Source organism: Atractosteus spatula, unplaced genomic scaffold, assembly GCF_055471065.1.
Source record: "Atractosteus spatula isolate fAtrSpa1 unplaced genomic scaffold, fAtrSpa1.hap1 Scaffold_13, whole genome shotgun sequence".
NCBI classification, from domain to species: Eukaryota; Metazoa; Chordata; class Actinopteri; order Semionotiformes; family Lepisosteidae; genus Atractosteus; species Atractosteus spatula.
Genome location: NW_028296686.1, coordinates 390,843 through 462,931, shown reverse-complemented (window position 1 = coordinate 462,931; position 72,089 = coordinate 390,843). Strand labels below are relative to the sequence as shown.

The 72,089-nt window shown below is 42.2% G+C and overlaps 5 long non-coding RNA genes across 6 annotated transcripts in view; 1 reads left to right on the top strand and 4 right to left on the bottom strand.

Moving 5' to 3' along the window:
- Positions 1–8,902, bottom strand: part of LOC148809465 (uncharacterized) — a 10,192-nt gene extending 1,290 nt beyond the window's left edge. Inside the window, exons 1-7 of one of the 2 annotated variants that reach the window (XR_016087479.1) lie at positions 6,284–8,902; positions 5,548–5,643; positions 5,210–5,303; positions 5,056–5,121; positions 4,837–4,943; positions 927–1,310; positions 154–310 (exon numbers count right to left, since the gene is read on the bottom strand). This is a non-coding gene — a long non-coding RNA (uncharacterized LOC148809465). The remainder of the gene's footprint in view (positions 1–153; positions 311–926; positions 1,311–4,836; positions 4,944–5,055; positions 5,122–5,209; positions 5,304–5,547; positions 5,644–6,283) is intronic. The other variant, XR_016087480.1, reaches the window with a different exon arrangement.
- A 14,905-nt stretch (positions 8,903–23,807) lies between these two features.
- LOC148809464 (uncharacterized) lies at positions 23,808–30,949 on the bottom strand. Its single transcript, XR_016087486.1, has 4 exons — positions 30,081–30,949; positions 28,575–28,681; positions 24,839–24,908; positions 23,808–24,726 (listed from the first exon to the last, which is right to left on the bottom strand). It is a non-coding gene; the product is annotated as an uncharacterized LOC148809464 (long non-coding RNA).
- A 15,538-nt stretch (positions 30,950–46,487) lies between these two features.
- On the bottom strand, positions 46,488–50,198 carry LOC148809463 (uncharacterized). Its single transcript, XR_016087484.1, has 2 exons — positions 49,394–50,198; positions 46,488–47,331 (listed from the first exon to the last, which is right to left on the bottom strand). It is a non-coding gene; the product is annotated as an uncharacterized LOC148809463 (long non-coding RNA).
- Positions 50,199–51,704: 1,506 nt separating this feature from the next.
- Positions 51,705–54,630, top strand: LOC148809462 (uncharacterized). The gene is made up of 2 exons (XR_016087485.1): positions 51,705–53,816; positions 54,106–54,630. It is a non-coding gene; the product is annotated as an uncharacterized LOC148809462 (long non-coding RNA).
- Positions 54,631–66,638: 12,008 nt separating this feature from the next.
- On the bottom strand, positions 66,639–69,693 carry LOC148809461 (uncharacterized). The gene is made up of 2 exons (XR_016087483.1): positions 68,895–69,693; positions 66,639–68,672 (listed from the first exon to the last, which is right to left on the bottom strand). It is a non-coding gene; the product is annotated as an uncharacterized LOC148809461 (long non-coding RNA).
- Between the last annotated feature and the right edge of the window lie 2,396 nt (positions 69,694–72,089).

The following is a 72,089-nucleotide window of genomic DNA, read 5'->3' as shown; positions in this document are numbered from 1 at the left end:
ACTCCCATGCACATGCCAACAGCTGCCTAACCAATAAACTCACTGGACTTTGTCACAATATGCAGTCTACACAAAATGTACCTCAAACCAACATACACCCAGAGCATACCCAAAATGCTCCATCACGCCTCCTAGGAGGGGGAAGAAACTCACCCAACTCGATCCTCTGATGAAGCTTTTAACTTGCACCCCACTCCTCCGGCAGATCTTCACAGAAACATCCCAGAGTCCAACCCCATCTGTGCTCTTGGTCATGAAAGATCCTCCCTCTGAAGCACAAGCCTGCTCATCTCGTCTGGCAGCAGAGAGCCTGAAACGGAGAGAAGGATTTAGACCAAGTCCTCTGCACTTCTTAGAAACAGTCAAGCCAGCATTTCCACTCCCCAACATACAGTGTAACACTAACCAACAGGAAAACACCCTGCAGAGAAAACCCGCCAGTCCAGGGCTCCTGCCGCAGGATCCACTGCAGCTCCTCCCCAGGGAGAGCAGTTCCTGTGCCGACACCCATCGAGAGAACCTGGCTGACGTGCCGTCTACAGCAAGGACTCGACACTGGAGACAGCAGCTGGTGGGCCAAGTCACCATAGTACTGCTATGCATCTAAAGTGATTCATTTACATGTGTACCCATGAAATAAAAATCACATACAAAGCAGTAATTCCATCTTCCAGAGCCAGAATGACAGCCACTCAAATGCACATGAGTTTACAAATACCTCAACCAAACAGGGAGGAAAAATGAGCCAGAAAAAAGCACACCATTATGACTCAATGTTTAGCACAATAAAGCATCACATCAAGAGCTCAAAACTAGCCCTAACCCAAAAGCAGATTGTCAACCTTCAAAACACTTTTTACACGCAAGGACAAATTAAAAATTCATTTGATTTGGACATGGATTAGACAAACAAAAGTGAAACTCACCACTGCTCCAGGAACAAAATCCTCCGAGATCCTTGCTTCGCAACTGCTCCAAGATCCATAGGCATCCACGAAATTTAAGGATAACCAGCAAAACATCTCTTCACTCTCCACTGTTAAAAGCGCAGGACTTCAATACTTGCATCAAATCAAACCGATCGTATCCTTTTAGCCAGCCATTGAGCTCCCCATCAACAGCATGGTGGCATGTACCCGTGTTAAGACAGTGACTCCTGCAAGGTCTCCATCACAGTAGACAAGTTCAGCAATTCAGGCAGTAACCGAAAAGACAACTGTCAGCTTCTTTGTAGTTCTGCTCTTCCAATAGAAGACTTCCAAAGAATCTCTGGTTCAGTTCAGAACTCCATCTTAATTGTCACCAACTCACTGAAATTCACATACAGTACAAAACAAAAAGCATTCAAGTACTTCAGATCCCAGGTGCATCTATCTGCAAACAAATGACCAGCTCAACTCCTCCCTCAAAATTGAGCTAAAAACTTCTAGCTTGGATTCTACTGTCCGATAACCCAGGTAAACAAGGATGACTAAATCCATTTACAGTTGTATTCCATGTAGACAAAACAGTCAAACAAATCCCTCTTTAAAAAAAAAAAAAAAAAAAAAGAGAACAGCCTGGTATTAAGTCAAATTCTCAGTTGTACATCCAATCAAGTAGTGGTTGATATTCGGGCTCTTAACACGTACCTAGGGCTGCAGTAATGTGCCTTTTGAAGACCAAATTAAATTTTGGTTTTACATAAAGAACAATTCAAGGTGCCCCGATACTCTTGAGATCCACAGCAGAATGAGAAAAACACCGACCATATTCAGTACCAAAGAGCTGCAGCCTGGACTGAAAGGGTTTAAAAGCTTAAACACTCAGAACAAACTCAAAAGCACTAATAGCACTCAAAACCTAGTGATGGGCCACAACCAGTGGATTTAAACCTTCCAGCCACTTCATGCATCTACCATCAGGTGGTCAAACCAAGTCTCGCATTCCCCAATGATTAGAAACTCCTCAAAAAGTAAAGGCTCGACAACCACTTTGCCCAGGTTGACACTTTTACAGCCACATCTCCTTTGTATTAGCTGCTGTACAAGATACTCAGGGCAAAACAACACCATTTTGTATATTATACATCAGTACCAAACTTGTACATGGAACAAAAAAAAAAACTTACTGTAGCAGTTGGAATTGTTTAAAAGAAAAGAGTCCTCTAACAAAAGCATTACAGTTTTCATGCAGCACACATCCACTTCCAGACAGCTGAAAACTCATCCCTCCCCTTTCTGCACTAAAACCAACAGCCTTACTTTCAGTGAAAACATTTTGGTTTTAGGGCAACTTAATCCTTACAATGAACCCCAGCTGCAGTCCTAGTCTAGAGTGTACCACATCTGCAAGTTACTCAGGTGGAGATTTAGACTTGATCCTCTGCACTTTTTAGAAACATTCAAGCCAACATTTCCACTTTTGAAAACGTTCACAGCAAACTGCATTCACGACAAGCCAACAGGAAAACCCCCAGTCCAGGGCTCAAGTGTGGTTCCTGTGCCACCACCCATCAAGAGAACCTGGCTGACATGACAAGGAGTCTGCTGGTGTGCCAAGTCTCTTGTATTGCAGAGATTTACTTCGATATGCACCCATGAAATAAATTTAATCTTTCAAAGCCAGAAAGACGGCCAGAGAAGTGAAAATGCTTCACCAAGAAAGTCGACTACTACCAAGAAAAATAGACCAACAGTTACATTTTGCCCGTTGAGCTTAAGGAAGCTTAAATTGCCCACCAAAAGTCACAAACATGAGCCACATCTGAAATTGAAAAGGCATTTAAACATTTTGTATAAACTTGTTTCCTAATTATAAAGGAGTTAGTAGCTTTAAACTAGTTGTCAATTTCAGCTGTGACTCTGGACTCATGTATTCACCAAAACATGGCTAACAGAATTAGGCGATGCACCTAGATGGGTTTTCCACTTTCCGCATGGACAGAACTGCAGAGTCCAGTAAAACCAGAGGCGAGGACGTATGTACTTTTATTAACGCGCGGTGCAACAATGCATCTACCATCACAAAACACTGCCCAGCCACTCTAAAATTTTCTAATGATCAAATGCCACCCCTTCTATCTGCTGAGGGCATTTACAACTTATCACCATCTAAATTCCCCCCCAGCTCAAATGACAAGGAAGCACTAGAAGTACTATACACTGCTCAGATCCATCTCTCCTCCCCACATACAGTAAACTGTGCAGGCAAGCAAAACTAGCAGTCAGAATGGTGAAAGTGTGGCCTGAAGGAGCTGAATCACTCCTGCAGGACTGTTTTGAAGGCACTGACTGGGGTGCGTTTAAAGAGACAGCCACACAGGGATCATACATCGACATACAGGAATATACATCAGTCACTAACTACATCAGGACATGTTCTGGCAGTGGGACACTCAAAAGAAATAACTTTTTCTAAACCTAAACCATGGAGGTTCACAACCTAAATCAAAGCAAGGTATGAAACATTCCAATTAGGCAATAAATCAAAACTCAAATCAGCCAGAATCAATCTAAAGAAAAGGTATTAAACATGCAAAAAACACTCAAACAGAAATTAGAGGAACACTTCAGCACTCATGACCCAACACACGTGGGACGATATACAGACTACAAAAGGAAGAACATCTGTGCACCCACCCATGGCGCCTCCCTGCACAACAAGCTCAACACCTTTTACACTCAGTTTGAATCCGCTCAACAGAACTGCACCATCCGCGAACGACCAGGTACTCTCGCTGTCTGCAAATGTGGAGGAGACCTCTGCTAAAAGTGAACACGCACAACGTCCAACATCATTCCCAGTCACTTGCTCAGAACCTACACCAATCAACTGCCAAGTGTATTCACAGACATTTTCAGCATGTCTCAGAGCCAAGCTGTAGTCCCCACCTGCTTCAAAATCATTCACCGACTTCAGCTAAGCTTTTTACATCATTCCAGAAACTCAAGAAACTTGGTGCACTAGGTCTCAATACCACCCTCTGCAATGGGATTTGGGACTTTGACAGGCAGACCCCAGGCTGTCAGGCTTGGAAACCACACCTCCAGCACACAAACTCTGAACACTGGGGTCCCCCAGGGGTGTGTGCCAAGTCCATTGTCCACCTGTCTGATTAAGAAAGCACAACAGAGCCTGTATTTCCAAAGACAGTTGAAGAAGGCCAAGATGTCCCCAGAACCTCACCAACTTGTACAGATGCACAACAGAAAGTACACCGACAGGTTGCATCTGCAGTATTGCCGACCACAAAGCCCTACAGCAGGTGGTGAAAACTGCCCAGTCCATTTATGACAGACTGTGCTTGAGGAAAGCTCCAAGCAAAGACTCCACGCACCCAAGCAAGAAGAGCATTTGACCCTCTACCATCCAGAAACCGGTACCGGAGCAATCAGGCCCAGATTACTTGACTCAGTTTTTACCCACACACTATTAAATTGCCAGCCTCTCACCCATGATCTGAACCCTCACTGTACCTTCTCTTAAAGCTCAAACACATTGAAATCTACCACAACCTCACGTCAAGAAACTCACTCCCCATAACTTTAGATCCTTTATTTCATAGTTGATTCATGATTTTGCACATTGCTTCTTTTTTGTACTACTTACCATCCGAGAGCTAGTTATATAGCATTTTGTTACACCATATACCTCTATATGAGTATAATGACCAACGTGAACATTCTACACTTTCCCCAAATCAAAGAACAACTCACCAATGCTAGAGGGACAATGTCCTGCATGACTACCTTTGCATGTGTTCCTACATCCACAGCTGCCCAGCAGATTCAACAAGGGCAGCTTCAAACCCCTCCTTGCTTTCTGGTGTTCCATCTGCAGGACTTCAATACTCACAGAAAGGAATTAGATCACACTCCTGATGCCTTTCAGACAGCCAATACTGTTCCATGTCTGCATTCAGGTGGGCAGGGACTAGGGAGCACCCATCATGGCATTCCACTCTAAAAAAAAAACAAAACACAAAACACTCATCATTCATACCACTCAGCACTACCATGGTCTAGCCTCATTGAGAGAGGCTGTTCTGTAAACATAATTGACCAAGATACTGACACTCTTCTCTTGAGACCAGGGGCTGAAAACCATCCCATCTCTGACAGCTGCCTCTCAGTGCACCAACTGTAAGGACAAAACACAAAATGTCCATTTCCCTCCTCCACACATTAAAAGCTCTCCTCACACTGACCTGCATCTCCCCTCTACTTACCTTCAACTCACCTTGTTCACTGAGGGAAGCCCAAGTCCACTTCCCAAGCAGTAGCACTCCTTGCTCCCCACTGAGAGATCTGGGAAAACAGCACCTTGTGGAAAATAAAAATCAGAACCCCCCCCCCCCATTCAATCATTTTTTACATCAATGCCAAAAAGATCAAACAAGGATAACATCTTAAACAACTATTTGAACAACCTATACTAAAAATGCAAGATGAGTTAGGAGTAAACTAAATCGGGCAGTGGGATAAAAAGTTTACTCATCACCATTGACACTTTTCCCAATCTGCTGGAATGCACATGTAGAGTCACAGGTTCTTGCAGATGTATCACCTTAACTTCATTAGACCAAATGCAGGCTCCTTGTCCCAGAGCTGGGCAATCTTGTAGGTTGGCATCGCACTCACATGAAGTGAGGGACCGATACATCTGCAAACAATGAAACCAATGAAAACAAATCAAGTTCAGTAAAAAGGCAGCCTTCATCTCCCTTTATACTACTGACAGCCAGCTTCCAGGGAAGCTCGTGACCCTTTTGAATTACTCCATCTGACAGGTGCCACCAGGTCAATGGAATATGCATGTAGTGTAAAAAGTTAATTCAACATCAGCTTAATCCTTCCTTTAACCCTGACTGACTCCAACCTCAAATACTCATCTCACTGACCCAAAGAGACAAAACCCAAATTGTTCTTGCTTCTCTTCCAAGATCAGTTAAAATTTAAGACTATCAAATACTCAGTTCTCCATTAAATGAACTAAAGACAACAAGGCTTTCATATTGTCCCACATTCCTCCAACCCCGATATTAGGGTCTTTCAAGTCCATTGTAAGTGCAAAAATAAGTAGGCAAAAGAAAAGTTGAATCTACACATGTACTACACCATTGCTGCAACTCCTCTGCACATGCCAAAGGTTGCCTGCCCAATATACTCTATGTAGCCAAATGAACCAACATAGCCAGAGTACCCAAATGTACCCAATGAAAAATGAAGTAGCCCATGTAACCAATATTCTCAAGATGCCCCATCTCTCTTACTGGGCAGAAAGACTCACTACACCCACTCACCTGACTAGATCCTCTGATGTTACCATTGACTTTCAGCCTTTGAACAAGCACCCCATTCCTCCAGCAGATCTTGCTAAAGATCCCAGAGACCAGCCCCATCTGTACTCCACTCCTGGTGATGAAAGGTCATCCGTCTGGGAGCAAAGGTCTGGTCAACCCTTCCGGCAGCATAAAACCTAGTAGACGGATTTAGACATGATCCTCTGCACTTGGAAAACCACAAGAACATTTACTCCCAGCTCCAGTTTTGTACTAAACTTGTAAAGTGTTTATGGTGCAGCATCTGTCCAGAATAAAACAGGAAAACACCCTGCAGAGCCAAGAGAAAACCCCCAGTCAAGGGCTCTTGCCACAGGGGAGGGATCCAGTGCAGTTCCCCCCTGTGAGGAGAGCAGTTCCTGTGCCAACACCCATCACGAGTACCTGGTCGATATGCTGTAACCAGCAAGGAGTCTATGGTGGAGGAGGCTGTTGGTGCGCCACATCACTATTGTACTACTGTGCATCTAAACTGATTTATTTACATGTGTGCACCCATGGAAATAAATCAGATGCAAAGCAGTAATTATCTTACAGAGCTAGAATGGACAGCCAGTCAAGTGCACATTAATATACAAACACCCCAACCAAGCAGGGAGGAAAAGTTACCCAGAAAAAAACTTCACCTCTAGAAATGTAGTGTAAGTATTCAGCATGTTAAAGTGTGACATTATCCACCAGAATTGGTCCAAAAACTAAACATGTAGCCTACTCCAAAAGGAGCTTTTCATCCTTCAGGAAACAGCTCTGACAAGCAAATACTAAATGGTTATATAGCATCAAGTTTGCTATGGATAAGGTTAGACAGGAAAAGAGTGAAACTCACCTCTGCTCCAGGGACATGTCCTCTATTACACCACCCTTGCACCTGCTCCAAGATCCATGGTGCATCCAGGAAATTCAAGGACTGCTTGCAGCACCTCTTCACTTTCCACTGTTCAAACCACAGACTTCATTACTTACCAATGGGCATCAACAGGTCACACAGCTGGTATCCAGTGAGCTTCCTCTGAGCAGGGTTCTCCTAACCTGCTCATTGGAATACACAGTGTAAATTATTTAATCACTACACAGATCCTTAAATTCCTGGTGGAGCCATCTCAAATGCATACACTTCAACATAACCCCAACCTTAAATACTGGTCTCTCCCTGACCCAAACAATTGTTCTACCCTGCTTACTCCAGAAATTCTTGTATCAAAACACTGGCTTGAATACTGAAGATGACAACTAACAGATTGCAAGTTAAAATTGGTTACAAAATCAAAGACTCAGTTCTCCATGCAGTAAACTAAAGATAAGGCATGGCTTTTAGATTGTCCTGCATCTCTAACCTGATAACCGTCTTTCAAGTCCAAAAAAATAGCCAAGAGTAACAGGAGTTTACACACTATGCTACATGTCCCATGCACATGCCAAAAGTCATCTGCCCAATATACCCCATACAACAGTCTACACAATTGTTTGTGAACCCAGAGTATCCGGGTGTATGTACTGCACCCAATGAAAACTTTCCCCATGTAGCTAGTGTACACATTTTAGTCAAACCTGGATCCTCTGATGTCAATGACATTCAGACTTGGAACAAGCTCCCTACTCCTCCAGTAGACCTTCACAGAAAGAGACCGGCCCCATCCACGCTCCACTCCTGGTGATGAAAGGTCCTCCCTCAGGAGCACAAGCCTTCTCATCCCTACTGGCAGCAGAGAGCCTGAAATGGAGGAAGGATTTAGCCCAAGTCCTCTACCTTTCTTAGAAATAGTCAACCCTGCAGTTTCACTACCAACAGGGTCCAAGTCAAACCAACAGGACAACACCCCGCAGAGAGCCAAGAAAACCCCCCAGTCCACTGTTGTGCCACAGGGGAGCAAATGCAGTTCCTGTGCAAACACCCATCAAGAGAACCTGGCTGACATGCTGTCTCCTCAGAGCCGCAACCAGCCAGGAGTCTGCAGTGTGCCAAGTCACTGTTGTACTGCAGTGCATCCAATGTGATTTACTTACATGTGTGCACCCATGAAATAAAATCACATACAAAGCACTAATTTAGTCTTTGAGAGCCAGAATGACAGCCAGTCAAGTGCACGTCAGTGCCTCACCCAATCAAGGAGCAAACATCACCCAAAAGACAGACAAGACAAATCCAAAATTACACCTCATTTCTAAATGGATAGCATGTTGACAATGAGGTCCAAGAGTTTAACACTAAGCCTACACCAAAAGTACCTTTTCCTCCATTATAAAATTCTTACAAATGAGGGACTGAAACATGAAAGGACATCAGAAAATGAAACTTGCCATTCGCCAATACTAAATGGTTATAGAGCATCAAATGTGGTTTGGATTAGGTTAGACAGGAGAAGAGTGAAACTCACCTCTGCTCCAGGTACAGTGTCCTCCTTGACGATAACCACAACTGCTCCAAGACCCATGGGCATCCAGGAAATTTAAGGACAGCTTGCAGCATGTCTTCGCTCTCCACTGTTTAATGTGGAAAACTTCAATACTCACAGTAGGGCATCACCAGGTCACAGCTGGTACTCTGTCAGCCAGTGAGCTTCCTCTGAACAGGATTCTCCAGGCTTGTCACTCCACACTGTGCGTACAGCAGGCCAGGGACTGGGGAGCACATCACTGCTGACCAACCTCACAAAAGAACTTCATGCAGTGGGATGATTGGCTTACTGTCCACTGTATGCGGAGGCTTGACAATCTTGGCTGAGCATCACCTCAGCCTTATCCACACAATACCAGTTACCTCCTCTCAGATGTGGACCGCAAGCAGTGATCAACAGTCACTCCTACAAACTGTCCATTGCAGCACTGCCAAAGTCAGCAATTCATGCAATTACTGAAGCAACTTCAACAAGTGTCTAGTTCTTCCATTGACACAGCAGACTTCCAGGGAATATGCTATTGCAATACTCCATAACTGTTGTCACTGGCAAACAAGATTAATTCAACAAGTTCAAATTCAGTGCATCCATCCCAAAATGGATCAACTCCACCCTCGACCCTGACTGATCAGAGCCTATCCATAAACACTGGCCTTTTACTGGCCCAAACAAGAAAACCCAAATCCTTGCACTGGTCACCCAAGACATAGATGCTCTTGCTACAAACACATGACATTAGCGAGGATACGGACTGAAACGGGTTAAAACTGTTCAAATGGGTTACAAAAGCAAAACACAGACCATTTGTAGAACTAAACCAACATTCTCTAGCTTGGCTTATTCCACTTGCCAATAACCCAGGTTTACAGGGCTTTTATCATGTGATATAAAGTATATTCTATCCAATGTAACAAAATCCACCACCACTTCTAAAAAGAGTTACTAGTTTAGAGTACCAAGAATTTACACTAGTGTAAGAATTGAGTATTAAATCTCATTAAAAAAGCTAAATGTCATCCACTACATTTACTGCAGTACCAGGTAATTTCTCTTAATTTAAGAGCTTAATTCCAGCTTAATGCAAAACCTAAATGTGTAAAATCAGATTTACAACTTTCCCAAAAAAAGTCACCTGCCACACATTGATAGACCACTGTGAAAGGATTAAAGCCTTCCTGTCAGATCAGGAAGAATACAGCTTGTACAAATACAAAGCAAACAGTTTATAAAACTAAACTTCACATTGCACAGTGACTAGACACCCCTACAAATGTTATCTTGAGATCCACAGTAGTACAAGACCAAAACACTAACTGTTCAGTACCAAACAGCTGCAGCCAGGATTGAAAAGGTTTTAGAGCTTAAACATTCAGAACAATTGCAAATCAAAAGCACAAGTAACACTCAACCTAGTCATGGGCCACAACCAATGGATTTTAACCTTCCAGCCACTTCATGCATCTACCAGCTGGGAGATTACAGCCTGTACACATACAGATCAAACCCCAAATAAAAGTAAGTCTCATTCCCCAATGACTAGAAACTCCTCTGAAAAAATCAACAACCACTTACCCAAATTAACACCTTTACCACCACAGCTCCTGTGTATTGACTGTTGTACAGGATACTAATAAACTGAATGAAAAAAAGCACAAAACTCCAAACCTATTGATAGACCACTATAAAAGAATAAACAGATCACTAAAACAAAACACTTGATTTTCATCCAATAAAAGCTCAGGGCTACAGTAAATGATTACACTGGCTTGCAAACCTAGAAAAATTTAGATTAAAATCTCAAAAGAAGCCAGTACATTTACCTACCACAGTAAAACCAACACTTTAAAAGCCAAAAACCACCACAATCACAGGAGTGTCTCCACCTGCTGCAGCTGGGAACACACTGGCTCCAGGGCTGCCTTATAAAACTCCTCAGGGCGATTAACAGGAGCCAATCCCAACCTGTGCTCAGTGTTCCACCTCCACTGTTTCCAATCCAACACAACTGCTTCCAATGACTCAACTAGCATTTACCACCTCATCTGTTAATCAGGTGAGATTTGGATAATTAATAGATTACAATCAACTGTAGAGAACTATCCCACCACTATTAATCCATTAGTTATCTCCAACTAAAAAGGAAATTAACTTTTATTTTTACAACAAAAAGACCGGAGGAACAAATGTCTTCCCAAGCTGAACACATGGTTAAGTCTAGAGAAAGGTATGATATCTGAAACATACTTGAAGTAAAGCAGAAATATTAACCAGTCCAGACAATTCATTTGCATATACAACTTAATTACATGCAGCACTTTATAGTCACAAGAATTAGCATGGAAACTCTTGAGCAAGAGACTTTAGGACAGAGGTCTTATGTCTGAAAAATTCCTTATTTGGAGCGAGCACGGCACTACACACTTGATCCAAACCCATTTTAAACTGATAAAATTCATGTAAAACCAAGAGACTCGAGCCGGAGGTGTCCATTCGCCTTGAGAACTCACATCTCCTACCACTATATGGGTACAGAGTAACATACAGATTCTGCCATCAGACTCCATCACAGATAAGTACAACTGACACCCCTGCATGTTGTCACACTCTCAAAAGATAAAAGTAGCCAAGAGAAAAATGCAGAGTTCCTTGATATACTACACTGAATGTTGTAGCTCCCATGGCCATGTCAAGAATTACCCATGTTGCTACTGCCACTGCCTCCAGAGTCTCATTTCACTTGTGAAAGGAATTAAAGAAAAATAAAAATTTAAATCTCCCACAGCAGTATAATACAGCTTGAAACCAAGCTAAAACGCATTCAATTTAACAGATGATAAATACCCAGTTTACCATATGCACCAAATGAACCCAAATGTTTCAAGTAGACTCAAATATACAATGTAACAGATTAATCAATGTACATGAACATATCCACAGTACACCAATATACCCTTTGTACCCCAAATGTACCTGAAAGTAACCAAAAAAACCCTTACATATTAAATCTCTCCTCCTGGATGGAAACTCACCTCAACCCCCAGTAGGACTCCCAGTCTTGGGACAAGCACCCCACACCTCCAGCAGATCTTCACGGAAAGATCCCAGGTACCGGCTCCATCTGTACTGCACTCCTGGTGATGAAAGGTCCTTCTTCTGGACCCAAGGCCTGCTCATCCCTTCTGACAGCAGAGACCCTGAAATAGAGAGAAGGATTTAGACCGAGATCTCTGCACCTGTTAGAAACAGTAAGGAAGCTTCATCCCAGATCCAGTTTTGTACTAAACTGCTAAAATGTTCACAGTGCAGCACCCGTCCAGGACAAACCAACAGAGAAACAGTGTAGAGAGCAAAGAAAACCCCCAGTCCAGGGCTCTTTCCACAGCAGTTCCTCTCCTGTGAAGAGAGCAGTTCCTGTGCCGACACCCATCAAGAGAACCTGGCTGACATGCTGTCTCCTCAGAGCCGCAACCAGCCAGGAGTCTGCAGTGTGCCAAGTCACTGTTGTACTGCAGTGCATCCAATGTGATTTACTTACATGTGTGCACCCATGAAATAAATCACATACAACACAGTAACTCAGTCATTGAGCCAGAATGACAGCCAGTCCAGTGCACAACAGCTTCAACCAAGCAGGGAACAAACCCAGAAGAAAGCCAAAAAGAAAAGGTTTAACTCATGAAACTTTGCAAGCCGCCAGAAGATATCCCAGAGCTTAACACTTAGCCTACTCCAGAAGTGCCTTTTCATCCTTCAGAAAAGTTCTTACACAAGTAAGAATTAAAGGGGTCACATTAAAGGGGGGGGGAGTGAAACCCACCTCTGCTCCAGGGACAGTGTCCTCCTAGACACTACCCTTGCACCTGCTCCAAGATCCATGGGCATCCAGGAAGTTTAAGGACAGTTTCCAGCACCTCTTCACTTTCCCACTGCAGGACTTCAGTACTCACAGATTGACATCAATAGGTCACAAAGCTGGTACCCTTTTAGCCAGCCAGTGAGCTCCCTCTGAACAGGATTCACCAAGCCTGTCACTCCACACTGTGCATTTAGATGGCCAGGGACTGGGGAGCACCGATCATTGTACTGCATTCTAATACACAATCAGCACCACTGCTGGCCGGCCTCACTGAAAGAGCTCGACTTGCACCTCCCCTCTACTTACCCTCAAACTCACCTTTACCTTGGCCACAAAAGCAATAATTGGATCAGCATTGAAGATGTAGGTTATGGTCCAAGAACTTTAGGATTACTGACCAGTGGTCCCACCTTATCCAGAAGCTCAGTTTCAGCAGGTGGATCACCTCACCTTTCTCAGGACAGAATTAGCCTCCTTTTCTCAGAGCTGGGACACAGCAGACCTCTAGGGAACTTCTGGATCCTGTTGCAGTATTAACAAATACTCACAGTATCACATTCAGTGCATCCATCTCAAACCATATAGATAGACTCAACTGCACTCCCAATCCTGACTGATCACTGATCCTAACCTTAAACACTGGACTTCCTTGACATCAGCTTGCAAGCTTCCCCAGGCAAGAGATTAGAATTCAAATTTAGCTTTGCCCTGCCCCATAAATACTCAGATCTTCAGGTCAATTTACAGAAGTTTAACATTACTAAAGCAAAGGAAAAAGATTTACACTACCAGCACTTCTACAAAAAAGCAGTAGCAAGTTTACAGTACAGAGAATTGACAAATTTTGCAAAGTTGTATAACCCATCAAATAGTGGTGGACATCAATGCATTTTCCAAAAAAAAAGAGGCCTCAAAACACCTAACAGCTACAGTAAATTCACATAAAGAACATCAAGTCCCCCCCCCCCAAAACAAATTAGGTTCCACAGCACAGCAGTACAAGATCAAAAACACTAACCATCTTCAGTACTTAGACACAGCCTTGACTGGAGCTCCATAAGAGGGGAAAGATTTGAGTTTTAATATTAAAAATTGAAGCACAGACAGCACTCGAAACCCATTGCTGGGCCACTGGGAATGGATTTTACCCTTCCAGCCACATCGTGCTTTCTACCATCAGGGAGATTACATGTACAGAACAAACCACTGGTAAAACAGCTTCACATTCCCTAATCAACTCCTTCAAATTTGTTCTAAAAAGGTGAACCAAACAGAATGGTTTATTACCACAGTGTCCTGTATGGCCACAGGTCAATACATAGGAGCCAAGGGAAAAATAAGCAGTACTAAACAGGCTTAACTGGAGCACAAACAGTCTTCTAGCAAAAGACAACATCCATACTGCTCTTTCCCTTCTCACAAGGCACAGTACACAACCACTTCCAGTCAGCTGGAAACTCATCCCTCCCCTTTCTGCACTAAACCTCTGACAGCATGGCTTTTAGTGCAGGAAATTGGAAACATACAGCCTCACTGGGCTAAAATCAGTAAGTCTGCCTTACATTAGACTGGAGCATAGGGTTCCCCATTCTTAAATTTAATTCAGTTCAAAATTTCAGTCAATGTAAGATTTAGTTACATGTGTGCACCCATGAAATAAATCTCACATACTGCCAATTCTCCTTTTTTCAGTGGTACCATTAGCAAAATAATTTAGCCAAATCTTTCCCAGTGCTCGCACAACACTTTCAGTAATGGACTTCCATTCCTGATTAACCAGTACTTCTCCTACAGGAACTCTTGACCATTAAAGCTAGAAACCCAAAGAACCCCAGCAGCTGCAGACTAAACAAAGGCTTTAAAATCAGGGTCCCCTCCTGCCTGGAACAGTCAGCTATGGCTCAACCAGCCAGGTGGCTCAGGTGCTCCTAGAAACAGCCACCCCAAGGCTGGTGTGCCGAGTGGCAGTCAGAACAGAAAAGCCACTCCTACCTTTGAAGGAGGATCAAGCAATGTCAAGCCCAGAGCTGCCCCACACAGTCACCCCGGTCTCTACTCCTGGGTGGTAGAGAACTCACTGAGCAGCTCTGACAGGGTCCCCTGACACGGCTGTTGTATTGGTTTAAAAACCAATAACTCCTCAAGCACATCTTCACTGAAGAGAAAACACCCAGTCCACAGTGTACCACATCTGCATGTTATTCCTGGCATAGGTTATCCCTTTGGGAGCAAAGGCCTGATCAACCCTTCCAACAGGAGAGAACCTGAAGTAGAGATTTCGATTCGATCCTCTGCACTTGGAAGCAGTAAGAATTTTTACTCCCAGCTCCAGTTTTGTACTATATATGTCAGTATAGAAGTACAGCACCCAGAATTCAAGAGAAAAACAGAAGACCTACACCTTTAAACCAAATTAAACCAACACTCAAACACGATAGAAATTCATCCGAAGGCTTCCAAAACTAACTCAAGACCTATTCTTAAGGGTAAAATAACTTCACTGATGCTCACATACCAGAAATAAAAAGCAACATGTATATGGAAAATTAATCTTTAACCTACTCCACATGAAAGATGGAATACAAGAGTGAAACTCAACTCTGCCCCAGGAAGTATCCTCCTAGACACTACCCAGGGGTCTTGAGCAACTGCTCAAGACCCCTGGGCATCTGGAAAGTTCAAGCACCTCTTCGCTTTCCACTGTGAAAACCAAAAGACTTCAATACTTACAGGTGGGCATCAACAGGTCACACAGTCAGTATCCTTTTTGCCAGCCAGTGAGCTTCCTCTGAACAATTCTCCAAGCCTCTCACTCCACACTGTGCATTCAGATGGCCAGGGACCGGGGAGCTCTGATCATTGCAGTGTAGTTTAACTCACAGACACAATCAGCACCACTGCTGACCAGCCTAATAAAAAGCTGTTCTTTGCACAGAAGCCTAAAGTTTCCAAACACTGTTCCAACAAAATCTGGAATGGAAACTCCACCAGCATCCCATCTCATGTGAATGTGCTCGTTGTCACCATCTGCCTCTCAGAACAGCACCTGAAGGAGACAAGGGCAGCAAAACAGTGATGACCACCCAACTCCCACAGAGAGGGGACCAGAACAAGTGCCATGCAGACTTCTCCCAGCCTTAAAAGCTCACCTCACACTGACCTGTATCTCTTCTCTACTTACCTTCAGCTCACCTTGTTCACTGAGGGAAGCCCAAGACCACAAGCAGCAGCAGTTTTCTACAGTCCAGCAGAGACAAAAGCACCAGCATGTTGAATAGAGAAGGGTCTTCCCTGATGCCCCAGTGAAACTGCCAAGTCAGGATATAAAGCCTTTCTTGTTGCTGGTTTGAGCTCTAGAGAACAGATTACAGTGTTTACCAACAAGAGTTTCATACACTAAAACAAAATGTAGAAGTATTGGGAAAGCTAAAAATTGTTTAAATCAAAAGCAAACAGGGACTTCACACTAACCTTAACTTATTCCCATACTCTCAAGCATGGACATTTCTTAAAGTTCTTAAAAACACATCTATGAAAAGCTTTACAATTCCTCAACAACTCTTGGCTAAAAAAAAAACATAACAAAATTACTTACCTTAAACAGTAATGACACTAAAAACTAACACCCACCAGTCTAACTACACAAAACCTCAAACACTCTTCCAGCCTCCTGGGCTGCCTTGTATAAGCCTCCTGATGACCTCACAGCTGTGGCTAATTCACCAGGAGCCAATCCCAGCGTCTCCTCAAAGGGCCACCACCGCTTCTAATACAACAGACACCTGCTTCCAATGACCAAACAAGCATTAGCCAGCTAACCTATTGATCTCTCCATCCCAAAGCCAAATTAATTTCCAAATTACTACCAAGAACACTCGTTAAATAGCACCCTGCTCCTGTTATTCAATTAGTTGCAGTTTCGTAGTGATTAAACCACCTTTTTGTCCCTTCAATTTCACTCATAAATGGTGAAAAGCGACTTAAAGCCAAACTGCAAATTATTCAAGATCCTTAAAGTGTCCTTTACATAATTCCAAATGTTCAAAGTGTATATATATCCATACTGTGTATCACATATACAAACACAACACAGTTTGTTGTGTAACCAAACATAACTGCAACCTTGTCATTAACTTTTATTTGGTCAAAACAATCACTAATCACAAGAAAAAAAATACAAAATGACAAAAAAACTGACACTCCTACATGGTGGGAGTACAATAAGTAATGGGTGGGCTCTTAAATGTCACATTTATATCTACAGATGACTAGAAACTCATCTCTCCTACATATGTGTGTGTTTACAAGGCTGTTTTTTTTATTCAGTTCAGTTTATTTGTTATATACACAAGTGCAATGAAATCCCTATTCGCATGTTTGCTCCAATAAAAAGACATTAAGGAATATACCTTATAACTGTGCGTTAAACCTGTTTCACAGCCACTACGACTGTCACCTGTGGATGCTTTGCTCCTCTCTGTTTTTGCTACATTCCACGGGGGAGGTGCCAGCCCGGCTCAGGGTATAAAACAGAGGACTCCCTTTGCTCCTGTTTCCATTCAGTGGTTCAGAACAGGGGTGAGTACTGGCTGCTCTGTGGGGTAGAATATGTTCTTGAGGTTTGCTATAATTTTACAGGGCTGAACCACTTGGCTTTTTACTCTCTGGGGTTAAAGGGGATCGATAACCACTCCTGGACTGGAGCAGCAAGTGTTTGTATTGTTGCTAAATATTGATTTAAATGAGTTTTTACAAGGGTTGTTTTATCAAACCCTTGATTATGACCATTTAGTTTGCATTCCCATAATAGGATAACAAAGATATTTCATAGGTAAAATATAACTGGTATAAAGCAGCTGAGCTGCATGAAGCCATTTCTGGTGGACTAATTGATATTTTAGGTGGGTACCTACATCAGTATGCGTAGTCTGCAAAGGAACAAGTAATAAGCATATTCCATGCTGAAAAGAGAAGAAAGAAAACACATTTCAGCTGTGAAGCCTTCTTACTTGTTTCTGCTGTAATTCTCTAGTTGACGTTATGAGTGGGGACTCTCAGATTAGTTCACTCGGCTGGTTGTAGTAAACTGACTGGAGTGCCTGTTCCTGTTGGAAAGGTCAGGATACTGTGAGCTGGGTAGGTACACTGTAGCAGTGTCCATTTTCCTTTGTGTGGAATGTGGAAGTTAAGCTACAACACTTTCCACCTGCCTACCAAAGTGAGGGTTTTCCATAACTTTTTCTGAATCTTGGGAAACAATTCCAGTGGCTCTTAACTCTAGAGAAGTGGTTCCCAATCCTGTTCCTGGTGACCTTGTTTCAGCTCAGCCCTTAGTTACACAATCAAACCCTTCATTGACTTCAGATTAATCTGAAGTTTGTTCCCTGCTCGTACACAAGTTATATTTTCCAAGTGAAATAAAGTCTCAGAGGTGTGCAGGTCACCAAGACTGGGAACTGCTGCTCTAGAGCATAGATACCCAGTCTTGACCTGATAAACTTACTCTTCAGGTTTTCCATGTTTTTAAAGAACTGGCACCTCGTGAGCAGTGTTAACCAGAGCTGTTTAAAACCCTCGTCCTTCATTTCCCAGCTGCAATGAACCTGGACTTGGGAAGCAGGACCCCTGGGCCCCGGTGAAGCGTGCTCCTGAGAACAGGAGGTGCTGTACTCCTGCCATTGTGGGAGTCTTGAACAGTGCAGACACCCTGGGCTCTTTCAATAAAGGGCTGGGTAATATGCTTATGTGATGAACTACTTACTGCTCAAAAGCTATATAACCAAAATAACTGATTTGTAATTGTGTAAACAACCATAAAATACAGATATAGGTGTACCTCTACCCTTGAGAAGGATAGGCTATGGCTTTGATGACTAAACTTCAAATGGCCTATTGATGGTATCCATTTTCCTAACCTCATGTACAGCATCAAACCCTGGGAGGTGGTTCATCTTCAGTGCTTCTACCTGTCATTTCTGCAAAATGTGATGCAGAGCTTTCTTCCTGGTGCACACTGTTCTTTAGTAACACTTGCACAAAATGCTTCTTGTGTAGAGCGTGGAAAAGGTGAGTAAATTTACTAGTTTCCCTGAATCACAGATTTAACTGCACAGGTTATAACTGTAATACTGTTTACAACACATACTAGTTTGTGCCAAGTTTTGAACTATAATGGCATTTTAAGTGATTGATTCATCATTGGTGTAGTTTTTAATCTGTTACTCTTGTTATAAATCTTACCATCTTCACTTGGGTGCAACATGTAACAATGCAAGTGTTCATCCATGGGCACAGTACTGCAATTACACTGGGGGGGGAAGTGGAGTTGAATGCTGGACACTTTCCTACTGGAATAGTGCTCTATAGGCAATATTAAAATTATCGTCCAGTTTTAAGGCTCACCGGAGGAAACCAATCTATTGTTCACTTTGCAATTAACCCTTTCTTGTTCCTTTACAACCAAAAAATGTGGACAGCTTCCTCCTCAAGCACTTACTAGTTTAAAACATGCATTTTTAACTGCTGTGGTACTAGTAATACATACCTGCTACTGGCAACTACAACCAGCATGTGGTGGCAGTGCCAGATGAGATATAAAGTGTCACAAGTAGAAGTTCACACCCATGTCTTCCCAGGATATAATCTGGAGTTTAACTGTCTGCCTATGCATGCTACAAGCCACCAGTCATTTAAAACTGTAACTATCGTTGGTTAAATATTTGTTTTGTTGATACAGTTAACTGACTGCTTTAGAAATGATGCCTTTCCAGTCTGGCCTTCCCAGAATCTCACTGCTCTTTACAAAATCCACAAGGTGGCCAAGATCAATATCGTCTTCTGGATATGTAGCAACTTCACGTGCACCTCACTGCAGGCCGACGTTAGTAAGGAGGAATTGAGACCCAGGATGAATACGGGGGAAATGGTTTTGCTCAGAACGTTCATAACTAGACTAACCTATCAAGTTAAAGTTGTTTTCTGATAACTTAAGATTTTGCACCATTAAATTTCAAAATGTTAGATGTAAATACAGTAGGTTACCTTTTTTTTTAGAGAGAAGTAATGTATATTATACATATTGTGAATTTTTAAACGCAATTTAAAGAGTGCTTTTGCATTAAAGATTAATTAAAAATACAATGAGCGATAACTAATGTAAAAAGCAAACAAAATACACAAAAGTGGATGTATTCAAGCTTGGGATCAATTTCAAATTGGCAACATCACTCTATACTGAATTTCCTGTTCCAGTTTGCTCTTTCTCCAGCCCTTCCCTCTGCACTACAGCTCCCAGTTCCAAACCTGCACTCCAGTCTGCACCAGGGTTCCTGGCCTTTGCCCTGGAGCTCTGGCCTCTTTTCTGCTGGTTCTCTTGCCTGAGTTTCCAATCTACTTCGGGAGGCAGCCTTCATCCTCTAGGACCCCAGGGCTCTTCTAGTGCAGGCACATTTCATTCTTACGTCAATGTAACCCATCCAATAAAATTAGCAGGTCTCAACCAACAGACTCACAAGTAAACCAGAATGAACAGTGGAAGAAGAGTATTGAGTGAGCTATCATGATCCTCACTGCCTACTCAACCATAAAACAAATCTCTTAATGAGCACTAGGACTGGCTAAAGACATTAATATTGTTAATAAGGTCCCAATTATAATTGCCAGAGTTGGACTATGCAGAAAGTGATCAAAATTCAAGTGATTGTCTGAAGTTTGAGGAGTCGGAGGCTTCACTTCTGCTCAAAGTGACTGGGGTGAGACTGTACTAAGAACCCTGGGCAGTAAGTGTAGTTTTAGAGCAAAGCCATGAAAATACAGCTGGATCAGTGGCAGGAAATGAAAGGGCTCTTTCACACAGCCCTCTGGATTACTTCACGCCATCGAGACTTTTCAGCAGCAGCCCCTCACATCAGGGGAATACTTTTCCTGACCCCCTTTAACAACAGGGGGTATGGTTTTCATTTGGCTCAACCTGCTTCCAGTGGCCTTCAGTTCAATTCAATTTATTTTTATATAGTGCTTTTCACAACAAGGTTGCCCCAAGGTGCTTAACAATGCAAGTAACTAGACATTGTGTGATTACAGAACAGAAGACAATGGAGGAGAGAAACCAAAAACTCTTTGGTAAGGAGAAAAAAAAACTCAAGGGGTCCAAGGTCAACTGGTTGCCCAACCCCTTTGGGCATGCTACCATTATATAATTTAAAAAAAGGACATCAATTAATGAAGGTATTAATCCATCATGTCTTCTGTGTGTTAGTACTCCATGCGGATCTCTGTAAACCAGTAAATTCCTCCTAAACGATAGCTATATCCACAATGTCCCTCCTGGTTCGATAGCAGTGATGCAGCATCCAACATCTGGGTGCCATCCAGACATGTGGGGAGGAGAATAGGATAGTTTGGTCAGAACAGATGTATCCACCTGGATGGCCAACACAGAGAGACACAATGGCATGTACAGCAGCACCAGCAGCCACGGTTGTAGCAGGCTATGATGTAAGGTGTGAGTAGGCTAGGCTGAAGTAATAGGTCTTCAGTCTAGATCTGAATACTGAGATTGACTCGGCATCCCGAATACGGAGACGGAGGCTGATCCATAAGCTAGGGGCCTAAAGCTAAATACTTTACCGTTCTTAAACTATTTATTTTAGTTAGTCAATTATGCCTGTTTCTTTCTCTTTTTTGCCTACAGAACATTGTTATAAAGTGCCTTGAGCATGCCTGAAAGACGCTATATCAGCATAAAATGATTGAGCCTCATTAGACTGGTGTAAAAGTGTCTCCACCTAGTGAACATTCATTGGAAGCATCACCTAATAATGTAACTGACATTGCAATAGCATTTTATTTTTAAAAGCCTCACTCATGCACAGGGATTGTCTTATCTTTTCTCATTTACATACAAATAACTATGTGAAAAAGCATTACCAAAGAAAAACTTTATGGCTTTAGTACTTCAGAAATGTACATACTTGAAAAATAATTGGCACTGTTTCTTCACCGACTTACAAATCCTTTTGGCAATTGATTTCAGTACGTCTCTTATACCAGCCACACGAGACAACGAATCACTGAGTGGATATAGCCGTTGGACAATGGATGGATATTTTCAAAGGAAAGCAGTTCATTGGCTTGTCAAAGTTTTATTTATCTCATATTCCTTCTTCCTTATATTTTTCCACTTTTTGAACAAATTCAAAATGATCTTTTCTTGATTTTTTTTTTCCTGGAAACTAGTTAAAGAGATCAAAAGCTCTTGGGATCCTAAGAGGTGACCACTGCATTTAAACATGAAAGAGTTTTCTAAATTAATATAGATGATAAATGTTTTGTGACAGAAGCCCTGAAATTATTCAACATGTATTTTGGTTATGTCCCATGGTAAAACCTGTCTGGACTGAGTTTCAAACTTATATTAAAAAAGGGACCAATATTGATATTTGTTCTGAAGAAATAGATGTCATGTTCAATTCCAGCCCCTTCGAAAATGATACAAAAATATCCTTTGTAATTAACTTTATTAGAAGGGCATGTTGTCATGTACACAAAATGAAATGGTCTGGGAAGAATCCTATATTTGAGCACTTTAAAATGGATGTAAAAGAGAATCTGCAGATTATTTCAAATTGTAAAAATATGAAACTGGTGTAGACAATCTTGATTTAATTTGTTTAATCTTTTTTCAAAATTTGTATTTATTTTGTAATATGTACCCCTGACGATGCTTTTGTCATGAAATGTACTCTTGTTTGTATTGTATTCTTTGTTGTTTTAAAGGCTTAAATATTTTTTAATAAACTATTAATTAATAAATTAAAAAAATAAAAACTATTATATGAATATTCTGTTCACGGAATTTTACATTTAAAAACTTTAAAAGGTGAAATTTTGCTTAATGGCCACCAAGTGGCGCCATTGACCCAACAATGTAAAATTCAGAATTTCTTTTTCCATTTAATTGCACTGATCGGCCAACAGAGGGCGCACTTTACTCGTCCTACTGCTTCTGTTGAATTAAAAATTGCTTACCCTTATAAAGCGCTATTCTGTACAGGAAAATTGAAGCCTGTGCACTGTGGATTTGAAAAACTATTTTGTGAAAATATAAAGTTCCATAATGGATTATTAATGAGAAAACGTTACATTGTCTGGTGGTAAGTATTTGTAATATAGGATTGCCCATTTCTGTTCTAAAACACGAGATGGAAGTTTAACATACGTGATTCACGAGGTGGAGGGGTGGAAAATGACTGTAAGAAGTCTTGCAATGCTGTATTATTAGTAGTTGTAATATTGTCATATTAACACAAATCCTCAGACTTACTAAGATGTCCACTAGAGCGACAATCTCACACATCAAATATTAGAGGACCCTTCCTTTATACCTAAAAGCTTTCAGTTGTTGGACAATGAAAAGAGTGCTTGTACGAATCTAATTACTGTTATAAACTCATTACAAGCTAATTGTCTCATTTCTTTCTTATCTTATGATATGTATTATGGTACTGTACTGTGGTTGCGTTTTATTATTGTCATGAATGTTTCATGTTTGAGCTTTTGATATGCAAAACAACAAATCGCCTTCAGGACACTAAAGAGGAATTCAATCCCTTCATTCTTACTCATCACAATTCACGGTTGCATTTTATTTTCATGCATAGATAAAATAAATTATAATATTGACACCATATGTACCGGCAACCACACTACTGTCTAATTTTGGTGCTAATCTTAATCTTGTCAGTTGGGTTGCTGAATTCCTTCCAGACAGAACTCAGGGGCTAAGAGTCAACAATACTCTGTCTCACAAGCTGTATTCTTGCACAAGTGCTTCTCGAGGATCTGTATTGTCTTTCTCTTTGTTCAGCATACAATTTGTAGGTTATTACCAGTCGAGTACGACACAGAATTGCAGACAGCTCTGTTATTAGTTTTTTGCAGGCAGATGTGTGGGGTCATGGGCCAGCAAGAGAAGATTTTGCCACCTGGTGCAAACAAAACTACTGCAAGTAAGTTCACTGTCATCTCAGCTCGGGGCATCAGTGTGGTGAACTGTACTGTAAGAGTGCCTTCACTGTCAGGCCACACTCAGATCAAGAGAGCACAGCAGCACAGGGACACATTGACACAGTCCAGCCAGCTGCATGACCTGAACCAGGCATACAGATGGGCTCCAAACAGCCACGAATGCCAAAGAGCCCTAAAGGACAAACTTAAAAAAAAATAAACTACATTTATTTTGGACCCACAAAGACTGTTTATCTGTCTGGAAAGGTCTCAAAAAATGCAATAAAACAAGAATACATATAACATATTAAGCGTATTGTCAGGGATACATGCAATAATACATGTACATTTTATGAAAAAAAAAGATTAAACAAGGTAAATCCACAAGGTAAATGCAGATAAGGTCCATCCATGCTTCAACGTTCTTACAACTAGACACAGTACGGTACGTCTTGACATCTGTTTTAAACTGTTCAAACATGGGTTTCTTCCCACACCACTCCGTTAATTATTATATCATGCAAGTATAATACTTTTAAAACTACAAAAAATATACAAACGATATTTTCATCTTACTTTCAATGGGATTCAAATGTAACATAAATTCATTTATTTAAAAGTCATATCAATATTAATCTCTTTCTTTATATAAGTTTTTAAAACAGTCCAGAATGTTTCTAAACCACAACATGACCAAAATAAATGTTGTTAGGTTTCAGGGCTGCTTTCAGAAAGGTCACAGTTATCATCTACGCTGATTTTCAATCTCCGCACGTCAAGAGTCAGCCACAGCGCTGTGAGACTCACCTCCATAGACTCGTGTATCTCTGTCGCCGCCCAGTGGACATTTCTTCAGAAGTGTCACCGCCCGCCGGGATGCGGACAATCCCGGGACTGAAGCTGTGTGACTGGCCAAGTGCCGCGTCGAGGGCGGAGTCTCCGCGGGGGCATCCGGTAGTCCGCACTGATTGGCCAAAAGCTGCTGACAGTCCAGATCCAGTGGAAGGCCGATCCAGTCCAGGTTTTCCTCTGCTGACAGTCCAGATCCACTGGAAGGCTGATCCAGTCCAGGTTTTCCTTTGCCGACGGTCCAGATCCAGTGGAAGGCTGATCCAGTCTGGGTTTTCCTCTGTGGGACGCCGGATCTACGCGGAAGCAGCCGGAAGTCAGAACAACGCGTCACTTTTGAATTGGTTTTTTTACATTTTTTAAAGTAAGCATTAACTAGAACAAAGAATACAATACAAATACAAGTACCGGTCTGTCGCTGAGCTCGGTGTGGTTCCGCTCTCTGCTCGTCAAGCACTGCAGCTCCTGGAAACCTGTCCTTCAGGGCAGAGAGTTATTAGTGAACTCCAGACACCGCTGGAGAGTGTGTTTACCGGCGAATCGGCTCACGCTGCTGATCAATTCGACCTCATTGTGTTTTCTTCTTTCTTTATCGTGCAATAATACAAATGCTTCATGATGCACGCAAGAGTACATTACAGATCACCGGAGTACATTATACAGGCAAATAAAGAGAAGGTACGCACAGCTTTCATGTTGTGATATTTAGACATGGTTTGGAGACGTTCCCTCGTGTGTATTTTGAATTATTCAAATGCGAGTCTCTTCCATTTGGAAGCGCATAATTTCAGTGCATGAGCTACCTGTTATATTGGGCGACATGTCACACGGATAATCAAACAAGAACGAGTTTTCCCCTTCAATCGAATCAGCGAAACAAGTGGGCAGTGCAGCCAGGAGAACTACAGAGACTGACTACATTACCCATACGCCATGTGGGCGACATCCTTCTGACGTCATCAACTCGCGTCTTTGAAGTTTATTTTATTTATTTTGTATTACATTACTTTAATACTTTACCCTTGTTTGCAATGTATTATTTGTTGTTGATAATGCTTTTTTTAATAAAAACAAAAAAACTATTAATACGTATATTCTTAACGGTATTTAAAATTAAAAAAACTGTAGGTGAAATTTTGCTTCATGACCACCAAGTGGCGCCATTGGCACATTATTGTAAAAATCATAATTTCTAAGACAATTTTTCCTTTTTAATTCCAATGATCGGCCATCAGAAGCGCACTTCACTCGTCCTACTGCTTCTAATGAATTAAAAATTGCTTACCCTTATATAGCGCTATACTGGACAGGAAAATGAAGCCCACGCACTGTGGATTTGAAAAAAAACCTATTTTGTGAAAATATAAAGTTTCACCATGAATTATTTGTGAGAAAACTTTAAATTGTCTGGTGGTAAGTATTTGTAATATAGGCTTGCCCATTTCTGTTCAAAAACACGAGATAGAAGTTTAACATACGTGATTCACTGAGATGGAAGGGTGGAAAATGACTGAAAGAAGTCTTGCGATGCTGTATTAATGCTTGACCCAACTGCAGCTCAGACCTGGAGCAAAGCCTGCTCAAACTCCTCAACCTCGTCCTGACGGCTGGCTGTTTCCCTGAGGCCTGGAATCAAGGACTGATCACGCCCGTCTGTAAGGTACCAGGGCTTCAGTGTGAACAGTAACCTGGGGAAGGAACTCTGTCGTATCTTGAATATCTGATTACCGGCCCTCCTTACTGAGCACAATGTCCTGCATTCGAGTCAGACCGGCTTCCTACCAAACCCCCACACATTCCAACACATTCACACCTGGGCTCTGATGGCCCATCTGGACCCAGAACAGTAACGCCTGGCACTACTGGAGCAGGACTGTCATACCTGGGCACTGCCAGCCCATCTAGACCAAGAACAGCAGAGCCTGGAACTGCTGGAGTAGGACTGTCAGACCTGGGCACTGACAGCCCTTCTGCATGAGACCAGAGTCATGCTTTTCCAGAAGAGATCCAGATCTCCGGAAAACAGTTACAACTTCACACTGAACAACAACACTTAGGAACCCAACCTACTACACATACCTCTGAATGACAATCAGTTCATCTGGGAGTTTTCCTGGCAGTGAAGTCACTGAAGGAGCAGGCACACAAGGCTTTCCAAGCCAGTAAAAGGAGGCTCTACAACATCAGTCCCCCAAATACAACTGGCTCTGAATATTAAAAAGTGCAATCGAACCATTTGCCCTATGCAGCAGGGAAGTGTGGGATCCCTTCACTGAGCAAGATGACACTAAATGAGACAAACAGCCCGTAGATACTCCATGCACAGAGTTCTGAAAAAACATCCTCCCAACTGGAATGCTACAGAATCCTAAACAGACAATACACACAACACATACTAACTCTGTTAACCATAACATTATGAGATGGTACCATTCATTTTTAACAAATCGTACACAGTATGTCAGGCTCAACAAAACTCTTTCCGCGTCACGATCTATGAGCACAGGTGCCCCTCAGGGCTGTGTGAGCTCTCCAGTTCTGTTCACACTTTATACAAATGATTGTACAAGCAGTAGTCAAAGCAACTTCATTTTCAAATTCTCAGATGATAGTTGTTCTGAACAGCATCGCCAGTTAATGCATAGAGGTAGCAGCTTATCTGTATACATGTCAGAAGTCTAAAGGTTTGTGCAATGGTGTGACAACAATAGCCTAATTCTCAATGTTAAAAAAACAAACGAAATAGCTTTTGATCCCAGAGCAGTTGGTGATCACACGCATGTAGTAATCCACAATGAATTTGTCACTCAGGTTGATTCATATAAGTACTTAGGTGTACACATAGGCAGTAACCTGTTGCTGGACTACTCGTGTTGAGAGTGTCTGGTCTGCTGCAGAGTTTACATTTCCTGCGAAGACTAAGAGTGCTTGGGGTTGGACAAGAAGTAATGCTACTCTTCTACCGTGCTGTAATCGAGAGCATGATCAGATATGGTATTACAGTGTATCTGTACTGAACTATCAGTTCATTTAAAATCACAAATAACCGCCTCTTCCAGACAGCTTTGAAGGTCATGGGAGTGAAACGGCATCTCTCCTTGCAGACAATCTTTGAAAACTCCCTCATCAAACAGGCAGGAAGAAATATATCAGATCCCTCCCACATCCTCAGCTCTGAATACCAACCTCTTCCTTCTGTCAAACGTTTTTAGGTTCCCAAATATAAGTCAAACAGATACAAACATACCTGTGTTCCACTATCCATTAAAGCTGCCAATGCAAATGTCAAGGATAAACACAATTTTGACTCTTACAACCCACTTGAGTGCGATATGTTTCGTGATGTGTTATAAAAGTTACATGTTGCTATGTGTTATATTGTACAGGTGCAATAGAGCGATGTGCAATGTTTTTCTTTTCTTCTTTTTTTTTGTTTGCATTCTATTTAAATGGACAGGAGTGCTGGGTGTCCACACAAAATTTCCCTCAGGGGACAATGAAATCTTATCTTATCTAGCTGGATATTTGTCCAGGCTAAGAACCAGCAGAGAGATACAGACTCTGACAAGTACAGGTTCAGAGACCACAATCAGGCAATAGCAACTGTGTGATGAAGACCCAAATGTATCCCACACCTGCCTGAGGAACAGACAGTGAGCCTGTATCTCAGTAATAATAATACAGTGTGTGATCTCAACAGATGACTCTTGGGCACGTGCCTGTGTGTTGTTAGTTTGTGTGCTTTTCTATATACTGCCTACTGCCATGAAACACATGCCCACCTTGGGGATAATGAAGACTCCCTCTCTCAAGAAAACACAACGTATCTGAAAATGAATTTTCTACAAATGTTTTCACCCCTCTGGTGTCAAAGTACTGCATCTGCAGGAAGGGGCGACTCGTCCGTCCATCGTCCAGCAGTCCCACTCTACAGCACATCAGGGAGACGCCTGTGAAATCAGCGCCTTCGGGTTGCTTCACAAATATATTATGTCATACGATGCGTATTTTTAAGGTCACATTAACTTGCACTGTTTGTGTGTGTTGTGAGTTCCGGTGTGAATGAAACATAGCCGCTGTGATGCAGATCACGTTCAGAGAAACTCCAGCTCTCGGTGTTTAAGAATATTAAACCTTTACTGACCACAGTGGTGCTGAAAGCGAAGCTCCACTCGTGTCTGTCAGGAGCTCCTCAGAGCCTCAGCTGAAGACCAGCCTGAAGATGCCCGTCCTTCTCCGATGACTTGAAACCTGACAGGTGATGAACAGGAAAGGTTTTTACTCGTGTGTAGCGACACCTGTACTGACGGACTGGTTGGCATTGCAGCCTCGCAGCGCCTGGGCCCTGGCTTTCTCCTCGACTGCGATACGATCAGGTGGGGAATTTTTTCCTGGGGGTTTTAGTGGTACACCTTGACTTGCAAATTCGTTTATATATATATCACATTTTTTTAGTTGTTTTAAAGAACTTACTGTTTTGATTAGATGTATCAGAGATTGTGACTCTACCTTTAGCTTCCCATTCCTTCCAAAGAATTTCAATTTCACACCTCTGGTTGTGCCAGACGGTCCTCAGTGGAAGAGATACCAGGGTCACCAGGACTGCTGTCACCTCTTCTGTACTCCTCCTATGCTAACAACTGTGTATCTACTGCTGACTCTGTGAAAGGAATCAAGTCTGCAGATGATCCCACCGGAATAAAAAAAAATCTGTAGAGGAAGGAGGTCACTGCTTTAGTCAGCTCCGCACAGACAGCACCCCAGAAAACCGGACCCACGAGAATATAAGCAGAGCATGCAAACTCCACACACAGCACCCAAGGAAACTGCACCCACGAGAACATAAGTAGAGCATGCAAACTCCACACACACAGCACCCCAGGAACTAGACCCACGAGAATATAAGCAGAGCATGCAAACTCCACACACACAGCACCCCAGGAACTAGACCCACGAGAACATTAGCAGAGCATGCAAACTCCACACACACAGCACCCCAGAAAACCGGACCCACGAGAAAATAAGCAGAGCACGCAAACTCCACACACACGGCACCCCAGAAAACTGGACCCGCGAGAACATAAGCAGAGCACGCAAACTCCACACACACAGCAACCAAGGAAACCGCACCCACGAGAACATAAGCAGAGCATGCAAACTCCACACACACAGCACCCCAGGAACTAGACCCACGAGAATATAAGCAGAGCATGCAAACTCCACACACACAGCACCCCAGGAACTTGACCCACGAGAACATTAGCAGAGCATGCAAACTCCACACAGACAGCACCCCAGAAAACTAGACCCACGAGAACATAAGCAGAGCATGCAAACTCCACACACACAGCACCCCAGAAAACAGGACCCACGAGAAAATAAGCAGAGCACGCAAACTCCACACACACGGCACCCCAGAAAACTGGACCCACGAGAACATAAGCAGAGCACGCAAACTCCACACACACGGCACCCAAGGAAACCAGACCCACGAGAACAGGGGCAGAGCATGCAAACTCCACACACACAGCACCCCAGGAAACCAGACCCATGAGAACAGGGGCAGAGCATGCAAGCTCCGCACACACAGCACCCCAGGAACTAAATCCAGGGTCCCAGCGCTGAAACCCACTGTGCCGCCGTCTCTCACCTTTTCACTCCACTTGCAGATCATGACGCGACCGGAGACCGGAGACTCCTCACTCCTGCAGTAACACACCCCAGCAGGAGGAGGCGCCGACGGACTCGCTCATGGTGCAGTGAGCCCAGCGGTGTGAGTCTGGTGTCCAGCGCTGATGTGTCCCTGATAGTCCTGTCCCACAGCCTGCGACTCACCGTTTCTTCCACAAAATACTCCAGCCAGCGCTTTTTAGACTAACGTTTCTGCTTTGCTCGCTGATTAGATTAAAAAAGCCAGCTGTTTACCTCCTGGAGGTCAGATCCCAACAACTTCTGCAGCACCGTTTCCCCGGCAACCACGTTTTATTTAACAAAGTAAAATAAACACAGGAGAAAAGTTTGCAAACATGCAGGCGGGATGAGCGCTGCAGACACAGGCTGCTGCCCGGGTCCGTCTTGTGAAATAAACAGGACAGAAAACAGAAAGAAAAATACACACTAGAGTACACATAACATAATCAGAGGTACACAATACTCCTGCTCTTTACACAGACAGGTTCAACAGGTCAATAAAGAGCAGGTCGGCGCAGCTGTCAGGATGTCTCATTTACAAAGAGTCTGAAGATTTGCTCGTCTCTTCCCAGAGCAGCTTCACTCCGGAGAGCAAGAAACAGCTCCTGCCGAGTCCGTCTTGTAAGACAGACATAGAAATCCGCGACACGATAAATACGCTGAAATTGTATAATTAATTCTGATGCTCAATCAAATCTGCGGAACGCGTGGGCAGCGCATGTGTTCTGTAGTGCTCTATAGAGCACTAGAGAGACTACATTTCCCACAAGCACTGTGGGCGACTTCCTTTTGACGTAATCGATTCGCGTCTTTTTTCTTTTTAATTATAACAACAATACATGCAGGAATAAACCCCATTATCTCAAAAGAGAAATTATTTGTCATCCACAGGCAGAAGGGGGCTTAAATGCTTTAGACTTTAGGACATCTAATGCTATTTTTAAGATTAAATGGATACAAAACTATTTAAAAAATAAGCAAAATGTATGGCATATAATCCCCAATATGATATTTCAAGAAGTAGGGGGTCTAGAGTTTTTACTAAAATGTAACTTTGACATTGGAAAAATCCCCTTGAAACTTGCCAGTTTTCATAAACAAGTACTTCTGACGTGGTCACTTATGTATAAACATAACTTTTCCCCACATAGATTTACTATCTGGAACAACAAATATATAAGAATTAGAAATAAAACCTTATTTTTTGAAAACTGGGTCAAGAATGATATAATTTGGATTAAACAATTAATCAAGGCTGATAGTGAAATATATAGTTACACCAAGTTTGTTAATAGATACAATATTTCTATTACTTTGGATCAGTATTTTGCTGTAATTAATGCGATTCCTCGGGAAATATTAACTCTTTTAAGGAGTTGTAATAGTAGTCCTTTAGAAACATTGGAAGAATTTACAGCTCATATTAAACTACAAGGAAAGGATATTGTGAGTTGTGGAAGTAATAACCAATTTTTGAGATCCTTGTTAAAAAATGATAATTTACTTGCGACTACAATATATTGGAATTCCGCATTTGGAAAGCGCATTGATTGGAGAAAGATTTGGATGATGCCCAATAAATATTGTATAACCAATAAAATTAAGGAGGTTTCATACAAAATAATTCATCGAATTTACCCAGTTAAAACTCTTGTTACCCAACGATTTAAAATTAATATAGATGACAAATGTGTTTTTTGTGACAATAGCCCTGAAACTATTCAGCATTTGTTTTGGTTATGTCCCAGGGTAAAAATGTTCTGGACTAAGTTGCAGAATTATATAAATGAAGAGACGAATATTGATATTTGTTTTGTTGAAAAAGATATTATGTTAAGTTTCAGCCCCAGTGAAAACAATATAAAAATTTATTTTGTAATAAATTTAATTATTATATTGGCTCGTTATCACATTCATAAAATGAAGTGGTCTGGGAAGTACCCTATGTTTGAGTATTTTAAAATGGATGTAAAGGGGTATTTGCAGACTATTTCGAAATGCAAAAATATGAAAGCGGTGCGGACATTATTTTTATTTAATTTGTTTAATCTTTTCTCATAACTTGAATTGATGTAGTAGTATGTACCCTGACGATATTTTTGTTTGGAATTGTTATATGTACTCTTGTTTGTATTGTAATGTTTGTTCTTTTGTTAAGCATAAATAAAAATTAAAAAAAAAAACAATACATGCCATAAAAACAAGACTACATATAACACAGAGTATAGTCAGGGGTACATCCAATAATACATGTACATGTCATGCAAAAAGATTAAACAAGTAATCTTGTTTAATAGTAAACAAAAGCAGATAAGGTCCGTACATGTTTCAAATTGTCTGTACAAACGCATTTACATCCGTTTTAAAGTGTTCAAACATGGGTCTCCTCCCACAGCATTTCGTTAATTATTATATCGTGGAAGTATATATTTTTTTTAAATACAAACGATATTTTCATATTACTTTCAATGGGTTTAAATGTAGCACGATGTTACTTCTTTAAAAGTAATGTCAGTATTAGTTTCCTTCTTTACATTAGCTTTCAGAGTTGCTGTCACAAAAGTCACAGTTACCATCTGTATTGATTTTCAATCTCTGCACAACGAGGATCTGTAAGGAGGCGCTTTAAGATTCGCCGCCATAGACTCGTGTATCTCTGTCGCCACCCAGTGGACATTTCTCGGAAGTGTCACCGCCCGCCGTAATTCAGTAAAGTCCCGGAATTAAAATTATGATTGGCTGAGAGCCGTATCCATCCCGCCTCCTGCCGGAATCGCGGCGCTAATTGGTTCAGACCCGAGTCACTCAAGGTGAACGTGGAACTCCGCGTTGATTGGCTAGCAGCGGTGTCACTTACCCAAATTAAAAGGAAGTCCCGCCTTTTTCCACCCAATGGCGGTGATTGGACACGCCGTGCGTCACTCTTATGACGTCCCTTCACGACGACGGATCCGGATCTGATGCGTGATTTGCGCGACAGCCGGTCCGTCGCTGAGATCGGTGTGGAACCGCGGCCCAGGATGCTGTGGTTCCGCTCTCTGCTCGTCAAGCACTGCGGACTCCCGGAAAACCGCATTGCAGGGCAGGGTTATTGAACTCCAGACGTCGCTGGAGAGTTACTTTACTGGCGAGTCACCTCACGTTTTTGATTAATTCGACCTTATTGTGTTTTCTCTTCTTTAACATTTATATTGCAATAGTAAAAATGCTATTCAATGCACACAAGAGTACATTACAGATCACCGGGGTACATTATACAGGCCAATAAAGATAAGGTACGCACAGCTTTTATGCTGGGACATTTAGAAATAGTTTGGAGACGTGCCCTCATGTGTTTCAAATGTGACTTATTTCCATTTGGAAGCGCCTTACATCTACCAAGGAAAGAAAAGGCTTCGAATATGAGATCGTAATGAAGAGATAGTTACGATCATTTCAGTGCATGAGCTACCTGTTATATTGGGCGAGATTTCACACGGATAATCAAACAAGAACGAGTTTGCCCTGGACTCCATTCCACTGCCGAACCTGAAAGTCAGAGCATGAGAACGGACGTATTGTATGGCGATTGTGGTGTTGCTCGACCACATAAATTAGGCGAGAAGTACAATCTGCTACTACGACATACGGTCTAATTATTAAATTTTCGATTATTTCTTATCTTTAGGCTATTTATACATATAATAACGAGCAAGTATCATGATTAAGTCAATGATAAATTATATTTTATATTCGGTTCAGCAGTATTGAGCAGTAAAATAACATCTATTTCTCACCAATAAATGTCAGAATTGGAAACCTTCTTTACACAATTGTGCCGATCAATTCAGTGCTTTAACAACAGGACAAAACAAAAACAAACGTAAGGTTTCTGGGCTGCTTTGAAAAAGACAATTATCATCTATATTACTTTTAAATCTATGCACACTATGTATCTTTACTGGGTCGATTCAATGTACAATTTTGTTATGGCGCCTTAACCTTATTATTCATACAAAATGTGTTTGACAATAGTCATGTTTTATTCCACTCAGTTTCCCCAAAGAGGTGCTCCAAAATAGTTTGACAAGATACTGTGAGATTGCAAGAGGGATCTTAAGTATTTATTAGTACAAGTATAACTAAATTGTTTTCCTTGTAGTCTAATAAAGGTTGTAAATTCTTCCATAGTTTCTTAAAAGCATCGATACCTCTCTAGGGGTAGCCTTGGTGACGAGGTATTGTTATCAGACTTAACACAAACATTATATCTAATCACAAAATCTGCTTAATTCTACATTTCGTCATCCACATCAGTTCATTTCTTGACCCCAATTATACTATTTTAAACCCAGTTTTCAAAGCACGGGTTTGTTTTTTCTCTGTATTCTAGATGATGTATCTATGGGAGGTATGTTTATCTATAAGAGACCACGTGAGGAGAACTTCTTCATGGAAGCTGGCAAGTTTCAGGGGGGTTTCCAGCATCCAAATGACATTCAAGTAAAAAGTATATACCCGCTAGTTCCTGAATGATTAAATTAGGAGAAACATACACCACCTACTTTGCTTAATTTTGTAAATAATACTCTGTCGGTATCAGTATTAGATGCTCTAAACCCTGTAGCATTTAGGCCTCCTTCTGCCTGTGTTTGACAAATAACCATGAATATTTTTTTTTATTTTACAGTGGTAAATCACATCTCTTTTTGGATTTTTGAAAATCTTAATACCAAGATATTTAATCTCATCTTTTACATGTATATTACGTATGGAGCAGACGCTTTCCAACAGCCACCAGTTCACTTTTCTGATATGTAAAGACAGACCAGATACAGAGGAAATGACTTGTAAACGCATTTAATTGCTTTGTAAACAAACAGGGTCAAGTTCACACTTAGACCTGCGGCCAGAACCCTGCTCAACAGATGACTGTCTTGGGCATGTGCCTGTGTGTTGTTAAGTTTGTGTGCTTTTCTATATATTGCCTACTGCCATGAAACACATGTCCACCTTGGGGATAATGAAGACTCCCTCTCTCAAGAAAACACAACGTATCTGAAAATGAATTTTCTATAAATGTTTTCACCCCTCTGGTGTCAAAGTACTGCATCTGCAAGAAGGGGCGACTCGTCCGTCCATCGTCCAGCAGTCCCACTCTACAGCACATCAGGGAGACGCCTGTGAAATCAGCGCCTTCGGGTTGCTTCACAAATATATTATGTCATACGATGCGTATTTTTAAGGTCACGTTAACTTGCACTGTTTGTGTGCTTTGTGAGTTCCGGTGTGAATGAAACATAGCCGCTGTGATGCAGATCACGTTCAGAGAAATTCCAGCTTTGGTGTTTAAGAATATTAAACCTTTACTGACCACAGTGGTGTTGAAAGCGAAGCTCCACTCGTGTCTGTCAGGAGCTCTTCAGAGCCTCAGCTGCAGAGACCAGCCTGAAGACGCCCGTCCTTCTCCGATGACTTGAAACCTGACAGGTGATGAACAGGAAAGGTTTTTACTCGTGTGTAGCGACACCTGGAGTGACGGACTGGTTGGCATTGCAGCCTCACAGCGCCTGGGCCCTGGCTTTCTCCTCGACTGCGATACGATCAGGGGTTTTAGTGGTACACCTTGACTTGCAAATTCGTTTATATATATGACAATTTTTTAGTTGTTTTAAAGAACTTACTGTTTTGATTAGATGTATCAGAGATTGTGACTCTGCCTTTAGCTTCCCATTCCTTCCAAAAAATTTCAATTTCACACCTCTGGTTGTGCCAGACGGTCCTCAGTGGAAGAGATACCAGGGTCCCCAGGACTGCTGTCACCTCTTCTGTACTCCTCCTATGCTAACAACTGTGTATCTACTGCTGACTCTGTGAAAGGAATCAAGTCTGCAGATGATCCCACCAGAATAATAAAAAAATCTGTAGAGGAAGGAGGTAAGCAGAGCATGCAAACTCCACACACAGCACCCAAGGAAACTGCACCCACGAGAATATAAGCAGAGCATGCAAACTCCACACACACAGCACCCAGGGAAACCGGACCCACGAGAACATAAGCAGAGCATGCAAACTCCACACACACAGCACCCCAGGAAACCAGACCCACGAGGACAGGGGCAGAGCATGCAAACTCCACACAGACAGCACCCCAGAAAACTAGACCCACGAGAACATAAGCAGAGCATGCAAACTCCACACACACAGCACCCCAGGAACTAGACCCATGAGAATATAAGCAGAGCATGCAAACTCCACACACACAGCACCCCAGGAACTTGACCCACGAGAACATTAGCAGAGCATGCAAACTCCACACAGACAGCACCCCAGAAAACTAGACCCACGAGAACATAAGCAGAGCATGCAAACTCCACACACACAGCACCCCAGAAAACCGGACCCACGAGAAAATAAGCAGAGCACGCAAACTCCACACACACGGCACCCCAGAAAACTGGACCCACGAGAACATAAGCAGAGCACGCAAACTCCACACACACGGCACCCCAGAAAACTGGACCCGCGAGAACATAAGCAGAGCACGCAAACTCCACACACACGGCACCCAAGGAAACTGCACCCACGAGAACATAAGCAGAGCATGCAAACTCCACACACACAGCACCCCAGGAAACCAGACCCACGAGAACAGGGGCAGAGCATGCAAACTCCACACACACAGCACCCCAGGAAACCAGACCCATGAGAACAGGGGCAGAGCATGCAAGCTCCGCACACACAGCACCCCAGGAACTAAATCCAGGGTCCCAGCGCTGGAACCCACTGTGCCGCCGTCTCTCACCTTTTCACTCCACTTGCAGATCATGACGCGACCGGAGACCGGAGACTCCTCACTCCTGCAGTAACACACCCCAGCAGGAGGAGGCGCCGACGGACTCGCTCATGGTGCAGTGAGCCCAGCGGTGTGAGTCTGGTGTCCAGCGCTGATGTGTCCCTGATAGTCCTGTCCCACAGCCTGCGACTCACCGTTTCTTCCACAAAATACTCCAGCCAGCGCTTTTTAGACTAACGTTTCTGCTTTGCTCGCTGATTAGATTAAAAAAGCTGGCTGTTTACCTCCTGGAGGTCAGATCCCAACAACGTCTGCAGCACCGTTTCCCCGGCAACCACGTTTTATTTAACAAAGTAAAATAAACACAGGAGAAAAGTTTGCAAACATGCAGGCGGGATGAGCGCTGCAGACACAGGCTGCTGCCCGGGTCCGTCTTGTGAAATAAACAGGACAGAAAACAGAAAGAAAAATACACACTAGAGTACACATAACATAATCAGAGGTACACAATACTCCTGCTCTTTACACAGACAGGTTCAACAGGTCAATAAAGAGCAGGTCGGCGCAGCTGTCAGGATGTCTCATTTACAAAGAGTCTGAAGATTTGCTCGTCTCTTCCCAGAGCAGCTTCACTCCGGAGAGCAAGAAACAGCTCCTGCCGAGTCCGTCTTGTAAGACAGACATAGAAATCCGCGACACGATAAATACGCTGAAATTGTATAATTAATTCTGATGCTCAATCAAATCTGCGGAACGCGTGGGCAGCGCATGTGTTCTGTAGTGCTCTATAGAGCACTAGAGAGACTACATTTCCCACAAGCACTGTGGGCGACTTCCTTTTGACGTAATCGATTCGCGTCTTTTTTCTTTTTAATTATAACAACAATACATGCAGGAATAAACCCCATTATCTCAAAAGAGAAATTATTTGTCGTCCACAGGCAGAAGGGGGCTTAAATACTTTAGACTTTAGGACATCTAATGCTATTTTTAAGATTAAATGGATACAAAACTATTTAAAAAATAAGCAAAATGTATGGCATATAATCCCCAATATGATATTTCAAGAAGTAGGGGGTCTAGAGTTTTTACTAAAATGTAACTTTGACATTGGAAAAATCCCCTTGAAACTTGCCAGTTTTCATAAACAAGTACTTCTGACGTGGTCACTTATGTATAAACATAACTTTTCCCCACATAGATTTACTATCTGGAACAACAAATATATAAGAATTAGAAATAAAACCTTAGTTTTTGAAAACTGGGTCAAGAATGATATAATTTGGATTAAACAATTAATCAAGGCTGATAGTGAAATATATAGTTACACCAAGTTTGTTAATAGATACAATATTTCTATTACTTTGGATCAGTATTTTGCTGTAATTAATGCGATTCCTCGGGAAATATTAACTCTTTTAAGGAGTTGTAATAGTAGTACTTTAGAAACATTGGAAGAATTTACAGCTCATATTAAACTACAAGGAAAGGATATTGTGAGTTGTGGAAGTAATAACCAATTTTTGAGATCCTTGTTAAAAAATGATAATTTACTTGCGACTACAATATATTGGAATTCCGCATTTGGAAAGCGCATTGATTGGAGAAAGATTTGGATGATGCCCAATAAATATTGTATAACCAATAAAATTAAGGAGGTTTCATACAAAATAATTCATCGAATTTACCCAGTTAAAACTCTTGTTACCCAACGATTTAAAATTAATATAGATGACAAATGTGTTTTTTGTGACAATAGCCCTGAAACTATTCAGCATTTGTTTTGGTTATGTCCCAGGGTAAAAATGTTCTGGACTAAGTTGCAGAATTATATAAAAGAAGAGACGAATATTGATATTTGTTTTGTTGAAAAAGATATTATGTTAAGTTTCAGCCCCAGTGAAAACAATATAAAAATTTCTTTTGTAATAAATTTAATTATTATATTGGCTCGTTATCACATTCATAAAATGAAGTGGTCTGGGAAGTACCCTGTGTTTGAGTATTTTAAAATGGATGTAAAGGGGTATTTGCAGACTATTTCGAAATGCAAAAATATGAAAGCGGTGCGGACATTATTTTTATTTAATTTGTTTAATCTTTTCTCATAACTTGAATTGATGTAGTAGTATGTACCCTGACGATATTTTTGTTTGGAATTGTTATATGTACTCTTGTTTGTATTGTAATGTTTGTTCTTTTGTTAAGCATAAATAAAAATTAAAAAAAAAAACAATACATGCCATTAAAACAAGACTACATATAACACAGAGTATAGTCAGGGGTACATCCAATAATACATGTACATGTCATGCAAAAAGATTAAACAAGTAATCTTGTTTAATAGTAAACAAAAGCAGATAAGGTCCGTACATGTTTCAAATTGTCTGTACAAACGCATTTACATCCGTTTTAAAGTGTTCAAACATGGGTCTCCTCCCACAGCATTTCGTTAATTATTATATCGTGGAAGTATATATTTTTTTTAAATACAAACGATATTTTCATATTACTTTCAATGGGTTCAAATGTAGCACGATGTTACTTCTTTAAAAGTAATGTCAGTATTAGTTTCCTTCTTTACATTAGCTTTCAGAGTTGCTGTCACAAAAGTCACAGTTACCATCTGTATTGATTTTCAATCTCTGCACAACGAGGATCTGTAAGGAGGCGCTTTAAGATTCGCCGCCATAGACTCGTGTATCTCTGTCGCCACCCAGTGGACATTTCTCGGAAGTGTCACCGCCCGCCGTAATTCAGTAAAGTCCCGGAATTAAAATTGTGATTGGCCGAGAGCCGTATCCGTCCCGCCTCCTGCCGGAATCGCGGCGCTGATTGGTTCAGACCCGAGTCACTCAAGGTGAACGTGGAACTCCGTGTTGATTGGCTAGCAGCGGTGTCACTTACCCAAATTAAAAGGAAGTCCCGCCTTTTTCCACCCAATGGCGGTGATTGGACACGCCGTGCGTCACTCTTATGACGTCCCTTCACGACGACGGATCCGGATCTGATGCGTGATTTGCGCGACAGCCGGTCCGTCGCTGAGATCGGTGTGGAACCGCGGCCCAGGATGCTGTGGTTCCGCTCTCTGCTCGTCAAGCACTGCGGACTCACGGAAAACTGCATTGCAGGGCAGGGTTATTGAACTCCAGACGTCGCTGGAGAGTTACTTTACTGGCGAGTCACCTCACGTTTTTGATTAATTCGACCTTATTGTGTTTTCTCTTCTTTAACATTTATATTGCAATAGTAAAAATGCTATTCAATGCACACAAGAGTACATTACAGATCACCGGGGTACATTATACAGGCCAATAAAGATAAGGTACGCACAGCTTTTATGTTGGGACATTTAGAAATAGTTTGGAGACGTGCCCTCATGTGTTTCAAATGTGACTTATTTCCATTTGGAAGCGCCTTACTTCTACCAAGGAAAGAAAAGGCTTCGAATATGAGATCGTAATGAAGAGATAGTAACGATCATTTCAGTGCATGAGCTACCTGTTATATTGGGCGAGATTGCACACGGATAATCAAACAAGAACGAGTTTGCCCTGGACTCCATTCCACTGCCGAACCTGAAAGTCAGAGCATGAGAACGGACGTATTGTATGGCGATTGTGGTGTTGCTCGACCACATAAATTAGGCGAGAAGTACAATCTGCTACTACGACATACGGTCTAATTATTAAATTTTCGATTATTTCTTATCTTTAGGCTATTTATACATATAATAACGAGCAAGTATCATGATTAAGTCAATGATAAATTATATTTTATATTCGGTTCAGCAGTATTGAGCAGTAAAATAACATCTATTTCTCACCAATAAATGTCAGAATTGGAAACCTTCTTTACACAATTGTGCCGATCAATTCAGTGCTTTAACAACAGGACAAAACAAAAACAAACGTAAGGTTTCTGGGCTGCTTTGAAAAAGACAATTATCATCTATATTACTTTTAAATCTATGCACACTATGTATCTTTACTGGGTCGATTCAATGTACAATTTTGTTATGGCGCCTTAACCTTATTATTCATACAAAATGTGTTTGACAATAGTCATGTTTTATTCCACTCAGTTTCCCCAAAGAGGTGCTCCAAAATAGTTTGACAAGATACTGTGAGATTGCAAGAGGGATCTTAAGTATTTATTAGTACAAGTATAACTAAATTGTTTTCCTTGTAGTCTAATAAAGGTTGTAAATTCTTCCATAGTTTCTTAAAAGCATCGCTACCTCTCTAGGGGTAGCCTTGGTGACGAGGTATTGTTATCAGACTTAACACAAACATTATATCTAATCACAAAATCTGCTTAATTCTACATTTCGTCATCCACATCAGTTCATTTCTTGACCCCAATTATACTATTTTAAACCCAGTTTTCAAAGCACGGGTTTGTTTTTTCTCTGTATTCTAAATGATGTATCTATGGGAGGTATGTTTATCTATAAGAGACCACGTGAGGAGAACTTCTTCATGGAAGCTGGCAAGTTTCAGGGGGGTTTCCAGCATCCAAATGACATTCAAGTAAAAAGTATATACCCGCTAGTTCCTGAATGATTAAATTAGGAGAAACATACACCACCTACTTTGCTTAATTTTGTAAATAATACTCTGTCGGTATCAGTATTAGATGCTCTAAACCCTGTAGCATTTAGGCCTCCTTCTGCCTGTGTTTGACAAATAACCATGAATATTTTTTTTTATTTTACAGTGGTAAATCACATCTCGTTTTGGATTTTTGAAAATCTTAATACCAAGATATTTAATCTCATCTTTTACATGTATATTACGTATGGAGCAGACACTTTCCAACAGCCACCAGTTCACTTTTCTGATATGTAAAGACAGACCAGATACAGAGGAAATGACTTGTAAATGCATTTAATTGCTTTGTAAACAAACAGGGTCAAGTTCTCACTTAGACCTGCGGCCAGAACCCTGCTCAACAGATGACTGTCTTGGGCATGTGCCTGTGTGTTGTTAAGTTTGTGTGCTTTTCTATATATTGCCTACTGCCATGAAACACATGTCCACCTTGGGGATAATGAAGACTCCCTCTCTCAAGAAAACACAACATATCTGAAAATGAATTTTCTACAAATGTTTTCACCCCTCTGGTGTCAAAGTACTGCATCTGCAAGAAGGGGCGACTCGTCCGTCCATCGTCCAGCAGTCCCACTCTACAGCACATCAGGGAGACGCCTGTGAAATCAGCGCCTTCGGGTTGCTTCACAAATATATTATGTCATACGATGCGTATTTTTAAGGTCAACATTTTGACCTTACATTTTTAAGGGCGACAACATTTTGACGTCACCGAGTCGCGTCTTTTGTATTTTTTATGAGACGAAAAACTACAAGAAAACGTACCGTAGCAATCGTATTGTCAGTGGTACATGCAATAATACATGTACATTTTATGGAAAAAAGATTAAACAAGGTAAATGCAGATAAGGTCCGTCCATGCTTCAACGTTCTTACAACTAGACACGGTTACGGTACGTCTTGACATCTGTTTTAAACTGTTCAAACATGGGTTTCTTCCCACACCACTCCGTTAATTATTATATCGTGCAAGTATAATCATTTAAAAACTACAAACGATATTTTCATCTTACTTTCAATGGGATTCAAATGTAACATAAATTAATTTAAGTCATATCAATATTAGTCTCTTTCTTTATGTAAGTTTGTAAAAGAGTCCAGAATGTTTCTAAACCACAACATAACCAAAATAAATGTTGTTAGGTTTCAGGGCTGCTTTCAGAAAGGTCACAGTTATCATCTACACTGATTTTCAATCTCCGCACGTCAAGAGTCAGCCACAGCGCTGTGAGACTCGCCTCCATAGACTCGTGTATCTCTGTCGCCGCCCAGTGGACATTTCTCGGAAGTGTCACCGCCCGCCGGGATGCGGACAATCCCGGGACTGAAGCTGTGTGACTGGACAAGAGCCGCCTGCTCCAGTTCCAGGTCAGGTCTGTTGTCATCCTGCTCATAGACGGGTATATGGTATAACGAAATGCGGTTTAGCTAGCTCTCAGACGATACGTAGTACAAAAAAACAACAATACAATTGTATAATAAAAGAAAGACAGAGACAACAGGCAGTGGGCAAAACAACAAAAGTAACACGTAATGTGCAAAACAACATCAGATGTGCAAAAACATGCATCAACAGAATGAAATAAACGGATAGAAAATTATGGGGAGTGAGCTTTTTGACATGGAAGGTAGAGCTAGATGTCAATGTGTGTTTGAGTTGTTGGCAAGAAATCTCCGCGGCGTCACTCAAGTTCAGAGCAGAAACTGGAGCAGAGGCAGCTGGAAGTCCGAACGACGCGTCACTTGAAATCACGGCGCTGATTGGACAAAAGCTGCTGACAGTCCGGATCCAGTGGAAGGCTGATCCACTCCGGGTTTTCTGCTGCTGTCAGTCCGGATCCAGTGGAAGGCTGATCCCCTCCGGGTTTTCCTCTGCCGACAGTCTATACTGTTCTCCAGAAGTTTAAGGAGAAATTATGAAAAAAAGTTCATGAAAACGTTTTATGAAAAGATCACGGCGCTGGGGCCAATGTGGGACGCCGGATCTACGCGGAAGCAGCCGGAAGTCAGAACAACGCGTCACTTTTGAATTGTTTTTTTTACATTTTTTAAAGTAAGCATTAACAAGAACAAAGAATACAATACAAATACAAGTTCCGGTCCGTCGCTGAGCTCGGTGTGATTCCGCTCTCTGCTCGTCAAGCACTGCGGGCTCCTGGAAACCTGTCTTTCAGGGCAGAGAGTTATTAGTGAACTCCAGACACCGCTGGAGAGTGTGTTTACCGGCGAGTCGGCTCACGCTGCTGATCAATTCGACCTCATTGTGTTTTCTTCTTTCTTTATCGTATTTTGAATTATTCAAATGCGAGTCTCTTCTATTTGGAAGCGCATAATTTCAGTGCATGAGCTACCTGTTATATTGGGCGAGATGTCACACGGATAATCAAACAAGAACGAGTTTTGCCCTTCAATCGAATCAGCGAAACAAGTGGGCAGTGCAGCCAGGAGAACTACAGAGACTGACTACATTACCCATACGCCATGTGGGCGACATCCTTCTGACGTCATCGACTCGCGTCTTTGAAGTTTATTTTATTTATTTTGTCTTTTGTATTACATTACTTTAATACTTTACCCTTGTTTGCAATGTATTATTTGTTGATAATGCTTTTTTTAATAAAAACAAAAAAACTATTAATACGTATATTCTTAACGGTATTTTAAATAAAAAAACTGTAGGTGAAATTTTGCTTCATGACCACCAAGTGGCGCCATTGGCACATTATTGTAAAAATCATAATTTCTAAGACAATTTTTCCTTTTTAATTCCAATGATCGGCCATCAGAGGCGCACTTCACTCGTCCTACTGCTTCTAATGAATTAAAAATTGCTTACCCTTATATAGCGCTATACTGGACAGGAAAATGAAGCCCACGCACTGTGGATTTGAAAAAAAAACTATTTTGTGAAAATATAAAGTTTCACCATGAATTATTTGTGAGAAAACTTTAAATTGTCTGGTGGTAAGTATTTGTAATATAGGATTGCCCATTGCTGTTCTAAAACACGAGATGGAAGTTTAACATGCGTGATTCACTGAGGTGGAGGGGTGGAAAATGACTGAAAGAAGTCTTGCGATGCTGTATTAATGCTTGACCCAACTGCAGCTCAGACCTGGAGCAAAGCCTGCTCAAACTCCTCAACCTCGTCCTGACGGCTGGCTGTTTCCCTGAGGCCTGGAATCAAGGACTGATCACGCCCGTCTGTAAGAATGGAGACAGACTCGACCCCAACAGGTACCAGGGCTTTAGTGTGAACAGTAACCTGGGGAAGGAACTCTGTCGTATCTTGAATATCTGATTACCGGCCCTCCTTACTGAGCACAATGTCCTGCATTCGAGTCAGACCGGCTTCCTACCAAACCCCCACACATTCCAACACATTCACACCTGGGCTCTGATGGCCCATCTGGACCCAGAACAGTAACGCCTGGCACTACTGGAGCAGGACTGTCATACCTGGGCACTGCCAGCCCATCTAGACCAAGAACAGCAGAGCCTGGAACTGCTGGAGCAGGACTGTCAGACCTGGGCACTGACTGCATGAGACCAGAGTCATGCTTTTCCAGAAGAGATCCAGATCTCCGGAAAACAGTTACAACTTCACACTGAACAACAACACTTGGGAACCCAACCTACTACACATACCTCTGACTGACAATCAGTTCATCTGGGAGTTTTCCTGGCAGTGAAGTCACTGAAGGAGCAGGCACACAGGGCTTTCCATGCCAGTAAAAGGAGGCTCTACAACATCAGTCCCCCAAATACAACTGGCTCTGAATATTAAAAAGTGCAATCGAACCATTTGCCCTATGCAGCAGGGAAGTGTGGGATCCCTTCACTGAGCAAGATGACACTAAATGAGACAAACAGCCCGTAGATACTCCATGCACAGAGTTCTGAAAAAACATCCTCCCAACTGGAATGCTACAGAATCCTAAACAGACAATACACACAACACACACTAACTCTGTTAACCATAACATAATGAGATGGTACCATTCATTTTTAACAAATCGTACACAGTATGTCAGGCTCAACAAAACTCTTTCCGCGTCACAATCTATGAGCTCAGGTGCCCCTCAGGGCTGTGTGAGCTCTCCAGTTCTGTTCACACTTTATACAAATGATTGTACAAGCAGTAGTCAAAGCAACTTCATTTTCAAATTTTCAGATGATAGTTGTTCTGAACAGCATCGCCAGTTAATGCATAGAGGTAGCAGCTTATCTGTATACATGTCAGAAGTCTAAAGGTTTGTGCAATGGTGTGACAACAATAGCCTAATTCTCAATGTTAAAAAAACAAACGAAATAGTTTTTGATCCCAGAGCAGTTGGTGATCACACGCATGTAGTAATCCACAATGAATTTGTCACTCAGGTTGATTCATATAAGTACTTAGGTGTACACATAGGCAGTAACCTGTTGCTGGACTACTCGTGTTGAGAGTGTCTGGTCTGCTGCAGAGTTTACATTTCCTGCGAAGACTAAGAGTGCTTGGGGTTGGACAAGAAGTAATGCTACTCTTCTACCGTGCTGTAATCGAGAGCATTATCAGATATGGTATTACAGTGTATCTGTACTGAACTATCAGTTCATTTAAAATCACAAATAACCGCCTCTTCCAGACAGCTTTGAAGGTCATGGGAGTGAAACGGCATCTCTCCTTGCAGACAATCTTTGAAAAGTCCCTCATCAAACAGGCAGGAAGAAATATATCAGATCCCTCCCACATCCTCAGCTCTGAATACCAACCTCTTCCTTCTGTCAAACGTTTTTAGGTTCCCAAATATAAGTCAAACAGATACAAACATACCTGTGTTCCACTATCCATTAAAGCTGCCAATGCAAATGTCAAGGATAAACACAATTTTGACTCTTACAACCCACTTGAGTGCGATATGTTTTGTGATGTGTTATAAAAGTTACATGTTGCTATGTGTTATATTGTACAGGTGCAATAGAGCGATGTGCAATGTTTTTCTTTTCTTCTTTTTTTTTGTTTGCATTCTATTTAAATGGACAGGAGTGCTGGGTGTCCACACAAAATTTCCCTCGGGGGACAATGAAATCTTATCTTATCTAGCTGGATATTTGTCCAGGCTAAGAACCAGCAGAGAGATACAGACTCTGACAAGTACAGGTTCAGAGACCACAATCAGGCAATAGCAACTGTGTGATGAAGACCCAAATGTATCCCACACCTGCCTGAGGAACAGACAGTGAGCCTGTATCTCAGTAATAATAATACAGTGTGTGATCTCAACAGATGACTGTCTTGGGCATGTGCCTGTGTGTTGTTAGTTTGTGTGCTTTTCTATATACTGCCTACTGCCATGAAACACATGCCCACCTCGGGGATAATGAAGACTCCCTCTCTCAAGAAAACACAACGTATCTGAAAATGAATTTTCTACAAATGTTTTCACCCCTCTGGTGTCAAAGTACTGCATCTGCAGGAAGGGGCGACTCGTCCGTCCATCGTCCAGCAGTCCCACTCTACAGCACATCAGGGAGACGCCTGTGAAATCAGCGCCTTCGGGTTGCTTCACAAATATATTATGTCATACGATGCGTATTTTTAAGGTCACGTTAACTTGCACTGTTTGTGTGTGTTGTGAGTTCCGGTGTGAATGAAACATAGCCGCTGTGATGTAGATCACGTTCAGAGAAACTCCAGCTCTCGGTGTTTAAGAATATTAAACCTTTACTGACCACAGTGGTGTTGAAAGCGAAACTCCACTCGTGTCTGTCAGGAGCTCCTCAGAGCCTCAGCTGAAGACCAGCTTGAAGACGCCCGTCCTTCTCCGATGACTTGAAACCTGACAGGTGATGAACAGGAAAGGTTTTTTTTTTTTCGTGTGTAGCGACACCTGTACTGACGGACTGGTTGGCATTGCAGCCTCGCAGCGCCTGGGCCCTGGCTTTCTCCTCGACTCCGATACGATCAGGTGGGGATTTTTTTCCTGGGGGTTTTAGTGGTACACCTTGACTTGCAAATTTGTTTATATATATGACAATTTTTTAGTTGTTTTAAAGAACTTACTGTTTTGATTAGATGTATCAGAGATTGTGACTCTGCCTTTAGCTTCCCATTCCTTCCAAAGAATTTCAATTTCACACCTCTGGTTGTGCCAGACGGTCCTCAGTGGAAGAGATACCAGGGTCCCCAGGACTGCTGTCACCTCTTCTGTACTCCTCCTATGCTAACAACTGTGTATCTACTGCTGACTCTGTGAAAGGAATCAAGTCTGCTGATGATCCCACCAGAATAAAAAAAAAATCTGTGGAGGAAGGAGGTCACTGCTTTAGTCAGCGCCGCACAGACAGCACCCCAGAAAACCGGACCCACGAGAATATAAGCAGAGCATGCAAACTCCACACACACAGCACCCAAGGAAACCGGACCCACATGAACATAAGCAGAGCATGCAAACTCCACACACACAGCACCCCAGGAAACCAGACCCACGAGAACAGGGGCAGAGCATGCAAACTCCACACAGACAGCACCCCAGGAAACCAGACCCATTAGAATGGGGGCAGAGCATGCAAACTCCACACAGACAGCACCCCAGGAACTAGACCCACGAGAACATTAGCAGAGCATGCAAACTCCACACAGACAGCACCCCAGAAAACTAGACCCACGAGAACATAAGCAGAGCATGCAAACTCCACACACACAGCACCCCAGAAAACCGGACCCACGAGAACAGGGGCAGAGCATGCAAACTCCACACACACAGCACCCCAGGAACTAGACCCATGAAAATATAAGCAGAGCATGCAAACTCCACACACACACCACCCCAGGAACTAGACCCACGAGAATATAAGCAGAGCATGCAAACTCCACACACACAGCACCCCAGGAACTTGACTAACGAGAACATTAGCAGAGCATGCAAACTCCACACAGACAGCACCCCAGAAAACCGGACCCACGAGAAAATAAGCAGAGCACGCAAACTCCACACACACAGCACCCCAGAAAACTAGACCAACGAGAACATAAGCAGAGCATGCAAACTCCACACACACAGCACCCCAGAAAACCGGACCCACGAGAAAATAAGCAGAGCACGCAAACTCCACACACACGGCACCCCAGAAAACTGGACCCGCGAGAACATAAGCAGAGCACGCAAACTACACACACACAGCAACCAAGGAAACCGCACCCACGAGAACATAAGCAGAGCACGCAAACTCCACACACACAGCACCCCAGGAACTAGACCCACGAGAATATAAGCAGAGCATGCAAACTCCACACACACAGCACCCCAGGAACTTGCCCCACGAGAACATTAGCAGAGCATGCAAACTCCACACAGACAGCACCCCAGAGAACTAGACCCACGAGAACATAAGCAGAGCATGCAAACTCCACACACACAGCACCCCAGAAAACCGGACCCACGAGAAAATAAGCAGAGCACGCAAACTCCACACACACGGCACCCCAGAAAACTGGACCCACGAGAACATAAGCAGAGCACGCAAACTCCACACACACGGCATCCCAGAAAACTGGACCCGCGAGAACATAAGCAGAGCACGCAAACTCCACACACACAGCACCCAAGGAAACCAGACCCACGAGAACAGGGGCAGAGCATGCAAACTCCACACACACAGCACCCCAGGAAACCAGACCCATGAGAACAGGGGCAGAGCATGCACACTCCACACACACAGCACCCCAGGAAACCAGACCCATGAGAACAGGGGCAGAGCATGCAAACTCCACACACACAGCACCCCAGGAAACCAGACCCATGAGAACAGGGGCAGAGCATGCAAGCTCCGCACACACAGCACCCCAGGAACTAAATCCAGGGTCCCAGCGCTGGAACCCACTGTGCCGCCGTCTCTCACCTTTTCACTCCACTTGCAGATCATGACGCGACCGGAGACCGGAGACTCCTCACTCCTGCAGTAACACACCCCAGCAGGAGGAGGCGCCGACGGACTCGCTCATGGTGCAGTGAGCCCAGCGGTGTGAGTCTGGTGTCCAGCGCTGATGTGTCCCTGATAGTCCTGTCCCACAGCCTGCGACTCACCGTTTCTTCCACAAAATACTCCAGCCAGCGCTTTTTAGACTAACGTTTCTGCTTTGCTCGCTGATTAGATTAAAAAAGCCGGCTGTTTACCTCCTGGAGGTCAGATCCCAACAACTTCTGCAGCACCGTTTCCCCGGCAACCACGTTTTATTTAACAAAGTAAAATAAACACAGGAGAAAAGTTTGCAAACATGCAGGCGGGATGAGCGCTGCAGACACAGGCTGCTGCCCGGGTCCGTCTTGTGAAATAAACAGGACAGAAAACAGAAAGAAAAATACACACTAGAGTACACATAACATAATCAGGGGTACACAATACTCCTGCTCTTTACACAGACAGGTTCAACAGGTCAATAAAGAGCAGGTCGGCGCAGCTGTCAGGATGTCTCATTTACAAAGAGTCTGAAGATTTGCTCGTCTCTTCCCAGAGCAGCTTCACTCCGGAGAGCAAGAAACAGCTCCTGCCGAGTCCGTCTTGTAAGACAGACATAGAAATCCGCGACACGATAAATACGCTGAAATTGTATAATTAATTCTGATGCTCAATCAAATCTGCAAAACGCGTGGGCAGCGCATGAGTTCTGTAGTGCTCTATAGAGCACTAGAGAGACTACATTTCCCACAAGCACTGTGGGCGACTTCCTTTTGACGTAATCGATTCGCGTCTTTTTTCTTTTTAATTATAACAACAATACATGCCATAAAAACAAGACTACATATAACACAGAGTATAGTCAGGGGTACATCCAATAATACATGTACATGTCATGCAAAAAGATTAAACAAGTAATCTTGTTTAATAGTAAACAAAAGCAGATAAGGTCCGTACATGTTTCAAATTGTCTGTACAAACGCATTTACATCCGTTTTAAAGTGTTCAAACATGGGTCTCCTCCCACAGCATTTCGTTAATTATTATATCGTGGAAGTATAATTTTTTTTTAAATACAAACGATATTTTCATATTACTTTCAATGGGTTTAAATGTAGCACGATGTTACTTCTTTAAAAGTAATGTCAGTATTAGTTTCCTTCTTTACATTAGCTTTCAGAGTTGCTGTCACAAAAGTCACAGTTACCATCTGTATTGATTTTCAATCTCTGCACAACGAGGATCTTAAGATTCGCCGCCATAGACTCGTGTATCTCTGTCGCCACCCAGTGGACATTTCTCGGAAGTGTCACCGCCCGCCGTAATTCAGTAATGTCCCGGAATTAAAATTGTGATTGGCCGAGAGCTGTATCCGTCCCACCTCCTGCCGGAATCGCGGCGCTGATTGGTTCAGACCCGAGTCACTCAAGGTGAGGGCGGTATTTCCGTAGAAGAAAATGGAACTCCGCGTTGATTGTCTAGCAGCGGTGTCACTTACCCAAATTAAAAGGAAGTCCCGCCTTTTTCCAGCCAACGGTGGTGATTAGACAAGCCGTGCGTCCCTCTTATGACGTCCCTTCACGACGAAGGATCCGGATCTGATGCGTGATTTGCGCGACAGCCGGTCCGTCGCTGAGATCGGTGTGGAACCGTGGCCCAGGATGCTGTGGTTCCGCTCTCTGCTCGTCAAGCACTGCGGACTCCCGGAAAACCGCATTGCAGGGCAGGGTTATTGAACTCCAGACGTCGCTGGAGAGTTACTTTACTGGCGAGTCACCTCACGTTTTTGATTAATTCGACCTTATTGTGTTTTCTCTTCTTTAACATTTATATTGCAATAGTAAAAATGCTATTCAATGCACACAAGAGTACATTACAGATCACCGGGGTACATTATACAGGCAAATAAAGATAAGGTACGCACAGCTTTTATGTTGGGACATTTAGAAATAGTTTGGAGACGTGCCCTCATGTGTTTCAAATGTGACTTATTTCCATTTGGAAGCGCCTTACTTCTACCAAGGAAAGAAAAGGCTTCGAATATGAGATCGTAATGAAGAGATAGTAACGATCATTTCAGTGCATGAGCTACCTGTTATATTGGGCGAGATTGCACACGGATAATCAAACAAGAACGAGTTTGCCCTGGAATCCATTCCACTGCCGAACCTGAAAGTCAGAGCATGAGAACGGACGTATTGTATGGCGATTGTGGTGTTGCTCGACCACATAAATTAGGCGAGAAGTACAATCTGCTACTACGACATTCGGTCTAATTATTAAATGTTCGATTATTTCTTATCTTTAGGCTATTTATACATATAATAACGAGCAAGTATCATGATTAAGTCAATGATAAGTTATATTTTATATTCGGTTCAGCAGTATTGAGCAGTAAAACAACATCTATTTCTCACCAATAAATGTCAGAATTGGAAACCTTCTTTACACAATTGTGCCGATCAATTCAGTGCTTTAACAACAGGACAAAACAAAAACAAACGTAAGGTTTCTGGGCTGCTTTGAAAAAGACAATTATCATCTATATGACTTTTAAATCTATGCACACTATGTATCTTTACCGGGTCGATTCAATGTACAATTGTGTAATGATGCCACCTTAACCTTAACCTTCATACAATATTTGTTTGACAATAGTCATGTTTTATTCCAGTCAGTTTCCCCAAAGAGGTGCTCCAAAATAGTTTGACAAGATATTGTGAGATTGCAAGAGGGATCTTAAGTATTTATTAGTACAAGTATAACTAAATTGTTTTCCTTGTAGTCTAATAAAGGTTGTAAATTCTTCCATAGTTTCTTAAAAGCATCGCTACCTCTCTAGGGGTAGCCTTGGTTATGAGGTATTGTTATCAGACTTAACACAAACATTATATCTAATCACAAAATCTGCTTAATTCTACATTTCGTCATCCACATCAGTTCATTTCTTGACCCCAATTATACTATTTTAAACCCAGTTTTCAAAGCACGGGTTTGTTTTTTCCTCTGTATTCTAGATGATGTATCTATGGGAGGTATGTTTATCTATAAGAGACCACGTGAGGAGAACTTCTTCGTGGAAGCTGGCAAGTTTCAGGGGGGTTTCCAGCATCCAAATGACATTCAAGTAAAAAGTCTATACCCGCTAGTTCCTGAATGATTAAATTAGGAGAAACATACACCACCTACTTTGCTTAATTTTGTAAATAATACTCTGTCGGTATCAGTATTAGATGCTCTAAACCCTGTAGCATTTAGGCCTCCTTCTGCCTGTGTTTGACAAATAACAACCATGAATATTTTTTTTTATTTTACAGTGGTAAAGAACATCAAATCACATCTCTTTTTGGATTTTTGAAAATCTTAATACCAAGATATTTAATCTCATCTTTTACATGGATATTACATATGGAGCAGACGCTTTCCAACAGCCACCAATTCACTTTTCTGATGTGTAAAGAAAGACCAGATACAGAGGAAATGACTTGTAAAAGCATTTAATTGCTTTGTCCACCTCTGTGCGCTTTCTCAGAGAGACAGTTGTATCCTCAGCCAATTGGGAACACCTGTAATCTCTTTATCCTGTACTTGAACACCCTGAAACTATTTGTTATAGGAGTGTAGGCAGTGGGAAGAGGAATGGGCTCGTGTCGAATTGCCTTACCCATTCCCAATCTGCAGGAGGTCCCACGACGGCAGGTAGCTGCTCCAGTCGCTGGAGCTCAGTTCGCTGTCGAGGGAGGACGAGGGCTCTGACTCGGGGGAATCACGGCTCCACAGCTCCTACCTGTTGCAGTGTTTCTGCCCTCCTGATAGCCTCTGTGTTTTAGAAGGATCTGTCTCTTTTCGCTTGCTTACACCACAGGTTTCATCGATGATAGTGTGGATCCTGAGGCAGTGAGTTATCGGTCTTATTTCTACTGAGAAACAGTTCAAGCACTCACAAAACAATAACCAGGAGACGGTATATGAAAAAGTATTGTAAGACTTGCAGAGCAGATTTGAATAGACCGTGGATGTCACACTGCGTGCTTGAATATCAGAGATTCAATTCATTCTTTCCTGCAGGTTAACTTCCTGTTTGACATTGTACCGTTGTCACTTCTTCACAAACTCATAACTCGCCGTGTTCAATTTTGTGTTGAGTTACAGGAACCTCAGCATCAGATGAAATACTCTTCAGCGCCCGAGGGAGACTGGAGGACTGGCCAGATTTTCAGCTTTATTACCGGGTCCTTCGGCTCGGGGCTGTTGAGAAAAGTGCTCCCCCCCTGCTGGAGAGCCACAGGGGCACTACAGAGCGGCCTCGTCTTCCCTGCTCCTGCCCGTGCTTGTGGACGGCCAGCGTGACAGCGCGCAAGACAAGGTAGCGCATTCGTGGTGTAAATACAGAATGTTCACTAGCTGACTGAGGAACGTTACAGAGACGGGAGTATACGTTCTGAAATAATGTGAACCACTGTTACTACACACAGACAGACTACTCAAAAATCACGTGGCTTTTTAAGGTCATTTTGTCTGCCTAAAGTATGTTAGATTTGTCACAGCAAAGAGTTTGAATACTTACAGAATGCAGCAGCTAGAATTGTTACTTGGAGCAGAAAGTATGACCACATAACCCCCATACTTATCTCTCTTCATTGGCTTCCTATCAGGTACAGGGCGGACTTCAAAATCCTTCTACTTACTTACAAGGCTCTCAGAGGTCAGGCACCTGTCCTGCCTCGCAGGGATGCTGCAGAGGAGAAATACTGCACACAGCATGGTTTCAGAGGCCTGTCTGTCATGGGCTGGGCACCATGTGACTTGAATGCTGCATCAGTGCCATGGATCCCAGAGGGGCATCGTGGATACAGCTATCGTTTAGGAGGATTCTGCTGGTCTGCAGAGACCTGCATGGGGTACTGACATACAGACGACGTGATGGATGGATGGATTAATACCCGCATTCATTTATTTTTTTTAATGATCTAATGTTAGCATGCCCAAAGGGGTTGGGCAGCCAGTTGACCTTGGACCCCTAGAGGATTTTATTCTACTTACTGAAGAGTCTTTGGTTCCTTTCCTCCATTGTCTTCAGTTCTGTATTCACAAAATGTATATTTACTTGCATTGTTAAGCGCCTTGGGGCAACCTTGTTGTGAAAGTCGCTATATGAAAATAAACTGAATTGAATTGAATGACAGAGTCACGGCTTTTCCAGTTTCCTCTCCTATTATCTTCTTTATCTGCACTCTCAAACGCAGTGAAACCTTGAACCTTTCAACGGGACCACTGTCGTTCTACATCAAAATGACTAACTAGGACGGAGACTTGAATGGGATGAAAAAGGAAAAGGCATTACTTGCAGGAAGAAATTAAACTGTTACACGTGATCACTTGCTAAACAAAGTGATTCATTGGAGTGGAGGCGGTGAAAACTTTGTGAATCAACTTACAAAAGGATACATGTAAGAAACGTAGCTCCCCTTGAAAAATCTATGAGTGTTATGTGGAGGTGAAAGTATTGTTCAATTATTGTAATAAAGCTCACTCAATTAAGACCCATGTTGGAAAAGTACCAGAGTATTCTCATCTAAGAGGAAATACTAACAAGTAGGATGTTAAAATGAAAAGCATTAAAAACTGAATGATCTTCAGTAGCTAAATGATTATTGAGCTCTGGGTCACAGTGCTCCTGAAAAAAAATCAAATTTCAGCAGAGACACCCACGGACAGCAGGTGAGCACCAAGCTGAGCCAGTGTATAAGTGGATGAATCACAGTTTCAAGGAGCTTTTTCCAGTTTCGTTCCACTGATCGGCCAACACGGGGGGCACTTCAGTCTTACCCGCCCTATTGCATTAAGAAACTGTACAACATTCTCCAATAAGAACTTGCGACCTCACCTCACGAAAAGCAATGTGCGTAGCAGGGAAAGACTGGACTCCCACCGGGGATTTTTGCTTTTCATCCCGATGGTGATGTGCACGATAGAGAACGTTGCTGGACCCATGTGCAATTGGTGTCATTTCTAATCTAGAGGTCGAAGCTGTGAAACTTTCAAAGAGACGGAAGATCTCTTGCGAGACACCGATTCACAGAAGGGGCTAATGAGATCTTTGCTTGAAGTCTCATTGTGCTGCACTATTTCATTTTTCAGGGGGCACGACTCACAGGCATCTAAAATCATTTCAGTGACGGACTAAACAGGCCTCTAGCAAAGACTCGGGAACGGACACAGACCTTATCATCTCTGCTCCCCGGGAAGCGTACAGAGATCACATTAGACGTGTTGCTCAAGCTCTTTATTGTCACGTACAGTAAACCCAGCAGTCTGGTCAGTGCGGGATGTGTTCTGTCCTGACGGCAGGGTCAGCAGCCAGAGGAGACCTGAAACACAAGACGGAGAGGTAAGACATTGATTCCGACAGAGAGAGCTTTCACACCGGATTACTGACAAGAGGAGCAATAAGAGAAGAGTTATAAAGACACGCCAAAGAGAATATTCTCATCTAAGAGGAAATATTAACAAGTAGGATGTTAAAATGAAAAGCATTAAAAACTGAATGATCTTCAGTAGCGAAATGATTACTGAGCTCTGGGTCACGGTGCTCTTGAAAAAAAATCAAATTTGAGCAGAGACGCCCACAGACAGCAGGTGAGTGAATGAGTTGTTTATTTTGTTTCCTGTGAATTGTGTAGAATTCACAACGTTTTCCATTTGTACAGGAAAACCACTGAGAGCAGATTCACTTCTTCTGCACTAGAATGAATGATTTCCATCTTCACTCTAGGGTACTGTACTTTATAGCACTGTATTGTATTCTGCATATATGTCTGTTATTTATACATTTTCTTTCTCACTTTGTCTCTCTGTCCATTTGTATCAGTTTTTTGGAGAGCACCATCACACCAGCATCACAACAACATTTATTCTACTGCCTTATTAAGCAAATGTCTCTACTGAATTCTTTTTATATATAAAACATATTTTTTGACATGATATACACAAATGGCTAATTATACTTTCCGATTATATTTCCATCTTAGAAATGAAGCATTTCTCTCCTGCAGTTTGAGGGCTGAATCTTCTCTCTCTCTCTTACACACTTTGTTCACGAATGATTACAAGAGCAAACACATAGACTGACTTCTCACAAAAAAATGTGTCAATGACACAGTCCTGGTCAGCTTACTAAAGGACCCCGAAAATCACCACGGGCCATTCTGAACAGTTTCACGGAATGGTCTGTTGACTTCTCTTTGATGGTTCATGTTACAAGAGCAAAACAATACTCACCGATTTGAGGATAATTGCGCCATCCCTCCAGCCTACTGAAATGAACCGTCAGACTGCAGAAGCTGTCAGTGACTACAGGTCCTTGGGACTGGTCAGAGAAACCTGAGATGAGACAAACGTTGTGAGACCATTTATAAGCTTGTGACCTCAAATTAAACAGAAGTCAGACATGTTCAAAGGGGGCAACACCGCGGCACAGTGGTTAGCATCGCTGCCTCATAGCACCGGGGCCCTGGGTTTGATTCCGGGGGTGCTGTCTGTGTGGAGTCTGCATGTTTGTTCGCGCTGCAGGGGATACCTCACCCCCACAGGGCACACAGACACAAACTCACACCACAGCCCATTTTTCCACAACACAATCAACCCGCCAGTATCAGTTTGTGTTCAGTGCTGGGGAGGTGCCTTGTCCTCGCAGAACAAAAACAAGGTGATCAGGACTGACGGCAAGATTCAGGTATTCAAGTACCCAGTAAATCCAGGGCTCAAATGGGGGAACTGTTTCACGAGCTACACAATATCCTCACACATGATGACAGAGCCTCGGAAAGCCGTGTGGAGGGTGAGGTGCTCGTACCCAGCCGGAGTTAAAAGACCACGCATTGAGCACTATCGATCTATCCAACCCAGACAAGCACACATCTCTGTGATACAGAGGCTAAAGCAACATGTGAGTAAAGGATTTTGAATCAGCAATTGTGCTGATGAGCCAGTCAGTCAGTGGTGATTTTAGACGTCGAATCGGGCAGGAGGCAGGCGCTCCTCGGAAGCTCTCGTCCCCTGCTATAACTGGGACCACGCGATGGCACAACTGCTTCCTCCATACAAACAGAAACTTCAAACAACGAAACCCAACAAGAACTCTGTGCACACCTGGACTCCTGCTGCAGCTGAGGAGCTGTCACGCACACACCTCCTGTTGCTCACAGAGAGAAACAGGCCCAGGGTCCCAGCACTGCCACCCACTGCGCCGCGGTCTCTCACCTTGACGCGACCGGAGACTCGCCGATTAGATTAAAAAAGCCGGCTGTTTACCTGTTGGAGGTCAGATCGCAACAACTTTTACAGCTCCGTTGCCACGGCAACCACGTTTTATTGACAAAGTAAAATAAACACCGGAGAAAAGTTTGCAAACAAGACGGGAGCTAAGAAACACGAGGACAGTGGGTTTGCTTTACGTGCCGGGTCGATAAACCAGCGCTGCAGACACGTGAAATACAAGAAAACATACACACAAGGGAACACATAAGAGAGACATAGAAATACAAGACACGATAAATACGCTGAAATTGTATGAATATAATTAATTCTAACGTTCAATCAAATCAGCAGCCCGGTGAACTACAGACTACATTACCCACAAGCCCTGTGGGCGACAACATTGTGACGTCATCGACTCGCGTCTCTTGTATTTTTTATGAGACCAAAAACTACAAGAAAACGTAACGCAGCAATCGTATTGTCAGGGGTACGTGCAATAATACATGTACATTTTATGGAAAAAAAGATTAAACAAGGTAAATGCAGATAAGGTCCGTCCATGCTTCAACGTTCTTACAACTAGACACAGTACGTCTTTACACCTGTTTCAAACTGTCCAAACATGGTCTCCTCTCACACCATTCCGTTTATAATGATGTTGCGCAAGTATAATAATTTTTAAAAATACAAACGATATTTTCATCTTCCTTTCAATGGGATTAAAATGTAACAAATGTATTTCCTTAAAAATAAATTAGTCTCTTTCTTTATACAAGTTTGTAAAAAAGTCCCAAATGTTTATAAACCACAACATAACCAAAATAAATGTTGTTAGGTTTCAGGGCTGCTGTCAGAAAGGTCACAGTTATCATCTATATTGACGATCAATCTCCACATAAGTCTTTTTTTAAAGAATTTTTTATTAAATGTATAAAGAATTTACAAATATTTTCCGTGCTTTATTATTTCTCACATTTTTAATAGAATTTAAATAGTGTTTCAGCTCCACCTCAAAAGAACTAAAAAGGGGAGTATTATTAGACCATTTGGATTTATGGATGTGAAATTGACCAAGAATGATTAATAAATTGACTATAAATAAAGGCTCTTTTTCCAAATTTTCTACTAAACAGTACAATAAAATGTCAAAATCCTTCAGTCTAACAAACACCTTTAACTGCCTGCAAACAAAACTCTGTAAATCCGTCCAAAACAGCTTCACAAACCTACACCTAACAAATAAATGCACCAAAGATTCCTTTTCCCGCAGAACAAGTCTTTCCGATAGCGCTTTGAGACTCACCTCCGTGGACTCGTGTATCTCTGTCCCCACCCAGTGGACATTTCTCGGAAGTGTCACCGCCCGCCGTAATTCAGTAAAGTCCCGGAATTGAAATTGTGATTGGACGAGAGCCGTATCCGTCCCGCCTCCTGCCGAAATCTCGGCGCTGAATGGTTCAGAGCCGAGTCACTCAAGGTAAGGGCGGTATTTCCGTGGAAGAACACGGAAGTCCGCGGTGACTGGCTAGGAGCGGTGTCATTCACCCAAATGTAAGAGGAAGTCCCGCCTCTTTTCAGCCAACGGCGGTGATTGGACACGCCGTGCGTCACTCTTATGACGTCCCTTAACTGCGACGGATCCGGATCTGATGCATGATTTGCGCGACAGCCGGTCCGTCGCCGAGATCGGTCTGGAGCCGTGGCCCAGGATGCTGTGGTTCCGCTTTCTGCTCGTCAAGCACTGCGGACTCCTGGAAAACCGCATTGCAGGGCAGAGAGTTATTGAACTCCAGACGTCGCTGGAGAGTTACTTAACTGGCGAGTCACCTCACGTTGTTGATTAATTCGACCTTATTGTGTTTTCTCTTCGTTAACATTTATATTGCAATAGTAAAAATGCTATTCAGTGCACACAAGAGTACATTACAGATCACCGGGGTACATTATACAGGCCAATAAAGATAAGGTACGCACAGCTTTCATTTTGGGACATTTAGAAATAGTTTGGAGACGTGCCCTCATGTGTTTCAGATGTGACTTCTTTCCATTTGGAAGCGCCTTACTTCTACCAAGCAAAGAAAAGGTTTCGAAAATGAGATCGTAATGAAGAGATAGTAACGTTCATTTCAGTGCATGAGCTACCTGTTATATTAGGCGAGATTTCATACGGATAATCAAACAAGAACGAGTTTGCCCTGGAATCCATTCCACTGCCGAACCTGAAAGTCAGAGCATGACTGCCGTCAGTCCGGATCCAGTGGAAGGCGGATCCACTCCGGGTTTTCCTATGCCGACAGTCCGGATCCAGTGGAAGGCTGATCCACTCTGGGTTTTCCTATGCCGACAGTCCGGATCCAGTGGAAGGCTGATCCACTCCGGGTTTTCTGCTGTCGTCAGTCCGGATCCAGTGGAAGGCTGATCCACTCCGGGTTTTCCTATGCCGACAGTCCGGATCCAGTGGAAGGCTGATCCACTCCGGGTTTTCTGCTGTCGTCAGTCCGGATCCAGTGGAAGGCTGATCCACTCCGGGTTTTCCTATGCCGACACTCTATACTCTTCTCCAGAAGCTTAAGGAGAAATTATGAAAAAAAGTTTATGAAAACGTTTTATGAAAAGATCACGGCGCTGGGGTCAATGAGGGACGCCGGATCTAGGCGGAAGCAGCCGGAAGTCAGAACAACGCGTCACTTTTGAATTGTTTTTTTTACATTTTTTAAAGTAAGCATTAACAAGAACAAAGAATACAATACAAATACAAGTACCGGTCTGTCGCTTAGCTCGGTGTGGTTCCGCTCTCTGCTCGTCGAGCACTGCGGGCTCCTGGAAACCTGTCTTTCAGGGCAGAGAGTTATTAGTGAACTCCAGACACCGCTGGAGAGTGTGTTTACCGGCGAGTCGGCTCACGCTGCTGATCAATTCGACCTCATTGTGTTTTCTTCTTTCTTTATCGTGCAATAATGAAATCCTTTACGATGCACGCAAGACTACATTACTGATCACCGGAGTACATTATACAGGCAAATAAAGATAAGGACGCACAGCTTTCATGTTGTGATATTTAGACATGGTTTGGAGATGTTCCCTCGTTTGTATTTTGAATTATTCAAATGCGAGTCGCTTCAATTTGGAAGCGCATAATTTCAGTGCATGACCTTACCTGTTATATTGGGCGAGATTTCACACGGATAATCAAACAAGAACGAGTTTGCCCTGGACTCCATTCCACTGCCGAACCTGAAAGTCAGAGCATGAGAACGGACGTATTGTATGGCGATTGTGGTGTTGCTCGACCACATAAATTAGGCGAGAAGTACAATCTGCTATTACGACATTCGGTCTAATGATTAAATTTTCGATTAGTTCTTATCTTTAGGCTATTTATACATATAATAACGAGCAAGTATAATGATTAAGTCAATGATAAATTATATTTTATATTCGGTTCAGCAGTAGTGAGCAGTAAATAACATCTATTTCTCACCAATAAATGTCAGAATTAGAAACCTTCTTTACACAATTGTGCCGATCAGTTCAGAGTGTTTTAACAACAGAATGAAACAAAAACAAACATAAGGTTTCTGGGCTGCTTCGAAAAAGACAGTTATCATCTATATTACTTTTAAATCTATGCACACTATGTATCTTTACCGGGTCAATTCAATGTACAATTGTGTAATGATGCCACCTTAACCTTAACCTTCATACAATATTTGTTTGACAGTAGTCATGTTTTTTTCCAGTTATTTAGTTTCCCCAAAGAGGTGCTCCAAAATAGTTCGACAAGATATTGTGAGATTGCAAGAGGGATCTTTAATATCTATTAGTACAAGTGTAACTAAATCTGTTTCCTTGTAGTCTAATAAAGGTTGTAAATTCTTCCATAGTTTCTTAAAAGCATCGCTACCTCTCTAGGGGTAGCCTTGGTTACGAGGTATTGTTATCAGACTTAACACAAACATTAAATCTAATCACAAAATCTGCTTAATTCTACATTTCGTCATCCACATCGGTTAATTTCTTGACCCCAATTATACTATTTTAAACCCAGTTTTCAAAGCACGGGTTTATGTCTCAAAGTTATTTCTCTGTATTCTAGATGATACATCTATGGGGGGTATGTTTATCCGTAAGAGACCACGTGAGAACTTCATGGAAGCTGGCAAGTTTGGGGGGGGGGGGTTCCTAGCATCCAAATGACATTCAAGTAAAACTCTATGCCCTCTACTTCCTGAAAGATTAAATTAGGGGAAACATACACCACCTACACTGCTCAATTTTGTAAATAATTCTCTATCGGTATCAATACTAGATGCTCTACAACCTAAAGCATTTAGGCCTCCTTCTGTCTGTGTTTGACAAATAACAACCATGAATAAAGTTTTTTTTTATTTTACTAAAGAAGAGAACATCAAATCACAAATCACATTTTTGAAAATCTTAATACCAAGAAATGTAATCGCATCTTTTACATGGTTATTACATGTGGAGCAGACACTTTCCAACAGCCACCAATTCACTTTTCTGATATGTAAAGAAAGACCAGATACAGAGGAAATGACTTGTAAACACACTTAATTGCTTTGTCCACCTCTGTGCGCTTTCTCAGAGAGACAGTTGTATCCTCAGCCAATTGGGAACACCTGTAATCTCTTTATCCTGCACTTGAACACCCTGAAACTATTTGTTGTAGGAGTGTAAGCAGTGGGAAGAGGAATGGGCTCGTGTCGAATTGCCTTACCCATTCCCAATCTGCAGGAGGTCCCACGACGGCAGGTAGCTGCTCCAGTCGCTGGAGCTCAGTTCGCTGTCAAGGGAGGACGAGGGCTCTGGCTCGGGGGAATCACGGCTCCACAGCTCCTACCTGTTGCAGTGTTTCTGCCCTCCCGATGGCCTCTGTGTTTTAGAAGGATCTGTCTCTTTTCGCTTGCCTACACCACAGGTTTCATCGACGATAGCGTGCATCCTGGAGCAGTGAGTTATCGGTCTTATTTCTACCGAGAAACAGTTCAAGCCCTCACAAAACAATAACCAGGAGACGGTATATGAAAAAGTATTGTAAGACTTGCAGAGTAGATTTGAATAGACAGTGGACGTCACACTGCGTGCTTGAATATCACAGATTCAGTTCATTCTTTCCTGCAGGTTAACTTCCTGGTTGACATTGTACCGTTGTCACTTCTTCACAAACTCATAACTCGCCGTGTTCAATTTTGTGTTGAGTTACAGGAACCTCAGCATCAGATGAAATACTCTTCAGCGCCCCAGGGAGACTGGAGGACTGGCCAGATTTTCAGCTTTATTACCGGGTCCTTCGGCTCGGGGCTGTTGAGCAAAGTGCTCCCCTCTGCTGGAGAGCCACAGGGGCACTACAGAGCGGCCTCGTCTTCCCTGCTCCTGCCCGTGCTTGTGGACGGCCAGCGTGACCGCGCGCAAGACAAGGTAGCGCATTCGTGGTGTAAATACAGAATGTTCACTAGCTGACTGAGGAAAGTTACAGAGACGGGAGTATACGTTCTGAAATAATGTGAACCACTGTTACTACACACAGACAGACTACTCAAAAATCACGTGGCTTTTTAAGGTCATTTTGTCTGCCTAAAGTATGTTAGATTTGTCACAGCAAAGAGTTTGAATACTTACAGAATGCAGCAGCTAGAATTGTTACTTGGAGCAGAAAGTATGACCACATAACCCCCATACTTATCTCTCTTCATTGGCTTCCTATCAGGTACAGGGCGGACTTCAAAATCCTTCTACTTACTTACAAGGCTCAGGCACCTGTCTATCTAATGGAACTTATTAATGTTTACCATCCAAGTCGACCGCGTAGATCACAGAATGCAGGTCTTCTTCATATTCCATGCATTAATAAAAAAAAACAGTCAGTGGTAAAGCCTTTAGTTACAGGGGCCCTAGCTTCTGGAACAGTCTCCCACCCCATATTCGGGATGCCGAGTCAATCTCAGTATTCAAATCCAGACTGAAGACCTATTACTTCAGCCTAGCCTACTCACACCTTACATTATAGCCTGCTGGTGCTGCTGTACATGCCATTGTGTGTCTCTATGTTGGCCATCCAGGTAGATACATCTGTTCTGACCAAACTATCCTATTCTCCTCCCCACATGTCTGGATGGTGCCCAGGCTGGGCACCATGTGAGTTGAATGCTGCATCAGTGCCATGGATCCCAGAGGGGCATCGTGGATACAGCTATCGTTTAGGAGGATTCTGCTGGTCTGCAGAGACCTGCATGGGGTACTGACATACAGACGACGTGATGGATGGATGGATTAATACCCGCATTCATTTATTTATTTTTTTTTTAATGATCTAATGTTAGCATGCCCAAAGGGGTTGGGCAGCCAGTTGACCTTGGACCCCAAGAGGTTTTTTTCCATTAGATATTTCCATTGTATGTGTTGCCTTTTGATTCTTTAAATCTCTAATAGAATTTAAATAAAAAAGGAATTCAACTTTAAAAGCATGAATAGATGGAGCAGTTTTAGACCATTTACATTTGTGGGTAAAGTATTTTGCCAAAATAATTAACATTAATAATAAAAACATATCCTTTATCCAAATCATATCTAACAAAATATAAATTAATGTCAAAATCTTTCAATTTAACATTTACCTTTACATGTTGAGCAATAACATTTTGCAGATCTATCCAAAACAGTTTTGTAAATATGCAGTTAACAAACAAATGTAACAAAGATTCCTTCTCATTATTACAAAATACACCTACAGTAAGTCATCTTGTTCATGTTTAAATCTAGAAAGTGTCAATTTAACAGGATAAAATCTGTGAACGATCTTAAATGAAATTTCTTTAACTTTATTTTTAAGACAGTATTTACCAGCAATTGACCAAACTAATTTCCCATTTATATTCCTAAACATAGTATTCCAAAAGGAGATACAAGACGGTATAACATGACTTGCACAAGTTCCTAATGTAATTATTATTGCATTTTTTATCTTTTATATCTATTCCATCCAACAATAAATTATCAGAGAAATCAGAAAAAACTCTATTTGCAAGGCCAAGACTACCTCTAAACAGCCTCACCACTTTCATAGGAATTGCATCAAAGACTATGGCATATTCACGGGGAGAGATAGGAATCTTAACTTTTTCCAAAAATTCTGTATATGTGAACAATCTACCCTCTTCTTGTAACGATTGGGCCACAGGCCAGATTTTCTTATCATACCAAGTCGGAAAAAATATGCTTTTATTTGTATACCTTATATCGTTATTATTCCAAATATAATATGTATGTGGTGAAAAGTTATGCTTATACATTAAATTCCAACATAATAAAACTTGTTTATGAAAGTTAGATAAGTTATGAGGAATTCTATTAATATCAAAATGACATTTTAACAGAAATTCGAGATCACCTATATATTTAAAAAACGACTTGGGAATCAAATTCCATATACTATTTTTGTTTATAGTATAATTTCGAATCCAATTGCTTTTAAAGTTATTATTAGCAGTATAAAAATAAAAAAGACATTCAAACCACCACAATTCCTAGGTTAAATTAGAAGAGATTTTCTTATATAATGAGGTTTGTTTTCCAATTGGAAGTTATAAAATACTTTATCAAAATCATTAATATACTTAGGGACATCCAAGGAGAGAGAAGCATATACAAAGTGAGAAAGGCCTTCTGCTTTTGATAATAAAACCCGACTTGTCAGAGACAAATCTCTTTGTTTTGTCTAAAATAGTCTAAAATTTAATCTACATCTTTCCTCCTGATCTTTAGAAATTATAATCCTTAAGTAAGTCACCACCTTTTTTACAGGTATATTGTCAGCAATAATTAAATCCGAGTCCTTTAGGGAGCATAATTCACATTTATTAAAATTTAGATATAATCCTGACACCAAAGAAAATGTACCCGTCTTCTATTGCCTTAGCCAATTTTCTACTATCTTTAAGAAATATAGTAGTATCATCTGCAAGCTGACAAATTTTTATTTCTCTACCTGAGTTATTAATACCTTTCATAGCACTATTATTAATATAAAGAGCTAAAGTTTGAGTTACTAATAAAAACAAAATGGAGAAATAGGGCATCCTTGTCTAATACCTCTACCAATATCAAATCTTGGAGAAGTCCCACTGTGTAACTTAACTGAACTATTACAACTATTATAAATAGTTTTAATAACATTCTGAAAATACTGACCAAAACCAAATAATTCCAAACATTAAAACTAAAATTATGTTCTATCGTATCAAAAGCCTTATAAAACTCAAGAAAAAGTATAGAACTGTTGTCTTCTATAAGATCACTATAGATCTCGCAGGGATGCTGCAGAGGAGAAATACTGTACACAGCATGGTTTCAGAGGCCTGTCTGTCAAGGGCTGGGCACCATGTGACTTGAATGCTGCATCAGTGCCATGGATCCCAGAGGGACATCGTGGATACAGCTGTAATTGTTACAAAATGTATTGTTACTTACACTGTTAAGCGCCTTGGGGCAACCTTGTTGTGAAAGGCGCTATATGAAAATAAATTGAATTGAACTGAATGACAGAGTCATGGCTTTTCCAGTTTCCTCTCCTATTATCTTCTTTATCTGCACTCTCAAACACAGTGAAACCTTGAACCTTTCAACTGGACCATCAAACTGACTTTATCCAGGACAGAGACTTGAATGGGATGAAAAAGGAAAAGGCATTATTTGCAGGGAGATGTAATCATAGCCGGCCCAGGGACGCCAAATATGTAACGTTGCTATAGCCAAAATGTAAATGTAGTGGCTCTCTGAAGGCACCAGTTCTGTAGGGTTTGGGCATTTACTGTGACAATTATTAATTGTAGCAGTAAATCACAAAGTTGATTCTTGCGATGGCTTTAGAATCCAACCATGCGACATAACTCAAACAACGCACACACAGGTACTAATACACGAGGATACATTTATTAATACATAGAATATGCATATAAACCTAACAGATCTTATCGAGAGGGTTATCAGAATACAAAAGGTATATATTCATTCAGTTACGAAGTGTTACACATATCAAGAGGACATACGTTCAGTATATCATTCATTTAGACCGTTTCGTAAATGAACTTGGTTATAACTTCTACATTAGATACTCAAAACAAGTACATAACTCTTAGGAATTAAATTGATATCAACTGGTTTGGATAACAATTGAATTCTCGAGCAGTAATGCAGTGAAGTTGAATACTCATCCAATCTCTGGGGATTCAGATCTCCTGCGGGCTCAAAGAAACAGTTGCAGGCTGTTGTTGTCCAATCCGCGCTCTCTGGCTGTGTGCCAGGCTGTGCTGTGCGGCTTGCGACGGTGCGCTGCTGATGCTCACTGGCCGGCTAGTTAGTGTTGGCTTTAACTAGCACAGTTTGTGCACAGGAGAAAAGATGACTGTGGGTCCCAGCAAGTCAGGAAGAGGACCGGTTCGTTCCTGATGAAGCGCTAGTTCTGAATAGTGATTCAGCTGTCCAGAGTTCCGACCTGTTCACGAGGCCTGCTGCTGTTTCTAACCTCGGATGGATCCTCTGGTTATTCTCTGGCAACCTCCGCTCTAGACTCTTAGAACAAAGGAAAGTTCTGGCACTCGGACACACTGGCCGTTCCGTGGTTGTTCGGGCTGAGTCTCAGGATGGTCAGGAGGCGCGCTGCGAGAATGTCCTGCCCTTGGGAGCCTTCTGCTCCTGGGCTGTCCTGCCCTAGAAATTCTCCTTTGAATTCCCTTTAGAAAAGTCCACAGAATCCTCTCCAGAATCCCTTCTGAATCTTACTGAATCTCACAGGCTCTCTGTGTTGCCTGTTTTTACCTGGAGGAACTTCAGCTCGTTGATTGGCTGAAAGTTCCATGGGCATCAGAGTCCCACGTGGGTTACTCGGCCCTACCAGTCCCTGATTGGTTGATCATGGTGAGATATGAGTCACTTACTCCTGACACTTAGTAATGCAGTCCAGATGTCCATCTGGCACTCCCTAGACAGATAGGCGCCAATGGATGACCATTGATCATGAAAGCCAGGCTTAGCTAAGTGCATCCCCCTTTGGGAGCTGTCCTAGGACCTTAAAACACCCTGCACTAATGGTCTCTCTGTGGCTGCACCACAGAGATGAACAGAGAAATGGGGCCTCATTTGGGAAGCTCAGAAACACTTAATTCTGCCTTATTATTAAGCCTCGCCGCTACAGAGAAATTAAACTGTTACATGTGACAGGTGGAGAAAAACTTGTGAATCAACTTACAAAAGGATACATGTAAGAAATGTTTAACCCTTTGTTTAACAATTTCCAATCCCTGCCCTCTGAACACAGAAACCGCTTTCCCCCTCTGAAAACAAACAGGGTCAAGTTCTCACTTAGACCTGCGGCCAGAACCCTGCTCAACAGATGACTGTCTTGGGCACGTGCCTGTGTGTTGTTAGTTTGTGTGCTTTTCTATATATTGCCTACTGCCATGAAACACATGTCCACCTTGGGGATAATGAAGACTCCCTCTCTCAAGAAAACACAACGTATCTGAAAATGAATTTTCTATAAGTGTTTTCACCCCTCTGGTGTCAAAGTACTGCATCTGCAAGAAGGGGCGACTCGTCCGTCCATCGTCCAGCAGTCCCACTCTACAGCACATCAGGGAGACGCCTGTGAAATCAGCGCCTTCGGGTTGCTTCACAAATATATTATGTCATACGATGCGTATTTTTAAGGTCACGTTAACTTGCACTGTTTGTGTGTGTTGTGAGTTCCGGTGTGAATGAAACATAGCCGCTGTGATGCAGATCACGTTCAGAGAAACTCCAGCTCTCGGTGTTTAAGAATATTAAACCTTTACTGACCACAGTGGTGTTGAAAGCGAAGCTCCACTCGTGTCTGTCAGGAGCTCCTCAGAGCCTCAGCTGCAGAGACCAGCCTGAAGACGCCCGTCCTTCTCCGATGACCTGAAACCTGACAGGTGATGAACAGGAAAGGTTTTTACTCGTGTGTAGCGACACCGGAGTGACGGACTGGTTGCCATTGCAGCCTCGCAGCGCCTGGGCCCTGGCTTTCTCCTCGACTGCGATACGATCAGGTAGGGATTTTTTTTCTGGGTGTTTTTAGTGGTGCACCTTGACTTGCAAATTCGTTTTTATTTGATGACAGTTTTTTTAGTTGTTTTAAAGAACTTACTGTTTTGATTAGATGTATCAGAGATTGTAACTCTGCCTTTAGCTTCCCATTCCTTCCAAACAAAGGGTCTTCGGTTGTAGAGAACAGCACTGCATATACAAAGCGAAGTGCGAGGGGACTGCAGTCCAGAGAAACCTGTAATTTTACAAAGAATGGAGGCAATTTCACACCTCTGGTTGTGCTAGAGGGTCCTCGGTGGAAGAGATACCGGGGTCCCCAGCACTGCTGTCACCTCTTCTGTAATCCTCCAATGCTAACAACTGCGTATCTACTGCTGACTCCGACTCCGGACATAAGCAGAGCATGCAAGCTCCACACAGACAGCACCCCAGGAAACCAGACCCATGAGAACACGGCCAGGGCGTGCAAGCTCCACACAGACAGCACCCCAGGAAACCGGACCCATTAGAATGGGGCAGAGCATGCAAACTCCACACAGACTGCACCCCAGGAAACCGGGCCCAGGGTCCCAGCGCTGCCGTCTCTCGCCTTTTCACCTCCACATGCAGATAAGGACGCGACCGGAGACTCCTCAATCCTGCAGGAGGAGGCGCCGACGGACTCGCTCAGCCCAGCGCTGATATGTCCCCACCAGCTGCGTGTTTCCCCGACAGTCCTGTCCTACAGCCTGCGACTCACCGTTTCTTCCTTTTCTTCTGCGAAATGTCCACTAAATACTCCAGCCACCGCTTTTTAGACTAAAGTTTGTTTTTCTCGCCGATTAGATTAAAAAAGCCAGCTGCTTACCCCCTGGAGGTCAGATCGCAACAACTTTTACAGCTCCGTTGCCACAGCAACCACGTTTTATTGACAAAGTAAAATAAACACCGGAGAAAAGTTTGCAAACAAGACGACACGACGACAGTGGGTTTGCTTTATGTGCCGGGTCGATAAACCAGCGCTGCAGACACGTGAAATAAAAGAAAACATACCCACAGGGAACACATAAGAGAGACAGAAATACAAGACACGATAAATACGCTGAAATTGTATGAATATAATTAATTCTTTTTTTTATTTTTTATTTATGCTTAACAAAAGAACAAACATTACAATACAAACAAGAGTACATATAACAATTCCAAACAAAATTATCGTCAGGGTACATACTACTACATCAATTCAAGTTATGAAAAAAGATTAAACAAATTAAATAAAAATAATGTCCGCACCGCTTTCATATTTTTGCATTTCGAAATAGTCTGCAAATACCCCCTTACATCCATTTTAAAATACTCAAACACAGGGTACTTCCCAGACCACTTCATTTTATGAATGTGATAACGAGCCCATATAATAATTAAATTTATTACAAAAGAAATTTTTATATTGTTTTCACTGGGGCTGAAACTTAACATAATATCTTTTGAATATAATTAATTCTAACGTTCAATCAAATCAGCGAAACACGTGGGCAGGGCAGCCCGGTGAACTACAGACTACATTACCCACAAGCCCTGTGGGCGACAACATTGTGACGTCATCGACTCGCGTCTCTTGTATTTTTTATGAGACCAAAAACTACAAGAAAACGTAACGCAGCAATCGTATTGTCAGGGGTACGTGCAATAATACATGTACATTTTATGGAAAAAAAGATTAAACAAGGTAAATGCAGATAAGGTCCGTCCATGCTTCAACGTTCTTACAACTAGACACAGTACGTCTTTACACCTGTTTCAAACTGTCCAAACATGGTCTCCTCTCACACCATTCCGTTAATAATTATGTTGCGCCAAGTATAATAATTTTTAAAAATACAAACGATATTTTCATCTTCCTTTCAATGGGATTAAAATGTAACAAATGTATTTCTTTAAAAATAAATTAGTCTCTTTCTTTATATAAGTTTGTAAAAAAAGTCCCGAATGTTTATAAACCACAACATAACCAAAATAAATGTTGTTAGGTTTCAGGGCTGCTGTCAGAAAGGTCACAGTTATCATCTATATTGACGATCAATCTCCGCATAAGTCTTTTTTTAAAGAATTTTTTATTAAATGTATAAAGAATTTACAAATATTTTTCGTGCTTTATTATTTCTCACATTTTTAATAGAATTTAAATAGTGTTTCAGCTCCACCTCAAAAGAACTAAAAAGGGGAGTATTATTAGACCATTTGGATTTATGGATGTGAAATTGACCAAGAATGATTAATAAATTGACTATAAATAAAGGCTCTTTTTCCAAATTTTCTACTAAACAGTACATTAAAATGTCAAAATCCTTCAGTCTAACAAACACCTTTAACTGCCTGCAAACAAAACTCTGTAAATCCGTCCAAAACAGCTTCACAAACCTACACCTAACAAATAAATGCACCAAAGATTCCTTTTCCCGCAGAACAAGTCTTTCTGATAGCGCTTTGAGACTCACCTCCGTGGACTCGTGTATCTCTGTCGCCACCCAGTGGACATTTCTCGGAAGTGTCACCGCCCGCCGTAATTCAGTAAAGTCCCGGAATTGAAATTGTGATTGGACGAGAGCCGTATCCGTCCCGCCTCCTGCCGAAATCTCGGCGCTGAATGGTTCAGAGCCGACTCACTCAAGGTGAGGGCGGTATTTCCGTGGAAGAACACGGAAGTCCGCGGTGACTGGCTAGGAGCGGTGTCATTCACCTAAAATAAGAGGAAGTCCCGCCTCTTTTCAGCCAACGGCGGTGAATGGACACGCCGTGCGTCACTCTTATGACGTCCCTTAACTGCGACGGATCCGGATCTGATGCATGATTTGCGCGACAGCCGGTCCGTCGCCGAGATCGGTCTGGAGTCGCGGCCCAGGATGCTGTGGTTCCGCTTTCTGCTCGTCAAGCACTGCGGACTCCTGGAAAACCGCATTGCAGGGCAGAGAGTTATTGAACTCCAGACGTCGCTGGAGAGTTACTTTATTGGCGAGTCACCTCACGTTGTTGATTAATTCGACCTTATTGTGTTTTCTCTTCTTTAACATTTATATTGCAATAGTAAAAATGCTATTCAGTGCACACAAGAGTACATTACAGATCACCGGGGTACATTATACAGGCCAATAAAGATAAGGTACGCACAGCTTTCATGTTGGGACATTTAGAAATAGTTTGGAGACGTGCCCTCATGTGTTTCAGATGTGACTTCTTTCCATTTGGAAGCGCCTTACTTCTACCAAGGAAAGAAAAGGCTTCGAAAATGAGATCGTAATGAAGAGATAGTAACGAT